This window comes from Mus musculus, chromosome X (assembly GCF_000001635.26).
Source record: "Mus musculus strain C57BL/6J chromosome X, GRCm38.p6 C57BL/6J".
Taxonomy (NCBI): domain Eukaryota; kingdom Metazoa; phylum Chordata; class Mammalia; order Rodentia; family Muridae; genus Mus; species Mus musculus.
In genome coordinates, this window is record NC_000086.7 from 61742553 (window position 1) to 61814641 (window position 72089).

Here is a 72089-nt window from a genome sequence, read left to right on the forward strand (position 1 = left end):
TTCCTTTGGTGATAAACAGCAGTATGGAAGTGTAAGCTGAATAAACCCTTTCTTCCCCAACTTGCTTCTTGGTCATGATGTTTGTGCAGGAATAGAAACCCTGACTAAGACAAATTGGTACCAGCAGAGTGGGGTATTCCTGTGACAACCTGACCATGTTTGGGGAGGACTGTAGAAGGACTTTCGAACTTTGGGCTAGAAGATCCATTCGGTGTTAAGAACTCTGTCAGATGTTGTGTAGGAGCTTGGAAGATAATGTTGAGGAAAGTGCAGAAGATGAAGGCCTGGCTTGTGAAATTTCAGAGGGAAAATTAAAGACTCTTTTCAGGGCCATTGCTATTTGGGAGTTTGATTATTCTGTGGTTCTGGTTAGCTGGGGCTGAAGAATCAGCTGTGATTAACAAGATACCAGAACTACTTATGCAAAACCTTTGCATTACTGGGACTATTGATGCTGGTTAGCTGGAGCTAAGAAATTAGCAGTGATTAAGAAGAGACCATCATCCTTGAGGTGACATCTTCTGGGAAGTGTTTTCTGAAAGCACAGAGAGGCTGTGTTCCAGAGATAGTTAAGGTTGGACTCCTGCTGCAGCAGGACTTGGTAATGTGTAAGCGTCACCCAGATGGTGCTGGTTTTGAAGGCATAAAGGGGTCAAGCAGAGCAGCTGAGGCTTGGCACTATGAGAGGCCATGGAAGGCCATTGGTAAAGGTGCAGCCTCAGTTTCAATTGACGGACCAGGACTAAGGGGGTCATGCAGTGTTTTGGAGATGCCAGTACCATGAGATGACCACCAAGAGCAGCAGCAACATTGGATTACAGGCATCTGGAGCCTAGAGGACGACACATGTGCTACAAATGGCATGGCTGGATAAGTGACCCAAGCGCTTGGAGGAGCCCAGAAGATTGTGAGTTGGATCCCAGACATTGGATGGTTGGAGATTGATTTTTGCTTTTGATTGTGACTGTGCCCTGATATTTTCCCTCTAGAAGGAAGAAACTATTTTAGTGGAGACCACAGTTAAGAGACTTAATTGTAAAAAGACTTTGGATTTTAAAAGAGATGGATATTTTAAAGAGATTGAAATTTTAAGAATATGTAAAGATTGTAGGACATTTAAAGCTATTTAGACCTTGGGGATGAATAAGAATGTAAGGGTTGAGGCTAATTAGTGATGTGTTTGTGTGTCAAGTTGACAAGGGGTAAATTGTACTGGCTAGTTTTGTGTCAACTTGACACAGCTGGAGTTATCACAGAGAAAGGAGCTTCAGTTGAAGAAATGCCTCCATGAGATACAACTGTAAGGCATTTTCTCAATTAGTGATCAAGGGGGAAAGGCCCCTTGTGGGTGGGACCATCTCTGGGCTGGTAGTCTTGGTTCTATAAGAGAGCAGGCTGAGCAAGCCAGGGGAAGCAAGCCAGTGAAGAACATCCCTCCGTGGCCTCTGCATCAGCTCCTGCTTTCTGACCTGCTTGAGTTCCAGTCCTGACATCCTTTGGTGATAAACAGCAGTATGGAAGTATAAGCTGAATAAACCCTTTCTTCCCCAGCTTGCTTCTTGGTCATGATGTTTGTGCAGGAATAGAAACCCTGACTAAGACAATGTCCAACAACAGAAGAATGGATACAAAAAATGTGGTTCATTTATACAATGGAATACTACTCAGCTATTAAGAACGAGGACATCCTGAGTTTTGCAGGCAAATGGATTGAGCTAGACAATATCATCCTGAGTGAGGTAACTCAGACCCAAAAGGAGATGCATGGTATGTACTCACTAATAAGTGTATGTTAGCACCCCCCCAAAAAAAGTATGGAATACCCAAGATAAAGTCTACAGAACTCACAAAGGTCAACAAGTTGAAGTGCCCAAGTGAGGATGTCTCAGTCCCATTTGGGAGAGAGAAGAAAGTCCTCATTTTAATTTGTGGTTGTACCAGTTTGTAATCCCATCAGCAATAGAGGAATGTCACCTGAGGTTTTTTTTTTTCCTATTTTCCTCAATTACATTTCCAATGCTATACCAAAAGTCCCCCATACCCACCCCCCCCCACTCCCCTACCCACCCATTCCCACTTTTTGGCCCTGGCGTTCCCTTGTACTGGGGCATATAAAGTTTGCATGTCCAATGGGCTTCTCTTTCCAGTGATGGCCTACTAGGCCATCTTTTGATACATATGCAGCTAGAGACAAGAGCTCCAGGGTACTGGTTAGTTCATAATATTGTTGCACCTACAGGGTTGCAGATCTCTTTAGCTCCTTGGATACTTTCTCTAGCTCCTCCATTGGGGGCCCTGTGATCCATCCAATAGCTGACTGTGAGCATCCACTTCTGTGTTTGCTAGGCCCCAGCCTAGTCTCACAAGAGACAGCTATATCAGGGTCCTTTCAGCAAACTCTTGCTAGTGTATGCAATGGTGTCATCATTTGGAGGGTGATTATGGGATGGATCCCTGGATATGGCAGTCTCTAGATGGTCCATCCTTTTGTCTTAGCTCCAAACTTCGTCTCTGTAATTCCTTCCATGGGTGATTGTTCCCAATTCTAAGAAGAGGCAAAGTGTCTACACTTTGGTCTTCATTCTTCTTCAGTTTCATGTGTTTTGTAAATTTTATCTTATATTTCAGGTATACTAAGTTTCTGGGCTAATATCTACTTATCAGTGAGTACATATCATTTGAGTTCTTTTGTGATTGTGTTACCTCAATCAGTATGATGCCCTCCAGATCCAACCATTTGCCTAGGAATTTCATAAATTCATTCCTTTTAATAGCTGAGTAGTACTCCATTGTGTAAATGTACCACATTTTTTGTATCCATTCTTCTGTTGAGGGGCATCTGGGTTTTTTCCAGGTTTTGGCTATTATAAATAAGGCTGCTATGAACATAGTGGAACATGTGTCCTTCTTACCAGTTGGAACATCTTTTGGATATATGCCCAGGAGAGGTATTGCAGGATCCTCCAGTAGTACTATGTCCAATTTTCTGAGGAACCACCAGACTGATTTCCAGAGTGGTTGTACAAGCTTGCAATCCCACCAACAATGGAGGAGTGATCCTCTTTCTCCACATCCTTGCCAACATCTGCTGTCACCTGAATTTTTGATCTTAGCCATTCTGGCTGGTGTGAGATGGAATCTCAGGGTTGTTTTGATTTGCATTTCGCTGATGATTAAGGATGTTGGACATTTTTTCAGGTGCTTCTCAGCCATTCGGTATTCCTCAGGTGAGAATTCTTTGTTTAGCTCTGAGCCCCATTTTTAAATGGGGTTATTTGATTTTGTGGCGTCCACCTTCTTGAGTTCTTTATATATATTAGATATTAGTCCCCTATCTGATTTAGGATAGGTAAAGATCCTTTCCCAATCTGTTGGTGACATTTTTGTCTTATTGACGGTGTCTTTTGCCTTATAGAAGCTTTGCAGTTTCATGAGGTCCCATTTGTCAATTCTCGATCTTACAGCACAAGCCATTGTTGTTCTATTCAGGAATTTTCCCCCTGTGCCCATATCTTTGAGGCTTTTCCCCACTTTCTCCTCTATAAGTTTCACTGTCTCTGGTTTTATGTGGAGTTCCTCTATCCACTTAGATTTGAAGTTAGTACAATGAGATAGGAATGGATCAATTCGCATTCTTCTACATGATAACCACCAGTTATGCCAGCACCATTTGTTGAAAATGCTGTCTTTCTTCCACTGGATAGTTTTAGCTCCCTTGTCGAAGATCAAGTGACCATAGGTGTGTGGGTTCATTTCTGGGTCTTCAATTCTATTCCATTAGTCTACTTGTCTGTCACTATACCAGTACCATGCAGTTTTTATCACAATTGCTCTGTAGTAAAGCTTTAGGTTAGGCATGGTGATTCCACCAGAGGTTCTTTTATCCTTGAGAAGAGTTTTTGCTATCCTAGGTTTTTTCTTATTCCAGATGAATTTGCAGATTTCTCTTTCTAATTCGTTGAAGAATTGAGTTGGAATTTTGATGGGGATTGCATTGAATCTGTAGATTGCTTTTGGCAAGATAGCCATTTTTACAATGTTGATCCTGCCAATCCATGAGCATGGGAGATCTTTCCATCCTCTGAGATCTTCTTTAATTTCTTTCTTCAGACTTGAATTCTTCTTATACAGATCTTTCACTTCCTTAATTAGAGTCACAGCAAGATATTTTATATTATTTGTGACTATTGAGAAGGGTGTTGTTTCCCTAATTTCTTTCTCAGTTTGATTATTCTTTGTGTAGAGAAAGGCCATTGATTTGTTTGAGTTAATTTTATATCCAGCTACTTCACCAAAGCTGTTTATCAGGTTTAGGAGTTAGTCACCTGAGTTTTTGATCTTAGCCATATATGTGAATTTTCATGTGACTCAAACTGTACAGATATATGTGCTGGTACATATGTATCTTATGTGTGAATGTGTATTAGAGGACAGAGGACAATCTTAAGGATTATTCTTTAGTGTCTATGAATCAATTTTCTTTTCAAAAGTGTTTTTCAGTGGCCTGGAACTTGTCAAATAGAAAAGTGCTAAGGATGTGCCAATCCCTGCCTACCTAGACCTTAGATCACAAAGTATACAACTACACATGGCTTTTCTTTTTTTTTTTTTTAATCTGTATTTTGGAATAAAATGCATATCCTAATTCTTACAAAATAACCATTTTACTGACTGCTCTATTTCCCATTTATCTCAAGATTTTTAAATATTTGTTTATAAACATTAGTTTTAGAATCCATATGTCTATTTTCAGAAGAAATTTCTTATGTAATATTTGAAAGAGCACTGTTTTTATTCTGTCAGGCCTCACTTATGGATAGGGGTGTGATCTGTGCAAAACTTTATTAGGTGATATTAAAGTAAGGATGTATTTACAAAATTCCCAGGATCCAATCCACAGAAATCAAGAAAGCTAACTTGCCAAAAGACCCAAGTGGGGATGCCTCAATCCCACTTGGGAGGGAGAAGAAAGCAATCACAGATCAGGGGGAGGAAGGGAGCTAGGTAGGAAAGGTGACAGGGAGGGGAAGAGGGGAAGATGATCAGTTATTGTGGGGGAGACAGGACTGAAGTTTTGAGGGCCAGCAGAAAAAATTGAAACAGGGAACCTCAGGAGGTAGGAGATGGGGGGACCCTCTACAATGTACCCATGACTTGGGATATAAGAGATACTCTCAGGACTCAAAAGGAGGGATAATTGATAAAATGCCCAACAGTGGAGAGAGGGAAGCTGAGGAGTGGGTGATCCTATAGGAATACCAGCAGTCTCAATTTACCTGGACCCCCGAGATCTCTCAGACACTGAGCCACCAACCAGGCAGCATATACCAGCTGATATGAGACCCCCTAACACATTTACAGGAGAGGACCGCGGGATCTGGATTTAGTCAGAGAAGATGCACCTAACTGTCAAGTGACTTGGGGCCACAAGGAATGGGGAGGTCTTATGGGGTGGGTTTGGTGTGGGTGTGGGGGCATCCTTTTGGAGAAGTGGGGGGTAGGGGTAGAATGTAGAACAGTGAGAGTGTGGACCAGGAAGTGGATAAAGTCTGGAATATAAAAAGGTTAAAGAATTATTATTATTATTAATTAATAATAAAATAATGTATTTCCATCAACCTATGCAATAAAAGCCTTGTAATATGTATAGTATATATAGTGATACCCTTCTAGAAGCATGGTAAACAAAACAATATTAGATTAGATCCAGAATTCTAAATAATGTAGTAGATACATGATGAATGAGGAGGCAACCACTGGTGTGATAGCATACTTGTTTACAATAAACATTTTTATGAGATGTACACTTTAAAATTAACAATAAATCTGGATAGTCCAATTGTTACCAGAGAGGCTACACATAGCAACTGATGGAAACAGAGGCAGAGGCCCACACTCAAACATTAGGCAGAGATCATGGAATCCTGCGGAAGAGGGTGAAGAAATATTTTAAGAGCCATAGTAGTCCAGGACACCACAAGAAAAACCTATAGAGTCAAATAACCTGGCTTCATAGGGGCTTACAGAGACTGAATGGACAACCAGGGACATAAGTGGGACTGACCTGGGCCCTCTGTATATATATTATAGTTGTGTAGATTAGTCTTCTTATGGGACTCCTAGAATAGAAACAGTGACTGTCTCTGACTTTTTTTGCCTGCCTTTGGGAGCTTTTTCCATCATACTGGGCTATCTTGTCTTAATACTAGGGGAGATGCCTAGGCTTACTGGAACTTGATACCATGGCTGTTTTGTATGCATGGGAGACCTGCCCTTTTCTGAAGAGAAACAGAGAAGGAGTGAAAGGGGTGCAAGGCAGAGAGAAGGTACAGAAGAGGGGCTGGGCAGAGAGAAGGGATGGGGAAACTGTGGCTGGAAAAAATAATTCTAAAAAGAAGAACAAAACAATAAAATGTAAATATACTAAAGTGTAAATCACTAAGAGCCATTTGTTATCATGATTGTTGTGCACTGTGTTTAAATGTACAAAGCACATGATTTAAATGCAGTGTATTTTTTAATAGTACACACAGTACAGTAGATACATTTATAACAGTATCATCACAGATGCGTGGATAATATTCTGCCATGTGACATCTCTAACTACTGGGAATTTTCATCACCATAATGATATTATGGGATCATTGTTACATATTATTTGCTTGGTAATTGACTGAAATGTTATTCACATATGCAAGCATATTAATTTAAGGAAAATTCATGTCTTAATGAATTAGAGTTATCCTATGTAAGAAAATAAATGCATTTTCAATTGTTTAATTTACTTTCAAACCTGTCAGGAATTTGTAATGTTACATAAGTTTTAAATTATATACACAATTTTTTTAAAAAAATGATGCTAGATCTCTCCTACCTTAGTGTATTTGCATGTTTTTAATATTTTTGCATGCTAACTTTATGCAATGAAATATCATATTTGAATTTGGTTAAACCTTCGGTCTACTTAATTTGGTTTTCAAGATATGTATAGCAAATTCACGTGCTTACAGTGATTTTTTCTGCATCAAACTGTAGTAACTGTAGAGAGAAACATTCTGTTTATAGTCTTGTTCAAAATGCATAGTTATTCCCAACACACATATTCAAAATAAATAAGCACACACAGTTGTAGTATATCATTTTGCAGTATACTGTTAAATTTTGCATAGCTTTTTCTCAATAACTCTGAAAAAGTTATCTTAGAATTATTAAAACAGAAGATATAAAACTTTCCAATATTAAATAAGTTACCTTTTCATTTCTGAAATAAGTCCCATTTGGTCATAGTATCTTTTTAAATTTTAATATGTAAGTGGAATCTACTTTCAATAAAATTAAAAATTTCAACTGATATTTATGAGATTAATTTGTGGTTTTTCTTATACAGTTTTCTAATGTTTATGTGTCAAGGTTGCTCTTTTTGCATTACATAAGTAAAAGTTTTCCTTAAGCTATATTCTAGAGGAATTTAATTGCAGTCAGACTAGGTCATATGTAGTTTCTATTCAAAATAAGATAAAAATAAAGTATATACTCACAAGTTATGAAGTAAAATATAATGTATTCATTTAAAAGTATTTAGTTTAGTACTTGAATAGATTACTAAAGGTTTAGCAATAATTAGTAGTAATTAATAATTGATGATAGCTAGCTTAATACAATGTTTGACCACAATGGTTTATACTGCACAGTTTGCCTTTCATTTCAATCTTATGAGCCTATTATTATGCCTATTACTGTGGAAGAGAAAGGTTAAGTGCTTTACCCATACCACCCAGTGAGCAGCAACATAGAAACAAAACCTGATCTGATTTTCTATACTTTGTTCCTTTCCATGCTTTTCCTGAACTGTTATTGCCATGAGATTTTAGCTATTCTAAGTATTATTGTTATCAGAAGAAGTCAACCTACACATATCATTGGAAAAGCTTCTCTCACACTTAAATTATACACTCATAAGATTCAGATAAATTCTTTGTGATAGAGTTCCTATAAATTGAGGAATATTTTGTCCATATCTGATCCTTAGCTTATTTCCTTGAATGATGAAATATTCAATTGGGTTTATGTTATAAACCATTTTGAAAACAGGTACTAAATAGACTGTATATACCTTAAACCTTCCTACTTTCAATAAATTATGAATAAATAGGCATGAGAAAATGAGTAAAATAGTATATTGCAATATATTAACTGCCAGTAAAATAGTAAATCAAGATAAAGTGAACAATTTGCATTTACTTATTGCTCATAGTGTAATTTTTAAAGTGCTAGGAAAATATACTAGCAAACTCATCTGCCTCTTTGTCATACATATATCTAGTACCTGGAATGATTTGCAAAATCTTTCAGTCCTCCTTCAGCTTCAGTCAGCCCTCTAAGTAGGTCTCTCCCTCTTTATTATCCATTCTTGAACTCCATTGTACCTGAATGTCTTTAATTTCAGAATTGCTAGAATTTTCCTCCCTTGAGTTTCATGATGTTTCTCTACATGGAACAAATGTCCTTATCTTTCTTTTTTTTTAATTAGATATTTTCTTTATTTACATTTCAAATGTTATCCCCTTTCCTCATTTCCCCTTCAAAAACCTCATATCTGATCCCCCCTCTCCTGATCACCAACCCAAGCACTCTCACTTCCCTGTCCTGGCATTCCCCTACAATAGAGCATCAATCCTTCTCAGGACCTAGGCCCTCTCCTCACACTGATGTCCCACAAGAACATCCTGTGCAGCTGGAGCCAGGAATCCTTTCATGTGTACTCTTGTTGGTGGTTTAGTCCCTGGGAGCTCTGGTGTGTGTGTGTGTGTGTGTGATTGGTTCATATTGTTGTTCCTCCTATGGGGCTTCAGGCACTGACAGAGCCTCTCAAGAGACAGCTATATCAGGGTCCTGTCAGCAAGCACTTGTTGGTATCCACAATAGTGTCTGTGTTTGGTAACTGTATATGGGATGGATCCCCAGGTGGGGCAGTCTCTGAATGGCCTTTCCTTCAGTCTCTGCTCCACACTTTGCCTCCATATTTCTTTCCGTGATGATTTTTTCCCCCTGCTAAGAGGGACCGAAGTATCCACAGTTTGGTCTTTCTTCTTCTAGAGCTTCATGTTGTCTGTGAATTGTATCTTGGGTATTTCAAGCTACTTGGTTAATATCCACTTATCAGTGAGTGCATACCATGTGTGTTCTTTTGTGATTGGGTTACCTCGCTCAGGATGCTAGTTTTCAGTTCCATACATTTGCCTAAGAATTTCATGAAGTCATTGTTTTTAATAGCTGAGTAGTACTCCATTGTGTAAATGTACCACATTTTTTGTATCCATTTCTCTGTTGAGGGACATCTGGGTTCTTTCCAGCTTCTGGCTATTATAAAGGAGGCTGTTATGAACAGAGTGGAGCATGTGTCCTTGTTATATGTTGGAGCATCTTTTAGGTATATGCCCAGGAGTAGTATAGCTAGGTCTTCAGGTAGTGCTATGTCCAATTTTCTGAGGAACCACCAGATTGATTTCCAGAGGGGTTTTACCAGTTTACAGTCCCACCAACGATGAGGAGTGCTCCTCTTTCTTTACATCCTCACTAGAATCTGCTGTAACCTGTACTTTTGATCTTAGCCATTGTGATTCCTTTGAGGTGGAATCTCAGGGTGGTTTTGATTTGCATTTCCCTGATGACAAAGGATGTGGCACATTTCTTTAGGTGCTTCTCAGCCATTTGGTATGCCTCAGTTGAGAATTCTTTGTTTAGCTCTGTACACTATTTTTAATAGGGTTATTTCTTTCACTGGATTCTAATTTCTTGAGTTCTTTGTGTTTATTAGATATTAGCCCCCTACCAGATATAGGATTCGTAAAGATCTTTTCCCAATCTGTTGGTTACCATTTTGTCCTATTGACAGTTTCCTTTGCCTTACAGAATCTTTCCAATTTTACAGGTCCCATTTGTCAATGTTTGATCTTAGAGAGTAAGTTATTGATGGTCTTTTCAGGAAATTTTCTCCTGTGCCCAAGCATTCGAGGACCTTCCCCACTTTTGTTTCTATTAGACTCAGTGTATCTGGTTTTATGTGGAGGTCCTTGATCCACTTGGACTTGAGCTTTGTACAAGGAGATAAAAATGGTTCGATTTGCATTTTCGACATGCAGTCACTTGAACCAGCACCATTTGTTGAAAATGCTGTCTCCCCCCCCACCCCCCACTGGGTGGTTTTAGTTCCTTTGTCAAAGATCAAGTGGCCATAAGTGTGTAGGTTCATTTCTGGGTCTTCAGTTCTACTCCATTGTTCTACCTGCTTGTCACTGTACAAACACTATGCAGTTTTTATCACAATTGCTCTGTAGTACAGCTTGAGATCAGGGATGGTGATTCCACCAGAAGTTCTTTTATTGTTGAGAATAGTTTTTGCTATCCTAGGTTCTTTGCTATTCCAGGTTAAATTGCAAATTGCTCTTTCTAACTCTATGAAGAATTGTGTTGGAATTTAGAGGGGGATTGCATTGAATCTGTAGATTGCTTCTGGCAAGATGGCCATTTTTATTATATTAATACTGCCAATCCATGAGCATGGGAGACATTTCCATCTTCTTAGATCTTCAATTTATTTCTTCAGAGAATTGAAGTTCTTGTCATACAGATCTTTCACCTGCTTAGAGTCACACCAAGGTATTTTATATTATTTGTGACTATTGAGAAGGATGTTGTTTCCCTAATTGTTTACTCAGACTGTTTATGCTTTGAGTAGAGGAAGGCTACTGATAATTTTGTATCCAGCTACTGTGCTGAAGCTGTTAATCAGGTTTAGGAGTTCTCTGGTGTAATTTTTGGGGTCACTTAAGTATACTATTATATCATTTGCAAATAGTGATACTTTGACTTCTTCCTTTCCAATTTTTGTCCATTTTGAACTCCTTTTATTGTCTATTTTCTCTGGCTAGGACTTTAAGTACTAAGTTGAATATGTAGGGAGAAAGTGGGCAGCCTTGTCTAGTCCCTTATTTTAATGGGATTGCTTCAAGTTTCTCTCCATTTAGTTTTATCTTGGGTACTGGTTTCCTGTGTATTGCTTTTACAGCCATGCCCTTTGTAGCACACGTGTCATCCTCTAGGCTCCAGATGCCTGTACTCCACTGATGCTGCTGCTCTTGGTGGTCATCGCATGGTACTGGCATCTCCAAAACACTGCATGACCCCTTCAGTCCTGGGCCTTCAATTGCAACTGAGGCTGCACCTTCACCAATGGCCTTCCATGGCCTCTCACAGTGCTGAGCCTCAGCTGCTCTGCGTGACCCCTTCATGCCTTCAAAACCAGTACCACCTGGGTGACCCTTACACATTACCAAGTCCCACTGCAGCAGGAGTACAACCTTGGCCATCTCTGGAACACAGCCTCTTTGTGCTCTCAGAAAACACTTCCCAGAAGATGTCACCTCAATGACAATAACCTTTTCTTATACGCGTTCGCGCGCCCGGCCAGGAAAGAACACAACAAACCAGAATCTTCTGCGGCAAAACTTTATTGCTTACATCTTCAGGAGCAGGAGCGCAAAACCCCAAGCCCCAAAAACGAAAGCCACCCCTTCTAACATCTTTAGGAGCCAGAGCTCCGGCGCGCCAAAGCGCAGAGCGCGCTCTATTGTTTACATCTTTTGGAGCAAGCGAGCAGGCGCCAGAGCCAAAGAGAGAGAGAGAGAGAGAGTGGCGGAAAACCCCGTCCCCTTTAAGGAGGAGTTATCCTTCGCTTAGGACGCATCACTCCCTGATTGGCTGCAGCCCATGGCCGAGCTGACGTTCACGGGAAAGGCAGAGTACAAGTAGTCGTAAAATACCCTTGGCACATGCGCAGATTATTTGTTTACCACTTAGAACACAGGATGTCAGCGCCATCTTGTGACGGCGAATGTGGGGGCGGCTCCCAACATCTCCCCCTTTTCTTTTAATAAGAGCAAATAGGCCACCCATATTAATGAGAGTGGAGATAGAGGTCAAATCCCCAGTGTGTAGGTAAAGGAGCCGTACACATAACCTTTTCCCAGGCTCATCACCCAGAGGGGTCCTGGTCTGGTCCCGTGTTGTTTTTTCTGGGGGAAGGACACTTGAACACTCAACCTTCTTGAAAGATGACATGTCTCCCTAGAATAGGCTCATATATGCCGCAGAGCCCTTCTACTGCAGTGCTTAGCCGTGCAACTCTCTCGGGCTGCTGAAGCACACTCACTCTATCCCGTGCAATGAGACTAGCCTCATGGGATATAAGAGCTGAGTGGCCAGCGACCTATTGCCTAAGCATAGATATATCAGGGGAAGCTCCATGTTCTAGTCCTGCAAGCGCCTGGGCAATAACCACCTTGTCTCTCTTAGTTTGGGCCTTAAGCTTACAGACCAATCAAAGAAGCAACACTAATCCACAGCAAAGTGTATCTCCAAATAATATCAATCCCACCCATTCTTTAAAGAAGGAAAATGCTGAGGAGATCCAATTGGGTAATCCTTTGGTCAGGGACAGGTCCAAGCGCGTGGAGTTGACCTGAAGTCTCAATTCCCGAAGGATCTGTTCAAATTCAGCCGTCCAATTCTGTAACATATACTGAAAAAGACTTTTTGACAAATTAGCTGCCCTAGTAAATTTAACATACTGAATGGAAGTAACACACAATCCCGGAAACTTTTGTTTACACCCCAGCTGAGCTATTTGCCATAATACATCTAGTTGTTTCTGGACAAGATCTATGAGTTGATTAACCAGCATGAGACCTCCCTGTATCTTGACATTAGCTGAGGCCTGTTTATCTATGACTGTAGTCACTGAGGCTGACAAAGTGTTAATGGTGTCAGTCATCTGGACCTGTCCAGACAGAGCCAAGACTGTCTGAAGGCTAAACCCAGTTCCTAGTTAGTGGTAAAAAAGCAGGGGAATACTTGAGCATTATACATCACCGTCATTAGGAGTGGAAATGTCGACATTATTATTGTGCTTGTCTTTAGCCATCTGGTTATCTCTTATGTTAGTTGTTCTTGCTGTCTCTGACTGGAGATTGTCCCTCCTGTAGATCTGTAAGTCTGTGTCAGCACTCCTGGGATACCAGCTCTCTTCTGGCAGGACCTGTTTACAGAGGGCTGTGGAAAACCCCAGGTCCTGGGTGCAGATGTTGAGTGGAAATATCCTGTCCCAGCTGCCCCACTGCTCCTGTACCATGTGCACTCCTGGCTTGTCCTGCATTGGAAAATTACTGGAGAGAAAGTGGAGGTCTAATCTCTGATCCCAGGAGTGAGAGCATTCCTGGGAGACCATCTCTCTCCTGATGGCACCTGTGTACAGAGGACTATGGAACAGCCTTAGCTCCTTGTCCTTATTTCTCTTATCAAGGTACCTGATTCTTCATTCTGAGTTATTCTAGAGTACTTGGAAAAATATTTAAATCTGTATGATGTCTGATACATGTGTTTGGAGTTACAAAGCAAGGAGGGAACAGAGTACTCAGTGAGCCTTATATAAGTTTTTAATAATTTCAACAGTAAAGTCATACATCTGAGATAGAGTTTTCTGACAATCTAGAAGATAAAAACCCTGGACAATTTCCTATCCTTCATAGTTGTCATTAGGGATTGATATTTCAATTTCCTTTACTCAAAGTATCACTAGGTATTTGAAAAATGCCTATAGAATCAAAGTCACATTTTCAAAAACCATTGAAAGGCCCAAAATATTTAATTTTTTTGATATATTCTTCTGAGATACTAGGAACATTTGATAAGAGAGAGTCTCTTGTGGAGGGGTCTCTCAAAAACAGTTATAGAGGCTGTTTTGGTTAGGGTTTTACTGCTGTGAACAGATACCATGACCAAGGCAAGTCTTATAAAAAACAACATTTACTTGGGGCTGGCTTACAGATTCAGAGGTTCAGTCCATTATCATCAAGGTGAGAGCATGGCAGTATCCAGGCAAGCATGGCACAGGCAGAGCTGAGAATTCTATGTCTTCATCCAAAGGCTGCTAGTGGAAGACTGACTTCCAGGCACCTAGGGTGAGTACCCACACCCACAGTGACACACCCATTCCAACCAGGTCACACCTATTCCAACAAGGCCACACCTTCAGATGGTGCCACTCCCTGGTCCAAGAATATACAAACCATCACAGAGGCCCAACAAGAAGCTGAACAAGACAGACACAGATACTTATACTCAACCAATGGACTAGCAAGGGATCACTATAGTTGAATTAGGGAAAGGTTGGAAGAAGTTGTGGAGGAAGGTAACCCCATAGAAAGACCAGCTGTCTCAACTAATCTGGACCTCTGTGATGTCTCAGACATTGACCTATCAACCAGACAGAATAAACTAGCTGATATGAGCCCTCTGACACATATACAGCAGAGGATTGCCTATTCTAGCTTCAGTAAGAGAAGATGCACCTAACACTTGAGACTTGAGGCCCCAGGGAGTTGGGAGGACTGGGGGGTGTGGCTGGTGGTAGGGAATCCTTTTGGAGGCAGGGGCAAGAGTAATGGGATGAAGAAATGTCAGAGGGTGTACCAGGAAGGGGAGGGTATTATTTGAATGTAAAAGAAGATTAAAATTATATATATATATATATATATATATATATATATATATATATATATATATATTAAAAATTCTGTTTTCCTCCTTTAACAGAAATATGAGGCTCAATGAAATGCAAGTAGTTAATCATATTTTGTTCCTAGTGAGAATGTGAGTCATAGTTCAACCTAAGCCTATCTGATTGCAAAGGCACCATTCTATGCTGCAGGTTCCAGAGGAGATGCTCATCCAATTTCTTGTGGTTTGTGTAAGTATCACTTTAATCTTTGCCTCTGGGCTCACACTGAGTCCTCCTTTCCTGCCTATTAAAACTCCCTTATAAGGACACTTGGTATTTAATTTAGGTTTTGTGTGGATAATCGAACACAATAAAGGATCTTCTGATCCTTTACTAAATTACATCTACCCACACCTTATTCGCAAATAAAGTACTCTTCATAGATTCATAGGATTGGGCACATACCTTGGCCAGCCTCCATTCACCTTATAACAAATGCTAGATTTCCATGGTCATACTGAATTGGACCAAAGTCTTTGCTATCTTCCTTCTGTTTATGATTTCCTGTTTTTGTGCCACCCTTAGGTATTGATGTTGCTTCACTTCTTGCACTTATCATTAACTTTTAAATCTGACTGTAAATGTCTGAGAGCCTACTACTTTGCACTCTGGAAGTAAGAATGAATTTTCAGCAAATTCCTATTCATCTTTAAGAACTTTTAAGCTATGGAGTATTCTGCTGTCTAATTAAACATTATTGAGTTTTTTTTTTAATAAGGATGCTCTAGGACAAGATTATTATTTGACTAGTAGATTTAGTAAAGCAGATTGTTGTCTAACATGTGGGTAGAATCACTGAATCAGATGCATGTCTGAATAGAACAAAAGACTGACCTATTCCTGTGTAAGAAAAGATTGCTCTCATGTGCCTGCCATTACTCTGGAACATGAATTTCCTCCCTGCCTTTGTACTGAAATTAATATACTATTTTTCCTATTTTTCCTCTGTGTTGATTGTGCTGCTCTTCAGATGATGCCCTTCAGAAGACAAGGCACTGGACCTTTTTGATCTTCCAAATTCAGACTTGAGCTGTAAACATAACTTCATCTCCCTAGCCCAAAGATTTTAGATTTTATCTGCTTTTATAATTACATAAACTAGATTAGCAATTTCTATGCATGTGAGAGAGGGGGAGAGAGAGAGAGAGAGAGAAAGAGAGAGAGAGAGAGAGAGGAGGGAGAGAAGTATGAGTGATAGAGAGGACCACTGACAGTGGTTTACTTCATGGTGTGTTATCAACCCAAATTCCAACATCCTGGCTTTTCAGTTTCATGATCTATTCTTTAGTGTCTTTTTCATCCTCCACTTTGATATTTTTTCCCATAGTTATATCTAATGTTGCTGTTATCAACCCTATATATTCGTAGTGTCAATCATGGCATATGTCCACCAGTTCATTCCTGCTATCATTATTTATGCATAAAACCTATTTTACCCCATGGGGATCCGCCAATGTTTCTCACCTCTCCTTTCCCCACTTCTTCCCTCATTTCTCTATACTTTGGCCTTGCAGTCCCAAATTCATCACTGAGTTACTTCATCTTACTATCAATTCTTTTGCTTCTCTCTTGTTAATAATATTTACACCATAAAATCCTAAGGCTGTTTAACTCAAACATAGCTACAGAAAATCAAAAATCTTTGTAATTGTTCTCACTTAAAATCCAAGATCACTAACATCATGTGAGTTCTTAAGGCTGTTGTTGGCAATTGTACCAAAATTCTAGTTCTCCTTCCATTGTTTCACCTATTTTCACTTTTCCAAACTCGAATATCAGTATGATGGCACACATCTGCAGTTCCAGTATTGAAAAAACATAGGCAGGGAGATTATTTTGAGTTCATGTTCAGCCTAGCCTACACAGTGGAACATCTCAACCAGGAAGGAGATTTTTTCAAAAGCAAATCAATAAACCAATGAAACATACACACAAACACACACACAAAAGCAAACAAACAAATAAACAAATAAAAGCAGACCAGCAAACACAAAGCTTATATGTCTACTCGCTCACTTTCAATTTGTGTGAGCAAACTGGATTAGGAAGAGATTTCCCTCTAGCTCACAGCACCCCATTTTCCTGTCAGTTGACTTCTATGGAGAATCCCTCCCACTTCAGCTGAAAGCACTGTGTTCTATTATATCTGTCTTCCCAGCTCTAGATTTCCTTCCTGATAGTCATCTTTTGCTCATATGTGATTAATTTTCTATTTGCTTTGGATATTTCTTAGAATTCTAACCTGCTCTTTCTTCCATCCTAATGAAATGCAATAACAATATCATTAATGATTTTATATCCTTCTCCACTTTTGCTCTATTCATTTTTCTAGTTGATTTGAAAAATTCCTAGAAAAAGTAGTCTACAACTGTTGCCTTTAGTTCTTCCTCATCCTTTAGAAGGAAACTTTAAATATTATTTAGTTATTCTAAACAGCTTAGAAAAGCACTTAACCTCAGTAATTAAAAATATGAATATTTAGATAAAATGGAGAATAATTAAATATGAGACTCTTAGGGTGTGCTCTATGCAACCTGACAAACGTCCTCACAAGAGGAGGAGATTTCTGAAACAGACAGGGACACATAATCACTATCCTATGTACTGTGTTTGACTTCTGGTTAAAGGGAAATGGGTGTAACACTTTCCTGAGAAATACTTGAGGGTGATAGAGTGATATATCTAAAAGTAAAATAAAACCAAAATAAAGGACACTCCTTGCCAGGATTGTCATTAATGATAATTTAGGTCTTTGTTTCAGAATCTCTGATCTAGGACTGACCAAAGACTCTGGGGTTCATGTGTATAATGTTACAGTCTCCTGCCTCTTGTTTTGCGATTGAGTAAAGTTTTGTAAGAATAAAATGCCTAAAATCATGGCAACTCTCTTGTGACTATGATACAAAAGCCTGTATTATTGATGTTTGAGTTTATACAGGATAGAATTCTATGACTTTTCTTTCGTCTTCTCTATAACACTTTGACACAACTGCCTCAAACATACTTAAAATTTTATTTTGATAAAAATAAAAAGTAGTTTAGTAATGAATTTGATTAGTGATTATCACTTTATATTTGTTTTCCAAGACACTCCCGTATTAATCATCCATTTCCACATGTACTTACAAATTCACTTTAATTTCTATACTTAAAATTATACAGGTTAGGTTACAAGTTCAAGGATGTGAATAATCCATTATTATTATCTTAATTGCTGACATTTTTCTATAGATGCTAAGACATCATGACTGTATGAAAGCTCCCTTGTATTCGAACTAAGAGTCTATTCACCTGTGGTCACTACTTAATGCTTTCCTGCAGTTACTTACTTGCAGAGTTGCAGGGAAAACATGCTTTTACTTATTTTAGGCCAGTGGTTCTCAACTTGTAGATCATGACCCCTTTGGGGTTGGTCACATTCTAAATATTTATATTACAAATCATAAATGTAGCAAAATTTGAATGGTTGAGAGGCACTATTATAGAGATTCCTAGATAAAATGCAACTTCTGACCTCATGTGGACTTAGGACATGCTGTCTACTGACAGACAGATATACTGCCATGACAGTAGGGTGGTTATAAATTAACCTTACTGAATATTAGATAGTGCTATGAAGAAGGCATTGTCATTTTTTTGTGTATGTTTCCCTAGTTCTTGATTTTTGCATTCTGTTCCAGTCCTTGACCAGTGTAATTCTTCATCAGCTTTACACTTGCTGATTTGTTCTTAAAATGTATATAACTATATTAAAATGAGTCCTAAAATGTATATAACTGTATTAAAATGAGTCCCACTTTCTTTTTGCCAATTTTCACTAGCCATTGTTCTTTGGAAACCCCAGATTATCTTTGTTAAGTTCTAAAATATATATTTTATAATAGTAAAATTCCTCCATTTATTTTTTTCCATCTTTAAATAAGAGTACTTTACATAAGAGTACCCATGTGTTTAATGATTTTTGTGTGCTAGAAAACTGTGAATCATCCACTTTTGATATTGGTGGTTATTTTCAGATTACAATATAATTTTTGATCATTTTAAGATTAAAGAATGTAGTATCACTGTCTAACAAAACATCCCTATGCTCCCTCTGGCAACGTTGCATGTTCTCACATAACCTAAATGAGTAAGAAGTGCATGAAGTTTGGCCTAAGTGTTAGGGGAATCTCCCAATATCATCCTAGGAAGATAGCAAAGTACAGGCCTTAAGAGGAGCTTTGTAAAACATTTTGTATGTCCCTCTACCTTGCAGAAGACTGCCAGATGGCAATGTCTTCTTTCTACTTGAGTTTTTGTGTGTAGGGAGGCATGGGACATTCTACTTTGTTTTTCAGGAACAGATAAACAAAAATATTAAACTACATAACTGAAAGTGATCACACTCCTCAGCAACCAAGAAGTCTGCTGCAACGTTACCTTCTATTCAGCCCATTCAGTTCTGTACTGTACCATATGTCAAGTGATGTGTGAAGGTCACGTCTTACTCATCTTCCTTTTGCTGTCTCAGCAATTTGCTGCTCAAATCTATCTGTGTTCATTGTCTCCTTACCCTCACCCCCCCAAAAAAAGTAAGTCTATGTTAACTTTTAACAATAGTTGAGATTCAGGAACAGAGAATGTAAACAATACCCAAAACAACCAATCAAATTTCCTTCCAAGCTACCCGAACTTTAGTTTGTTTATGAAAGTTTCATATAGTTAGCAATATCAGTTAGACTCTTTGTTAGTGGATGTCTTTGCTAAGTTTGAGGACGCTCCACTATTACACTGGTGGCTCTTAGAGAAGGCAGTTAATTAGACAAATAGACATGTAGACATTAGCCATATTAACATGCTGGTTAGAATATTTTTAAAGTACAGAAAAAATAACAAGACAATTCTTGTAAATATCCTTGTTGTATATTCTTTTAGTTGTTTTTGTTAGATGTAATAATAATGATTGTTATAATGATGTACATGTAGAATTTTGCATATCTCCTTAAAAGTTAACATTCATTGAAATGCTTCATAAACATTTTAATGACTGTATACATTTTCTTCAAGTGCTTATTTTTGCTTTTGTCTTAAATTCTCTTGGTTAAGTAAATTGAAGTTTTTTTTTTTTTTTGCTTGCTTTTTTCATTAGCAGCCAATTATTCTTCAACAAACATACTCAGCCCTTAGGATAGATTATCAGCCGAGAAAGCTATTTTTTTTAGTCTCTCAATGCTTGCTGTCAAATTGCTTTTTAACAGGTCTGCAGATTGTCATTCCCACCAGCATCTGTAGTATCTTCTTTCTAACTCTCAGTATGCAAAACAAGTTTCAGAATCTCATAGTCAATTACATTAACTTTCTGGAATATTGAAGATACTTATGTGCATAAAGGCCTAGCAAATAAATGGATGCATTGGATAGTTTGTTAAAATCGAATAACACATTGAATATTAATATTAACTGAATATTCTGACTTTTTCTAGTTGATGTGTATTTTCACATTTCTGGCTGTGAATGAATATTAACTGTCTATAATGGCACATGTATGCTGACATAGGATTGAGGTTCCACATGTTAAATTTTACCTTAAATTTTCAGCAGAGTTGTCTAAATGTACATTGTATGAATATGCATTATATTATTGATCATAGGAAGATATCTTAACTTTTGCATCATCTTGGCCTTGATTTGACCACTAAGGATTTATAGTAGACCAGTATTTCTATCATAAAAGAAACTGAAATCCTTCAAGTAAAATAGTGTTAGATTGCGATTCATAGATAAGATAGAAATATATATCTAAGCATTAGTTTTTCAAATAGATTCTAGAGAGTGATAATATACTGAAGTATATTTGATATTTGTAGATCCAAAATTACGCATATCTGGTTTACACTGTGTCAGCTCTGACACAGGTATAATGCTCACAAATCTGATGCAGTACACAGACTTTGCTCTAGTTTCTATTATATATAGTGGTGCTACACTTGCTCTTCTCTAGAGAGAATGACATAGTACTATTGACTTTAGCCTTGATAGCCTGACTGAAGTGGTATTTATCAAATTCCTGCACTGTGACATTACTCCTTTCTTCATTCCCATATATATGCCCTTTGGAAGTAAGTACTGTATACAGCCCATACTTAATGAGTAGAGAATTAAGTATAACCAACCTTTTCAACATTATAATTAACCACATTCCCAAGATCACTCATCATGGAACATCAGCTAGGGACAAAATTTATAACTTACATCTTGGCATGTGAAACTGCCACACCCTAGCCTGCAAGAAAGGGATTTTATCCAAATCTCTTTCTTTTGTGCTTCCTTGAGTAATTTGTTCACAACCCACTCCCCAAATCAACACTCTATTGTTTCATCAGTTAGCCAGTATCTTTGGGACCATATATAAATTATGAGCAGTACTTCTGAAACTTCAGCATACAGACTAATCTGGAGCCAGCTGATAACATGTAGACCCCTAGTTCTCAGTCTACTCTGAAAACTTATTTGGTCAGCTGTTCTAGATCTGAGATACTTAAAACATGTTTTAGAGCTGGTATAAATATGTAGAAAGTTGTCAAAATAGTACAGAGGGCTCCTAATTCTCATACACACATTATTTTAATATTATTACTAACATCTGATGTCTTCATCACACCTTGCACAACTAGGGAACTAATGTTGATACATTATTAGTTAAAATAATTCATTTATTTAAAATACTATTTTTGTAAAAGATAATTTCCCTCCACAACTATTTTCTGAGTGCCACCTGTTTCCCATATTACATTCTAGTCTATGGTAGTATTTTACCTTATCTATCATGGTGACAGTCCTGAGGAGTATTGAAAACTCATCTAATTTTATACAAAACCTATTTAATAGAATTTTCTGATGTATTCATGATAATCTTCAAAGTAATGGAGTTTTGGAACAAAGACTACAGAGGTTAACAACTGGTCCCTTATAGTATTTTAACAACTTTACATTGTTAATATTCATCTAGAGTGCTTGGCTAAGGTGATGTGTTTCAAGCTTTGCCACTGTCAAGTTACACATTTTTTATGCTTTAGTCTTTGGAAATGAAGCATTATAGCTCCCTCTCCTTGAAATTTGTGTAAAATATATGGAATATATTAGAATCTTCTTTAGTAGTTTAGTTCTATTCTTCTATATTTTTATTTATGTATTTAATTAATTATATAAATATAGACATACCATTTGTTATTTTGTACTTAAGGTTATCACATAATACTATTTTCAATATAATGATTGTGACTATCTCTGTCTCTCTGTCAGTCTCTGTCTCTGTCTCTCTCTGTCTCTTTGTCTCTCTTTGTCTCTCTCTGTCTCTCTTTGTCTCTCTCTGTCTCTCTCTGTCTCTCTCTGTCTCTCTCTGTCTCTCTGTCTCTCTGTGGTTTAGAGAACAATTTGTGACAATCAGTTCTCATTTGCTATATGGGGCTGAGATTTGAACGCAGGTCATCAGGTGTGCAAGCTCATATGTGTACTATCTTACCAGTCAACTTCTGAATTTTGAGGCTGATTTAATTCTACGTTGGACAATTTATAGTGAATTAAGTTGGATCCTGCAACTTCTTCTTATTCTCACCATTATGTTTTTTTTCTTTTTTCCAAACATTTTAGGCATTTTTATATTTTAAAGCATTATACTATGATTGAAACTCATCATGTATATTTCTAATCTCTATCTATCTATCTATCTATCTATCTATCTATCTATCTATCTATCTATCTCCATCATCACCACCACCACCACCATCATCATCATCATCATCTATCAATTATGTATGTGTCTATCTATTTATGTCTATCATTTATATAAGTGTATATATAAACATGAAAATACAGATAGGTAGAATGATATAGATATATGGAAAGAATTAAACTGGTAATAAATTATATGCAGTATCTGATGCAGGATAGAAGTATTTTTTTCATTTTGTAGTCAAAGCAATACACAAAATAGTCACTATAGGCTACTTATGCCATTATTCACAGTCCCCTAGGTTGTGATCACTCTAGTAGAACTATCCATGTATGGAGAAATTGTTGGCTCTATGTAATTGAAATGTCTAGGTTGAAGCAACTTCAGCACACTAAAACTCATTGTATTTTATTTTTACTCTCAGTTGTGAATGTGCAAAATTACTCATTAATTATAATTATAATTCACATTCCTTGAGTGTTTTCATGAATTTCACTTTTATTGTTTGGTTTAATTCTTTCAATAAATTTGTTGATGAGTATAAGTCTTCTTATTGATTGAGAATTACAAACATGTATGTAATATGTTTTGATCAAGCCCATCTCTCATCCCCCTTCCAATTTCTCCTCTATCACCACTATTAATTACTATTACTGCCTATTTTTGTGTTTTGTCTTCTTTAAGTTTTTGTTCAACTTTATTTTTTATTGGATATTTTCCATATTTACATTTCAAATGTTGTTGTCTTTCTCTGTCTCCGCCCCCTAGAAACCCCCTATCACATCCCCACTCCCAATACTTCTATGAGGATGTTCCCCCTACTCTTTATTCCCTGCTCTCAAATTCTGCTACATTGAGGTATCAAGTCCTCACAGGATCAAGGCCCTCTCCTCTCATCGATGCCCAACAAGGCCATCCTCTGTTACATATGCTGCTGGAGCCATGGGTCCCTCCATGTGTACTCATTTGGTGGTCGTTTAGTCCCTGGGAGCCTTGGGAGGTCTGGCTTGTTGTTCTATCTATGAGGTTGCAAACACCTTCAGCTGCTTCAGTTCTTTTTCTAATTCCTCCATTAGGGACCCTATAGGGGACCCCTTGCTCAGTCCAATGATTGGCTGCAAGCATCCACCTCTGTATTTGTCAGGCTCTGACAGATGTATCAACAGATAGCTATATCAGGCTCCTGTAAGGATGCACTTCTTGGCATTCACAATAGTATCTGGGTTTGGTGACTGTATATAAAATGGATCTACACATGGGGCAACCTTTGTATGGCCTTTCCTTCAGTCTCTGTTCCACACTTCATGTCCATATTTGCTCTCATGAATAATTTGTTAACCTTTCTAAGAGGACCAAAATGCCTATAATTTGGTCTTTCTTCTTCTTGAGCTTCATGTGGTCTGTGAATTGCATCTTGGGTATTCTGAGCTTTTGGGCTAGTATTCACATGAATGCATACCATGTGAGTTTTTTTGTGACTGGGTAACCTCACTCAGGATGATAGTTTCTAGTTCTATCCATTTGCCTAAGAATTTCAAGAATTCATTGATTTTAACAGCTCCATTGTGTAGTACTACATTGGGTAAATGTACCACATTTTCTGTATCCATTCATCTGTTGAGGGACATCTGGGCTCTTTCCAGCTCCTGACTATTATAAATAAGACTGTTAAGAACATAGTGGACCATGTGTCTTTGTTTTATGTTAGAGAATATTTTGGGTATATGTCCAGTAGTAGTATAGCTGGGTCCTCAGGTAACATTATGTCCAATTTTCCCAATCTGTTGGTTGCCATTTTGTCCTAATGACAGTGTCTTTTGCTTTACAAAAGCAATTGCAATTTTATGTGTTCCCAATTGTCTATTCTTCATCTCAGATCATAAACCATTGACGTTTTTTTTTTTTCAGGAAAATTTCCCCTGTGCCTATGTGTTTGAGGCTCTTCCCTGATTTCTCCTCTATTAGTGTCAGTACATCTGGTTTTATGTGGATATCCTTGATCCACTTGGACTTGACCTTTGCACAAGGAGATAAGAATGGAATTACTTTCATTTTTGACCTGCTAACAGTCACTTGAACCAGCACCATTTATTAAAAATGTTATCTTTTTTGCCACTGGATGGTTTTGCCTCCTTTGTCAAATACCAAGTGACCATAGTTATTTGGGTTCATTTCTGGGTCTTCAATTCTATTCCATTGATCTACGTGCCTGTCACTGTACCAATACCATGCAGTTTTTATCACAATTGTTCTGTAATACAGCTTGAAGTCTAGGATGGTGATTTCCCCGGAAGTACTTCTATTGTTGAGAACAGTTTTTCCTATCTTGGGTTTTTTGCTATTCCAAATAAATTGGAGAATTGCTCTTTCTAACTCTATGAAGAATTGCATTGATATTTTGATGGGGATTGCATCGATCTGTACATGGCTTTTGGCAAGATGGCCATCTTTATTATATTAATCCTGCCAATCCACGGGCATGGGAGATCTTTACAACTGTTGAGAACTTCTTCAATTTCTTTCTTTGGAGACTTGAAGTTCATGTCATAGAGATCTTTCACTTGTTTAGTTAGAGTCACACCAAGGCATTTTACATTATTTGTGACTATTGTGAAGGGTTTTGTTTTCCTAATTTCTTTCTCAGCCTGTTTATCCTTTAAGTATAGGAAGGCTGCTGATTTGCTTGAGTTAATTTTATATTCAGCCACTTTGCTGAAGTTGCTTATCAGGACTAGGAATTCTCTGGTGGGATTTTTGTGATCATTTAAGTATACTGTCATGTCATCTGTAAATAGCGATGTTTTGACGTCTTCTTTTCCAATTTGTATTCATTTTACTTACATTTGTTGTATAATTACTTGTTATTAAACGCGTTCTCACGCCCGGCCAGGAAGAACACAACAAACCAGAATCTTCTGCGGCAAAGCTTTATTGCTTACATCTTCAGGAGCAGGAGTGCAAGAAGCAAGAGAGAGCGAAAACGAAACCCCGTCCCTATTAAGGAGAATTCTCCTTCGCCTAGGACGTGTCACTCCCTGATTGGCTGCAGCCCATCGGCCGAGTTGACGTCACGGGGAAGGCAGAGCACATGGAGTAGAGAACCACCCTCGGCATATGCGCAGATTATTTGTTTACCACTTAGAACACAGCTGTCAGCGCCATCTTGTAACGGCGAATGTGGGCGCGGCTCCCAACATCTCCCCCTTTCCTTTTAATAAGAGCAAATAGGCCACCCATATTAATGAGAGTGGAGATAGAGGTCAAATCCCCAGTGTGTAGGTAAAGGAGCCATGTACAGGATTAGCTCTTAGGCTCACAGGCTTTTACCCAGAGCAACCCTGACCTGCTCCCGTGTCGTTTTGCCTGGGGGAAGGGAACTAGGACACTGAACCTTCATGAAAGATGACATGTCTCCCTAGAATAGGCTCATATATGCCGCAGAGCCTTTCCATTGCAGTGCTTAGCCATGCAACTCTCTCGGGCTGCTGAAGCACACTCACTCTATCCCGTGCAATGAGTCTAGCCTCATGGGATATAAGAGCTGAGTGGCCAGCGACCTATTGCCTAAGCATAGATATATCAGGGGAAGCTCCATGTTCTAGTCCTGCAAGCGCCTGGGCAATAACCACCTTGTCTCTCCTAGTTTGGGCCTTAAGCTTACAGACCAATCAAAGAAGCAACACTAATCCACAGCAAAGTGTATCTCCAAATAATATTAATCCCACCCATTTTTTAAAGAAAGAAAATGCTGAGGAGATCCAATTGGGTAATCCTTTGGTCAGGGACAGGTCCAAGCGCGTGGAGTTGACCTGAAGTCTCAATTCCCGAAGGATCTGTTCAAATTCAGCCATCCAATTCTGTAACATATACTGAGAAAGACTTTTTGACAAATTAGCTGCCCTAGTAAATTTAACATACTGAATGGAAGTAACACACAATCCCGGAAACTTTTGTTTACACCCCAGCTGAGCTATTTGCCATAATACATCTAGTTGTTTCTGGACAAGATCTATGAGTTGATTAACCAGCATGAGACCTCTCTGTATCTTGACATTAGCTGAGGCCTGTTTATCTATGACTGTAGTCACTGAGGCTGACAAAGTGTTAATGGTGTCAGTCGTCTGGACCTGTCCAGACAGAGCCAAGGCTGTCTGAATTAAGGCTAAACCCAGTTCCCAGTTAGTGGTAAAAAAGCAGGAGAATACTTGAGCATTATACATCACCGTCATTGGGAGTGGAAATGTCGACATTATCCCCCAACGCTGCTCTCTCATTGGACAAAATAAGGCCCAAATGCTGCATAATATCCCTTCCCCAGAGGTTAACCGGGAGTGGGAGCACATAAGGTATGAATTTCCCTTGCTGTCCTTCAGAGGATTCCCACGTCAAGGCAACGGAGCTCATAGTGGGACATGATTGATATCCTAGGCCCTGTAATGAATGAGATGACTCTGTGGTGGGCCATGCTTTGGGCCACCAATGTGTAGAAATTATACTTTTATCTGCTCCGGTATCAAGGATGCCTTCAAACTCTTTTCCATTAATCTTAAGGCGGAGCTTAGGTCTATCATTTAAAGATACAACCAAATAGGCAGAATCATTTCCTGAGGAGCCCATTTTCTTTATCTCAGGTCCTGCAAATTTCTCCCTGGTATTATCAGGGAGGAGCAGCAGCTGAGCTATCCTATCTCCTTTACTAATAGAAAAAACGCCTTTAGGGCTTGAGCACAGGACCTGTATTTCAGGGGAATGTTGACAATCCATAACTCCAGGGTGGACTACTAAGCCCTGCAAGGTGAGTGAACCCCGGCCGAGAATAAGGCCCATGGTTCCCGGGGGCAAGGATGGTATAGGCTCCACCGGCACCGGCTGAATACTCATTTGAGGCATTAATAGGAAGTCGGAGGCGGCACGCAGGTCCACCCTTGTGGGTCTTCCTGGGTCGCCTCTCTGACTGCTTCCTGGGTCCTGACAAACCGGTTCCCATATCTTTGAGGGCCCTGGGACCGAGGGCCCGATGACCCGTTTTTTGGCACATCAGTTGATTGACTATCAGGTGGGGGAAGGACTCTGCCCTTTATATCCCTCACAGAGCGACACTGGTCAGCTCTATGATAACCCTTGCCACACTTAGAGCAAAGAGTGAGAGTCCCCCCCTGTTTATCTGGAGCTCTGCAATCTTTCTTAAAATGCCCAGGCTTTCCGCAATTAAAACATGTCCTCTGATCATTTCTGCTCATGGAGCGGTTCTGAGATTGGAGGATGGCGGCCGCTAAGCCTGCATTGGTGAGAGGTCCCCCAAGCTCTCGACAGACCCTGAGCCAGTCTTGTAAGCCTTTGTTCTTTCTTGGGGCTATGGCCGCTCGGCACTCCTTTGTGGCTTGCTCATAGATTAGCTGTTCTATCAGAGGCGCAGCTTGCTCTGACTCTCCAAAAATACGCTCTGCTGCCTCTGTCATTCTGGCCACAAAATCTGAGAAGGATTCCTGAGGTCCCTGGACAACTTTTGTTAATTGACCAGTGGTTTCACCTGCTCGGGAGAGCGCCTTCCAGGCCCTAATAGCCGTGGAGGAAACTTGGGCATAAGCTCCCCAATGGTAGTTTGTTTGATCAGCAGAATAAGCTCCCTGACCCGTTAACAAGTCAAAAGTCCAATCTCTCTGCTCTGGATTCAAAGCAGCTGCGTTTGCTCGGGCCTGCGCTTGTGCAGCTTCGTGCCAAAGAGCTCTCCATTCCATATATTTGCCCATACTAGGGAGAGCGGCTTTTACAACCGTTTGCCAGTCAGCAGGAGTTAGTGCCATGCCGGCGAGCCTGTCTAACTGCACCAAGGTAAAATTAGCATTGGTTCCGTATTTACGGACCGACTCGGCAATTTCTTTAATTTGTAAGTATTCTACCGGAGCGTGGACACGCCCACCCTCGGCTCCTTCAAAGACCGGAAATGCCTGTTGTATTTTCCTTTGTTCCTCTCTGGGAATGAATGAGTCTGCGCACTGCCTCTCTGCGCATTGCCTCTCTGCGCATCTCTCTGCGCATTGCTGACGCACTACGCAGGGCGGGGGCTCCGCATAGGGCGGACCTTGAAGCCGACTGCCCTGAGGCCAATCAGCAAACTGGCCTTCGCCAGCCGCTTTTGGCTTCCTTAACTGATTAGCTAGCACTTTACCTGGCTGGTACCCTTTTTTCTCATAATGAGCTGCTTCTTCCTCCCAGTCTGTTTCTTCAGAGGAGAATTCTTCATCTGCTTCAGAGCTACTAAGAGCTGGCTCCCCGAGCCCATCCAGCGATGAGCACAGGCTCCTTTTCCTAGAGACCTCCGCTAATTGATCTTTCTTCTTTTCCCTTTTTCCTCTTTTTCTTCTAATCTCTCTCCAGGTATTCCTACCTAACCTTAACTTTTCCTCGGGTTCAAGACCCTTGGAAAGGCCTGTATACTTATTTTGTGTACCATATTTCCTCTTTGTTCCTACTCTCTCTCCCCACTTTACTTCTGATAGCTTGTCCTGAATTTCATCTAGAATCCTCCCTGCCTTAACCACTTGATAACATGTGAAAAGGAACAAAAGGGCTTCTAACACTAGAAAAAATTCAAGGCCAAACATTTTCCACTTTACTTCTGATAGACTGTCTTGAATTTCCTTAGAAAGTTCAAGATCAGACTTACCTCGTAAAGCTGTACTCACTGGTACTCTCGTTCCCCAGCTGAAAAGTTCTGAATTCATACAGTTGAATCCTTCTTAACAGTCTGCTTTACGGGAACCTTTATTACCGCGACCCGCAGTTCTGGTTCTGGAATGAGGGATCTTCCTTGCGCCAGTCCCGAGTTTTTTCTCGTCCCGGAATTCGGCACCAATTGTTATTAAACGCGTTCTCACGCCCGGCCAGGAAGAACACAACAAACCAGAATCTTCTGCGGCAAAGCTTTATTGCTTACATCTTCAGGAGCAGGAGTGCAAGAAGCAAGAGAGAGCGAAAACGAAACCCCGTCCCTATTAAGGAGAATTCTCCTTCGCCTAGGACGTGTCACTCCCTGATTGGCTGCAGCCCATCGGCCGAGTTGACGTCACGGGGAAGGCAGAGCACATGGAGTAGAGAACCACCCTCGGCATATGCGCAGATTATTTGTTTACCACTTAGAACACAGCTGTCAGCGCCATCTTGTAACGGCGAATGTGGGCGCGGCTCCCAACAATTACTCTGGCTAGAACTTCAAGTACTATATTGAATTGACAGGGAGAGAGTGGGCAGCCTTGTCTAGTCCCTGATTTTAGTTGGATTGCTTCAGGTTTCTCTTCATTTAGTTTGATGTTGGCTACTGGTTTCTGTATATTGCTTTTACTACATTTAATTATGGGCCTTTAATTTCTGATATTTCCAAGACTTTTAACATAAAGGGATGGTGAATTTTGTCAAATGACTTTTCAACATCTTATGAAATAATCTTGCATTTTATTTCTTTGAGTTTGTTTATGTAGTAGATTATGTTGATGGATTTCTTCATATTGAGCCATACCTGCATACCAGAAATGAGGCCTACTTGATTATGATAAATGATCATTTTGATGTGTCCTTGGATTCAGTTTGCAAGAATTTTATTGAGTATTTTTGCATTAATCTTCCCAAGGGAAATTGGTCTGAAGTTCTCCTTCTTCATTGGGTCTTTGTGTGGTTTAGGTATGAGCACTAATTGTGGCCCTGAAGAAGTATTTGGGTAGAGAACTTTCTGTTTCTATTTTGTGGAACAGTATGAAGAGTATTGGTATTAGGTCTTCTTTGGAGGTTTGATAGAATTCTGCACTAAACACAAATGGGCCGGGGTCTTGTTTTGGTTAGGAGACTTTTAATGACTGCTTCTATTTCTTTAGGGGATATGGGATTGCTTAGACCATTTAATCTGATCCTGATTTAACTTTGACACCTGGTATTTGTCTAGAAATTGTCCATTTCATCCATATTTTCCAATTTGATTGAGTACAGGCTTTTGTAGTAGGATCTGATGACTTTTAAAATTTCCTCAGTTTCTGTTGTTTCTCCATTTCATTTCTGATTTTATTAATTTGGATACTGTCTCTGTGCCCTCTGGTTAGTCTGGCCAAGGGTTTATTTATCTTGTTGATTTTCTCAAAGTAGCAGCTTCTATTTTTGTTGTTTCTTCGTATAGTTCTTTTTTGTTTCTACTTGGTTGATTTCAGCCCAGAATTTGATTATTTCCTGCCTTGTACTCCTGTTGGGTGTATTTGTTTCTTGTTTTTCTAGAGCTTCCAATTGTGCTGTCAAGGTACTAGTGTATGCTCTCTCCAGTTACATTTTGAAGGCAATCAGAGCTATGAGTTTTCCTCTTGGCACTGCTTTCATTATGTCCCATAAGTTTGGGTCTGTTTTGGCTTCATTTTCATTTAATTCTAAAATGTCTTTAATTTCTTTCTTTTCCTTCCTTCCTTCCTTCCTTCCTTCCTTCCTTCCTTCCTTCCTTCCTCCCCCCCGTCTCTCTCTCTCTCTCTCTCTTTCTTTTTTTCTTTCTTTCTTCCTTTCTTGATGAAGTTATCATTGAGTATCATTGCTCAGCATCCATGTGTACATGGGCTCTCTGTTGTTTTTGTTACTATTGAAGACTAGCCTTATTTTGTGGTGATCTGATAGGATGCATGGGATTATTTCAGTCTTCTTATATCTGTTGAATCCTATTTTGTGACCAATTATATGCTCAATATTGGAGAAGGTACAGTGAGGTATTGAGAAGAAGATATATTCTTTTGTTTTGGATGAAATTCTCTATAAATATCTGTTGAATCCATTTGCTTCATAATTTCTGTTAGTTTCACTGTGCCTCTGGTTTCTGTTTCCATGATCTGTTCATTGATGAGAGTGTGGTGGTGATGTCTTCCACTCTCATTCTTTTAGGTGCAATGTGTGCTTTGAAGTTATTTGAGTGTGGGTGCCTTTGCATTTGGAGCATAAATATCCAGAATTGAGAGTAATTTTTGGTAGATGTTTCCCTTGATGAGTAAGAAGTGTCCTTCCTTATTATTTTTGATAACTTTTAGTTGAAAGTTAATTTTATTCAATATTTGAATGGCTACTTTAGCTTGTTTTTTGGGACCATTTGCTTGGGAAATGCTTTTCCATTCTTTTTCTCTGAGGGAGTGTCTGTCTTTGTCACTGAGGTGCATTTCCTGTATGCTGCAAAATGCTGCATCCTGTTAAGTATACAGTCTGTTAGTCTAAATCTTTTTATTGGGGAATTGAGTCCATTGATGTTAATAATTAGGAAGGAAAAGGAATTTTTACTTCCTGTTATTTTTGTTGTTAGAGGTGGAATCATACTTGTGTGGCTATCTTCTTTTGTGGTTGTTGAGAGATTACTGTCTTGCTTTTTCTAGGGTGTAGTTTCACTCCTTGTGTTTCAGTTTTTCCATCTATATCCTTTGTAGGGTTGGATTTGTGGAAAGATATTGTGTAACAATAACCAAATAACCAAATTGTGACAAAATTTGGTTTTTTCGTGGAATATCTTGGTTTTTCCATTTCTGGTAATTGAGAGTTTTGCTGGGTATAGTATCTGGTGCTGGAAATTTTGTTCTTTTAGGGTCTGTATGACCTTTGCCCAGAATCTTCTGGATTTCATAACCTCTGGTGAGAAGTTTGGTGTAATTCTGATAGGTCTGCCTTTATATGCTATTTAACCCTTTCCCCGTACTGCTTTTAATATTCTTTCTTTGTTTAGTGCATTTGGTGTTTAGATTATTATATGATGGGAGGAATTTCTTTTCTGGCCCAGTCTATTTGGAGTTCTGTTGGCTTGTATGGTAATGAGTAACTCTTTCTTTAGGTTAGGGAAGTTTCCTTCTATAATTTTGTTGACGATATTTACTCACCCTTTAAGTTGGGAATTTTGCTCTGTTCTATACCTATCAGGTTTTTTGTTTGTTTGTTTGTTTTTGTTTTTGTTTTTGTTTTTGTTTTTTGTTTTTTGTTTTTGGTTTGGTTTCGTTTTTTTCATTGTGTCCTAGATTTCCTGGGCGTTTTGAATTGAAGCTTTTTGCCTTTGCATTTTCTTTGACTGTTGTGTCAATGTGTTCTGTTCTATGGTATCTTCTGCATCTGAGATTCACTCTTCTCTCTTGTATTGTGTTGATGATGCTTGCATGTATTATTCTTGATTTCTTTTCTAGGTTTGACATCTTCAGGGTTGTCTCCCTTTCTGATTTCTTTATTGTATATATTTCCATTTTTAGATCCTGGATGGTTTTGTTCTAGTCCTTCTCCTGTTTGTTTGTGTTTTCCTGTAATTCTTTAAGGGATTTTTGTATTTTCTCTTAAAGGCTTTCTACCTGTTGGCCTGTGTTCTCCTGTATTTTTTATTGGATATTTTCTTTATTAAATTTCAAATATTTTCCCCTTTTCAGATCTCCCCTTCCCTATTCCATCTCCCTTCCCCCTACCTCTATGAGGGTGCACCCCCACCCACCCACTCCTGTTCTCCTGCTCTGACATTCCCCTATCCTGGGGCATCAAACATACTCAGGTCCAAGGATCTCTCCTCCCACTGATGTCCAACAAGGCCATCCTCTGCCACATATGTGGCCAGCACCATGGGTTGCTTTATGAGTGTTCTTTGGTTGGTGGTCCAATACCCAGCAGCTCTGCAGGGTCTGGCCTGCTGACACTGTTACTCACTCATTGGGGCTGCAAACCCCCTCAGCTCCTTCAGTTCCTTCTCCAACTCCTTCATTGGAGACCCTTTGTTCAGTCTAATAGTTGACTGCCATCATCTGCCTCTGTATTTGTCAGGCTCTGGCAGAGCCACTCAGGAGACAGCCATATCAGGCTTCCATCAGCAAACCCTTCCTGGTATCCACAATAAAGTCTGGGTTTGGTGGCTGTATATGGGATGGATCCCCAGGAGGGGTAGTCTCTGAATGGTCTTTTCTTCAGTTTCTGCTCCACAATTTGTTTCCACATTTTCTCCTGTGAGTATTTTGTTCACCCTTCTAAATGGCAGTAAAGCACCCACATTTTGGTCTTCCTCCCTCCCTCCCTCCCTCCCTCCCTCCCTCCCTCCCTCCCCCTTCCTTCCTCCTCTTCCTCCTCTTCCTCCTCCTCCTCCTCCTCCTCCTCCTCCTCCTCCTTTTTCTCGAGAAAGGGTTTCTCTGTGTAGCCCTGGCTGTCCCAGAACTCACTCTGTAGACGGGGCTGGCCTCAAACTCAGAAATTCCCCTGCCTCTGCCTCCTAAGTACAAGGATTAAAGGCTTGTTCCACCACTGCCTGTCTGGTCTTCCTTCTTCTTAGGCTTCATATAGCATGTGAGTTGAATATTGGGTATTAGGAACTTTTGGGCTAATATCCACTTATCAGTGAGTACATACCTTGTTTGTTCCTTTGTTACTGAGTTACCTCACTCAGGATGATAGTTTCAAGTTCCATCTATTTGCCTGCGAATTTCATGAAGTCATTTTTAATAGATGTTTAGTATTCCATTGTGAAAATGTACCCCATTTTCTGTATCTATTCCTCTGTTGAAGGACATCTGGGTTTTTTCCAGCTTCTGACTACTATAAATATGGCTGATATAAACAGAGTGGAGAATGTGTCCTTGTTATATGTTGGAGCATTTTCTGGGAATATGTCCAGGAGTTGTATAGCTGGTTCCTCCGGGAGTACTATGTCCAGTTTTCTGAGGAAACACCAGACTGATTTCCAGACTAGTTGTACCAGCTTGTAATCCTACCAGCAATGGAGGAGTGTCACTTTTTCTCCACATCCTTGCCAGCATCTGCTCTGATCTGAGTTTTGGATCTTAGCCATTCTGATTGGTGTGAGGTAGAATCTCAGGGTTGTTTTGATTTGTATTTCATTGATGACCAAAGATGCTGAACATTTCTTTATCTGTTTCTCAGCCCTTTGAGTTTCCACAGTTGAGGATTCTTTGTTTAGCTCTGTTTCCCATTTTTAAATAGGGTTATTTGTTTCTCTGGAGTCTAACTTCTTGAGTTCTTTGGATAATCACCATATATAAGATGTAGGATTGGTTAAGATCTTTTGCCAATCCCTTGGTTGCCATTTTGTCCTATTTACAGTTTTCTTTGCCTTGCACAACCTTTCCAATTTTATGAGGTCCCATTTATCAATTCTTGATCTTAGAGTGCAAGCCATTGGTGTTTTGTTCAGGAACTTTTCCTCTGTGCCCATGTATTGAAGATTTTTCCCCACTTTCTCTTCTATTACATTCAGTGTATCTGGTTTTATGTGGAGGTCCTTAATCCATTCGGACTTGAGCTTTGTACAGGGAGATAAGTATGGACCAATTTTCATTCTTCTGTCAGTTGACTACCAGTTGAACCAGCACCATTTGTTGAAAATGCTGTCTGTTTTCTACTGGATGGTTTTAGTTCCTTTGTTAAAAATCAAGTGACTGTAGGTGTGTGGGTTTATTTCTGGGTCTTCAATTCCATTCTATTGATCTACCTGCCTGACACTGTACCAATAACATGCAGTTTTTATCTCAATTGGTCTGTAGTACAGCTTGAAGTGAGGAGTGAGGTAATTCCTCCAGAACTTTTTTATTGTTAAGAATAGTTTTGCTATCCTTTTTTTATTTTTGTTTTTGTTTTTGTTATTAAAAATGAATTTGAGAATTGTTCTTTCTAACTCTATGATGAGTTGAGTTGCTATTTTGATGGGGATTGCATTGAATCTGTAGATTGCTTTTGGCAAGATAGCCATTTTTTACTATATTAATCCTGCCAATCCACAAGCATGGGAGATCTTTCCATCTTCTGAGATCTTCTTAGATTTTTTTCTTTAGAGCCTTGAAGTCCTTGTCATATAGATCTTTCACTTGTTTTGTTAGCATCATACCAAGATACTTTATATTGTTGTGACTAAACATAGTAAAAGTAATGTACAGTAAACCAGTAGCCAACATTAAACTAAATGGAAAGAAACTTGAAGCAATCCCACTAAAATCAGGGACTTGACATGGCTGTCCACTTTCTACCTACCTATTCAATATAGTACTTGATGTTCTAGCTAGAGCCATTAGACAAAAAAAGGTGGTCAAAGAGATATAAATTTGTAAGGAAGAAGTAAAAAATATCACTATTTGCAGATGATGTGATAGTATATTTAAGTGACCCCAAATACACCACCAGAGAACTACAGCTGACAAATAACTTCAGCAAAGTGGCTGGACATAAAATTAACTCAACCACATCAGTAACCTTCCTATACTCAAAGGATAAGAGGTTGAGAAAAATTTGTGAAAACCACATCCTTCACAATAGTCTCCTGTATTTTTTAAAGGGAGTTATTCATGTCCTTCATAAAGTCCTCTATTATCACAAGAAGGGATTTTAAATCTGAATCTTACTTTTCCAGTTTGATGGTGTGTATGCAGGACTTGATATGGTGGGAGAACTGGGTTCTGATGATTCTTAATAACTTTAGTTTCTGTTGCTTACGTTCTTATGCTTCCCTCTTGCCACCTGGTTATCTCTAGTGCTACCTGCCCTTAATGTCTTTGACTGGATCCTGTCCCTCCTACAATCCTGGTCATCTCAGAACTCCTCAGAGTCTAGCTGTCTCTGTGATCCTGTGATCCTGAGATCCTGGGTGTGTCAGAACTCCTAGGAGTCAAAGTGCCTCTGGGATCCTGAAATCCTGGTGTTACCAAGCTCCTGTGATCCTATGATCCTGTGATCCTGGGCATGTTACATCATCTGAGAGTTGAGCTTCCTCTGAGTGTTGTGGACTAGATATGTAGCTAATGCCCAAGGTTTGCTCAGGGCACTTGCTCAGACTGGAAGGAACCCATGCCCCTGGCAGACCTTGGGTGCTAGCTCTGCACCCAGTCCCACAACACCTACTGGACAATTGGTGGCCACTCAGGGACCTTATCCCTGAAGAATACTGACCTTTCCTTATAGTTCTCAACTCAGGGTGGAATTTCCTGACTACTTCCACCCTCTGTGCTGGGATTTTGTTTAGTCTGATTTTATGTGCACATCATGCAGGTAGCTGCTCCCACCTGCCCTACCACATACCTTCCACACACATCTTCAACACCTTCCTTCCTTCCTTCCTTCCTTCCCCCCACCCCCCTCTCTTCTTCTTCTTCTTCTTTTGTTGTTGCTGTTGTTGTTCTTGTTTTTTTGAGACAGAGTTTCTCTGTGTAGCCCTGTCTGTCCTGGAACTCACTCTGTAGACCAGGCTGCCCTCGAACTCAGAAATCTGCCTGCCTCTGCCTCTCAAGTGCTGGGATTAAAGGCATGTGCCACCACTGTCCAGCTTCAACAAGTTTCTTAACTACACCAAATTTCTCAAAATATGTCATCCCCAACCTGACTTTGATCAGATTTTATTCAGCATAGAGCAATTAACCTTGGCAAATCACACTAGAATGCAGCAGAGGAGAGGGTCATAAAGAGGCACATTAACCTTTGAATAGTTGACAAAGTGAGTAGCAGACTCTCAAAAGCCAGGGAATAGAACTGATATCTCTACAAATTCCATAAAAGAAAACAGGGATTCAACCCCCCCCCCCTTTTTTTTAACCCTAATGCTCTCTTGAACACAGGAGATACCTACATTGGACAAAGAAAGATTATTTAAAGGAAAGGTAAGAAAGACATTATGAACATAATATTTTAGATGTGCAAGTCTATTGCAGAAACAAAAATAACAGAAAAACAAAATGACATGCCTATTCATCATTATATTTCACAGATGAAGAAAATGATATTCTGAGAAGTAAAAGCAATTTTATAATGGTCACATTGGGCATAGCTAAATTGGAACTCCAATATCAGATTTCAAAGCCAATTCTGATGAGTGCTATCTTAAGCTGATTGGCATACTTTTGGGCGAATAAGTGTAACAAGTTACAGAAAATAGAAAAAGTAAGAGAAAGAAGGGCCCAAGTGAGGATGCCTCAGTCCCACTTGGGAGGGAGAATTAAAGAATCACAAGTGGAAAAGAGGGATCTGGGAGGGAAAGAGGACTTGGGAGGGAAGAAGGGAACATGATCTGGTGTTGGTTGGGGGAAAAGGATTGAAGCCCTAAGGGCCAACAAAAAGAATGGAAACAGGCAACTCTGGAAGGTAGGAGGTTGGGGGGGGGGATTCAGAATGAATTAGAGACCTGGGAGATAAGAGTTTCTCAGGACTCAAAGAGAGAGACCTTAGATAAAATGCCCTATAGTGGGGAGGGGGAACTTGTAGGACCCCCCCCCCCCGCTCCAGCAGAAAGACGGGCCATCAAGTGAGGGAGGGGGTTGCCATCCCATAGTCAAAACTCTGACCCAGAATTTTTCCTGTCTGAAAGAACTTCAGGTCCCAAGGCCTGACACTATTACTGAGGCTATGGAGCCCTTACAAAATGGACCTAGCATGACTGTCCTCTGAGAGGCCCAACAGTGTCAGATGCAGATGTTTACACCAAACCAATGGATAGAAACTGGTGATCCCTGTGGTTGAATTAGGGAAAAACTGAAAGAAGCTGAGGAGGAGGGCTGCCCTGTAGGAGGACAAACAGTCTCAATTAACCTGGACCTCCAAGATCTCTCAGATACTGGACTACCAACTACACAGTATACACCAGCTGATATGTGGCCCACAACAGATATAAAACAGAGGACTGCCTGGTCTTGTTTCAGTCAGAGAAGATACACCTAACCCTCAAGATAGCAGAGGCCCCAGGGAGTTTAGATATCTGGTGGTTTAGGGTTTCAGGGGGTGGGAACATCCTTGTGGAGACAGGGGGTGGGGAGGATATATTGGATGTGGAACTGTCGGAGGGTGGACCAGGAGGGGAATAAAATCTAGAGTGTAAAAAAAAAAAAAAAAGACCTGCTTTCTGAGTTATTATCAGTAATCAGTAATTACAATTCCTCAAAAATCATTGTCTTTAAATGAGGAGGTGCTTCCTTCCCTGTACACAGTGTGAGAGCATTCATCTCTCATGATAGTCCTTCACATTAGATACATTTCCAGGGTTAAAAGCAAAGATGATCCTACTTCCTATTTTCCAAATTTGTGTTACAGTGATTTTAGGTACTATGTTTCATTTGTCCTTTCAAAGTTACAAATCTGAGACTTGTACAGTTGATATAATTTTTGAAACACTGTCATATAATTTCCCCAAATAAGCTGAATGTCAGTGTCACATGTAACTTACCTATGCATGTTTGGATTTTCTTTCTTATTTGGTTTGATCCTTAAAAACATTTAAAATGTCATATTTACTTACTTGTGTGTGTGCGTGTAGGGGCATGCATGCAATCTCACATATGTGGAGGTTAGAAGACAATTTTCAGGAGTCACTTCTCTCCTACTATGTGGGTCAAACTCAGGTCTTCAGGCTTGGCAGTAAATACCTTTATCCATTGAGTGAAATCTTGATGGATACATACTTTGAATGTAGTTAGGGATTATGCTGGTTTGATAAAGTCATGGGTGTAGTTTTCCTATAAGATCCAAGGCCTAATTAGCACTTGGGTAGTTGGGGAGGTTTCCAGTACCAGCCATAATTTCAATCTTTTCAAATGATTCTTCTGGCCAATTTGAGAGCTATTTGTTACTACTAAGGTATACATGGTACAATGGCACTCTTTGAGTTATTTCACCATGCTGATTTTTGTTGTGATCCATAGGTATCATAGGTGGGTAATATTATTGGTTGTTTCCCCCACTTTAGAAGCTTGTGTGATACTTTTTGGTACCATGAAAGCTAGTGTGCAGGTAGGAGGTTTTCAGGTCATATTCAACTCAGGTCCTCTAGGTGCTGTGTCTGAAATGCAGTTTTTTCAGCAATAGAAACTTACCTTCCACAACTGGAATGCAACCAAGTGCAACTCTAATAGTCTATAGAGTTTTGGAAGTATCTTTGATAACCTTGACTGACAATTTAAAAGAGGACTTCTCATGCCTGGTGTTGGGGTTTTATTAGATAGTCTTTGGCTCTTGAGGGAACATTGCCAGCCTAGATGAAAAACTTTATATTTAGTTTTGTCTAAGAAAAGCATATCCTGTATATACTTACAATCTTAAGAGCCTGCTTATAGATAAATTTAAAATTAAAAATTTAAAAATTACATAGATTTTAAATTATGAAATGAAATTTATTTTTAAATAAAAATATTTATATAAAATTTGTTCAATGATTTCTAATATAAAATTATATATTGGAGTCTTGAGGAGAGTTGTAGATATCTCATTTGGGTCATGTAGAAGATTTGTTATCAATGCTAAGAGATCTATTTTTGGAAAGATATTTCTAGAGTGTGATTAATTCTGATATCTTTATGTCCACACCTCTTTATAATGATTTATTCTTAGCTTTTTGTTAGATGTCATTACTATTTATATGTTTGATTTGGTATTGTGAACATCTTTATGGGGCAAAAGGCATTGAAAAAGTTGCTGTCTGTAAACAACTTTTCCTCTTTCACAGTAACCTGGCACTTGTCCCTTTCCTCTGAGTAATGAGGATTATTGATTTGGCTTGTTTATGACATGTTCTTCCACATTAGGAAAGTTTATCTTATCTTCCATTCAGACTGTATTTTCCCTCCAGATTTACAAAGCAGTACCTCTTCTGTACAGGTGCTTTTATCATGCATCAATACTGGAGGACAGTGGTACTCAGGTACGATTTTATAATGTTGGGCAGAAGGAAATAGTGATCAGAATATATTTTATAAGAAACATTTAACTTTCAACAACAGTAAGAAGAAGAATTTTGCAATGTGATGCATTGGGAAAAACCATTTCAGTTGTTTGGTTTCTTTGTGGGTAAGTGAAGGATTGATAGTGCAGTGAAAGAAACTGAATTGTCATAAATTGTTTAACAAATACAGAATTGTGTAGTCATTACATGTAATGTTAAATAAGATTTATAATGTAATCATTTCTCTGTAGGCTTAATGAGAAGACATATGTAAATATGTAGAAAAAGAACTGATGTTTATGATGGATCATAATTATTATCAGTAAGCTATTATTTCTTATTCAAATTACTTTCAAAGAAATTGCTATTCCTCCTTTCACCTCATAATGTTGCCCCAAATGAAGAAAAAGACTATAGTTACTGAACTGCATTTCTGCTTCTTTAAAATATAATTTCTCTTCATTCAAGCTGAACTGGGTTTAAGTGTTATCTTGTCAGATTCTCAATCCTGTAACAAATGGCTTGAATAGGTCAATCCTTAAAAAGAAGTTATCTCCTTGGATATCCTGAAAGTTTCAATCCATACTCAGTTGACATGCTATTTGGAGGCCAGTAGTAAATAGTACATTGTTTTAAGAGTATATGATTGAGAGATTCTTATGTCATTGTGGCCATGAAACAGAAAAAGAGAGGAACATGAAGGGTTTAAGTTTGTATATCCCTTATATGGGCAGGCCTGCAGTTACCCATCTTTTGTGCATGGACTTTACCTCAAAAATTATTGTGCCTCTCATTAGCATTGTGAGCTGGAGACCAAGCTTTCAATGTGTATGCTTTTAAGAGGGTTTCTAAAGTTTGTTCATACCAGTAGCATGTTCCTTTTAGTGCTAAAGTTATACCTAAATAGGTCTTAGGAGCCATGCCAATTGCTAGATGTTCATTTCAGTTTAATGTGCTCACTTTGTAATGCCAGTAGGAATATTCAAAGAACATATTACATTTTTATTTTGTCTTGGTAGGACTCTGTGACCTCTCTTCTAGCCCTGTACCATAATGATTGCAGTTACATTCCAATTTATGATTCTAAATGATCGTATTTGATGTAGCCACCTACATTTTCCCTCTCAGAAGGCAATCATGATGAATTCCATGTTCTCTTGTTCTTAACAAGCCTTGGGAAGAGCTTACATTTGCCTGCTGTGCTCTCCAAACTTATTGCTTCTGTACTTCATTCTTCTGTTCTATAAGCTTAATTCTCATAATTTCTGACAAATATTTTCTCATAACAGTGTTTTATGATTTTAACCCATACTGGTGGCCTTGTCTTATCTAATAACAGTAACCAAGACAAAACCAAAACCAAAAATAAACAATAGCAAACAAAGAAACAAAAATCCCAACTTGTCCTACAGGAGTAGAACTGATTCCTTGGATTCAACTACAAATGATCACATTTTTGATAATTTCATATTTGTTTAATTTTGCTCATTCTGTCACCTTACTAGTTAACTAGTCTAGCATGTATCAGGAAAATGAATTTTGGTAAATCTACTAATAAAAAGAAAAGCTGCCATAAACTTAGTACTTAATAGGTATTCATTGTTTCTACATGCCTTGGGTCTTTTTATCAATATAGAAACTCTTAGAGTCATGTACTTACTATTCAATAGCTGTGTGGCTAATAAAAATTTGAATGAACATTCAGGAGATGAAACAATATTCCGTGTCCTACAGGTATATAGCATTCTCTTAGATCCCAAGCCTAATCTTTTTTTTTTAAGTATTCATTTTATTTGTTTACCTTTCACATGATATCCCCCTTCCTGGTTACCTCTCCACAAACCCCCCATTCCATCCCACCTCTCACCTATTCCTGTTGCCTCTATGAGACTGCTCCTCCACCCACTTACCCACTCCTACCCCACCACTCTAGCATCCTACTATGTTGGGGCATTAAACCTCCACAAGACCAAGGGCCTCCCTCCAATTGATACTAGATAAGGTCACCCTCTGTTATGTATGTATATGTTGCCATGGATTCTTCCATGTATACTCTTTGTTTGATGGTTTAGTGTCTCAGAGCTCTGGGTGCTCCCATTAGTTGACATTGTTCTTCCTATGGTTGCAATCTCCTTCAGCTCCTTCACTCCTTCCTCTAACTCCTCCATTGGGATTCCCATGTTCAGTCTGACATTTGGCTGTGAGTATCTGCGTCTGTATTACTCAGGTGCTGACATAGCCTCTCAGGGGACAGCTGTATCAGGCTCCTGTCAGCAAGCACTTCTTGCCATCAGCAATAGTGTCTGGGTTTCTTTTCTGCGGATGGGATGGATCCCTAGGTGGTGCGATCTCTGGATGGCCTTTCCTTCAGTTTCTGTTCCAAGTTTTGTCTGTGTCTTCCCTATGGACAGAATCTATTCTGGGTTAATATTTGTGAGATGGGGCCACCCACCCAAGGGTAATCTTGAAGTGTTACTCCCTATACTTTTAAGAATCTCTTGAAGAATGACACTGTTGCAAGAATTTTAATCTTTCATTATTTATTATGATTATAATTAACATGAATACTAATCATATATTTTATAAACACAGACTGAACATTTATTTTGTATCAGGCAGGTCTGGGCACTAGACATAAGCACCACTGAACAATTTCAGGATTTTATTCTGCTTAGAAAAATGTCATCTCAATATTTGTGGCACATATACAAAATCCCATGTGTTCTATATCATTTATTCTTCTCAATGTTTTGTAGATATAAATAATCATGAACTTATTTGGTGATATGGTATAAAAGAGGACAAAACACAGTGCGATCAGATCGATCTAAGATGGCGACTGTGGAACCGGAAACCACCCCTACCACTAATCCCCCACCTGCAGAAGAGGAAAAAACAGAGTCTAATCAGGAGGTTGCTAACCCAGAGCACTATATTAAACACCCTCTACAGAACAGGTGGGCACTCTGGTTTTTTAAAAATGATAAAAGCAAAACTAGGCAAGCAAACCTTCGATTGATCTCTAAGTTTGATACTGTTGAAGACTTTTGGGCTCTATACAACCATATCCAGTTGTCTAGTAATTTAATGCCTGGCTGTGACTACTCACTTTTAAAGGATGGTATTGAGCCTATGTGGGAAGATGAGAAAAACAAACGAGGAGGACGGTGGCTGATCACACTGAACAAGCAGCAGAGACGGAGTGACCTCGATCGCTTCTGGCTAGACACTGCTGTGCCTTATTGGAGAATCTTTCGATGACTACAGTGATGATGTGTGTGGAGCTGTTGTTAATGTTAGAGCTAAAGGTGATGAGATAGCAATATGGACTACTGAGTGTGAAAACAGAGATGCAGTCACACACATAGGGAGGGTATACAAGGAAAGGTTAGGACTTCCTTCGAAGATAGTGGTTGGTTATCAGTCCCACGCAGACACAGCTACAAAGAGCGGCTCCACCACTAAAAATAGGTTTGTTGTTTAAGAAGACACCTTCTGAGTATTCTCACAGGAGACTGCGTCATGCAATCGAGATTGGGAGCTGAACCAAAGCCTCATCAAAGCAGAGTGGACTGCACTGAAGTTGATTCCATCCAAGTGTTGCCAAGATATAAGAGAAGTCTCATTCGCCTTTGTCTTGTACTTCTGTGTTCATTCTCCTCCCCCACCCCCAATTTTTGCTAGTGTGTCCACTATCCCAATCAAAGAATTACAGTATACGTCACCCCAGAACCCGCAGATGTGTTCCTGGCCCGCTCTGTAACAGCTGGTTAGAATTACCATGACACACACATTTGCCTTTCCACAGTATTCGAAAAAGAACTTGCATTTCTATTACCTTAGCAGGAAAGATCTGGTTTTGCTCCACTCCATGCAGGAGCGGACTTTGCTGGTGTGAGAGTATGAGTACAGCTTTCTAGCAACCTTTTGTTTCCTTTCACAGCATTGTCCTTGCTGTCCTCTTGCTGATGGCTGCTAGATTTAATTTATTTGCTTCCCTCCTTGATAACATTAGTGATTCTGATTTCAGTTTTTCATTTGTTTTGCTTTTGTTGTTTTCCTCGTGTAACATTGGTGAAGGATCCAGGAATATGACAGAAAGGTGGAATAAACATTAAATTTGTGCATTCTTTGGTAATTTTTTTGTTTTTTGTAACTACAAAGCTTTGCTACAAATTTATGCATTTCATTCAAATCAGTGATCTATGTCTGTGTGATCCCTAAACATAATTGTGGACTATAAAAATGTAACACCATAATTACATTCCTAACTAGAATTAGTATGTCTGCCTTTGTATCTCTATGCTGTACTTTAACACTTTGTATTCTTAGGTTATTTTGCTTTGGTTACAATGGCTCAAGTAGAAAAGTGGTCCCATCCATATTAAGACAGTGTACAAAACTGTAAATAAAATGTGTACAGTGAATTGTCTTTTAGACAAAAAAAAAAAAAAAAAAAAAAAGAGGACAAAACATTTGAATAGGAACCAAGGTATGGCTCTTGTTTGCTACCCCATTGAAATACAAAGTGCAGTCACCTACATTAGCCTCAATTTCCTGTCCTAAATAGGAACAATAATCCTTGCTTCTTCTGCTCACTGAAACTTGTAATCAATCTCTCTAAGCTGTGGGATTGTAAGTGCTTTCTTAAAGTTCTAGACAAAGAAAATGCTTTATTTGTTTTATTGCCAATTTGGATGGAAAACATCCTGATAGGCAGTAACAGAAAGTTGAAAATGAGTCAGAGAAACTAGAGCTAAGGTTTTATCTTTGAACCTCCTCTAACTGCTGTTGCTTCTTTTTTAGTTGTCAATTTAGGGTCATATATTCAATAATGTCTGGTACTAAAAAAAGTTTAAGATAGTAGAAAGTAATTGGAGATATTTAAAAATATAAGTACTATAGAGAGACATTAGTTAAGGGCTTTGTCTCTTGTCCTTGGGCTCCTTCAAACTACAGTGAGCTAGAAATAATGCAAGAAGTAAATGACTTGGAGAATATAGCTAAGTGATTCAGAACTTCAGCTAATGTTTATTGAACACATGGAGAGAGGGAAATAAAGATTCCTGATTTCATGGGCTTTGTTCTTGTAGAAGAGTCAAATCATTTTATTTATCCCCTCTGTTAGCAATTGTTCATGACGTTATCACTCACCTCTTATAATGGAAAACTGTAGAGACACTGGATGTGATCCTGTAAGGAATTTGGCCTTTCTAATGCCAGGAGCATTAAAGGGGAAGAGGTATAATTTAAGAATATTTTTCTCAGTGCTGTTATTTGAGGAAGGTACAGTCTGTCAAATTCTCTAAATGCTGTCATTAATACCCACCAAATTTGCATTGTATAGTTTATTCTAATTTAAAAAAATTGGAAGAATGTTTTGTAGTGAATGTGTTTTATAACTATTTTCATTTGAATACAGTGGATACCACAGGACATTGACAAAATAAGGAATAGGATACAAACATTACAGGAGAGACAGGGAAAGAGAATCAGCAGAAATGAAAAGTTACAATGCACACTAAAGAAATTTCAGGCTGCCAGTCGAAATCCTTGCTGTAATAAATTCTTTGTGTGTGTGGTTGGGGGGGGGGGTACATAGTATTTTGCAGTGTACAATGTTCTCATCCATTAAAACAAGTTGTATTGTTTGCATCTCTTATTGATGATTGATGGCTAAAGCAGTAGATTTTTGTTTGTTTACACCCTGGTAAATGTCTTCATCTATTATTTTGTTATAGAAACATTTTGCAAAGGGGGAATACTTCTCTGGAATTTGATAAGGGTTGTAGGGTACTGTGATTAAAGGTTTCACAAAGAACAATCTGTAATTTAGTTGGAAATTGTAAATAAACTCATGAATAACAATGTTTAGGGAAGGAATTCAAATAGTCTTAAAGATATTAATCACTCTTACATACTTGAATATAGTTGTGTTGGAAACTTCTTCTGATGTATTTGCTTTCTCAGACAATTTATTGTTCTTGAGCCTCAGAGAATATTTGTTTTTTGTCCAGAGAATATTTGGTTTTTGTCCATTACAATTGATTGAATCATGAATATACATGTCTAATTGGACAGAATAGGAAGCTGAGACACAACAATTATAGTCATGCAAATAGTATTCATAGTTCACACCTAGATCAATGTCGTCTTTACCCTACGCCTTTGTATTTCCTTCCTGTGCAACTGTTCTGTTGTTATGAGTACCTCCAGAGTTTAACAGTATGGTTAGTAACAAACTGTAAGCCCTATACTCATTCTATATAAAATGTAGTAGCTCTGTCACTGATTGTTGGCATACAATACCAGCCAAAGGTATCACTTATTGTTCAATTTAAATATCTACCTCTAATAAAATGTATAAAATTAAATATATAAAATGGAAAACGTATAAAAATGTGTAAAGGGGGTACAAAATTCTTTGAAAACTTCAGGCATTACAAATATCAAATTGCAACTGTCCTTTGCTGAAATAATCTCTGCTCTTCACCATCTTTAAGGAATTTTTAATGCTCTAATTCTTGTGAAGGAAGAACCAATTTTCATATATTTATGATCTGTTATTTTCCCTGTGTATTGCTGTGCAGCATTAAGTATTTAGCCTTTTGGTTAAGCTGGTTAATAATAATGTTGTATTATAAAGTGCTAAGACTATGATAATGGTAGAATATTTCTATCAGACAATTTCTAGGTTTTGTGATAGGGGGCTAACTTGACAACCTAAATGTGCTAATAAAGTACTTATTGCTAGCTGTCATTTAATCTAAAAAAAAAAAGCTATCTGATTTATATACCCCAAATTCAAGATCCTTGCAAAGCAAATATCCAACTAATGTCTGAACTCTGCCTCCAAAGAAAGCCCATTCCATCTGTGAATAGTTTCTATTTTTATGAAAGCAGATCTTGTTTCCTTGTAGTTTCTAGTCACAGACTTGGGCCTCAGAATAAAAATCTGTCTCTTCTACATGACAACTTTTCTGACACGTAATGACAGTGCTTACAATACTCATGTTATCTTTTCTACCTGTGAAATATTCTAGTGTCCATAAGTAATCTTTATTTGATGTGATTTCAAGGATGTACTTTAACCTTCATAGCTACTTTCTACTGAGCATGTATAGTTTATGCATATCTTTAAAAGTATGTTATTGAGTTTAATGTTTTAGCATGAGCCACATAGTAATTTTAATATTTAAAATAATGTTTAAGATAGTAAAAAGTTTTATGAACTGGTAATTCTTCAGATAGAAAGCTAATATCTAAAGTATACACAGAACTCAAGAAGTTCGACTCCGGAAAACCAAAGAACCCTATTAAAAGGGGATATAGAACTAAACAAAGAATTCTCAACTGAGAAATTCCAAATGACCAAGAAGCACCTAAAAAAGTACAGAATACCCAAGATACAGTCCATAGAACTCAAAAAACTTCAACAAGCTGAATTGTCCAAATGAGGATACCTCAGTCTCACTTGGGAGAGTGAAGAAAGCAATCACAAGTGGGGAGGGAAGGTGGGACCTGGGAAGGAAAGAGGACAGGGTTTCAGGGCGTGGGGGGTGGTGGTGGGGAGAGAGGAACCTGATCTTGTATTGGATGAGAGAAAAGGACTGAAGCCCTGATAGCCAGGAGAAAGAATAATACCAGGTAACCTCAGGAGGTAGGAGGTTGAGGGGATCCTCAAGAATGCAGCAGGTACCTGGGAGGTGAGAGACTATCAGGACTCAAAGGGAGGAACCTTAGATGAAATGACCAACATCAGGGAGAGAGAACTTATAGAGCCCACCTCCAGCAGGAAGACAGGACATCAAGTGAAGAAGGGGCTTACCATTCCACAGTCAAAACTCTGACCCATAATTTTTTCTGTTTGAAAGAACTGCAGAGTTGAAAATGGAGAGGAACCTGAGGAAAAGAAGGTCCAGTGACAGGCCCAAAGTGAGATCCAGCTCAAGGGGAGGTCACAAGGCCTAAAATTATTACTGAAGCTGTCGAGTACTCACAAAAAGGGACTTTTCATGACCACACTCTGGAAGACCCAACAAGAAGCTGAAAGAGTCAAGAAACTCAAAGAGTCAAATGCAGATATTTGCACCTGACCAGTAGACAGAAGCAGCTGACCCCTGTGGTTGAATTAGGGATAGGCTGGAAGAAGCTGAGGAGGAAAGCAATCCTGTAGGAGGACCAGCAGCCTCAATTAACCTGGACCCCTAAGATCCCTCAAACACTGGACCACCAAAAAGATAGCATAAACCAGCTGATATGAGGCCACAACACATATACAGCAAGGACTGCTAGATCTGTGTTCAGTCAGAGAAGATGCACCTACCCCTCAACATGCTAGAAGCCCAAGGGAGTTTAGAGGCCTGGTTGAGTGGGTGGTGGGTGGTAGGAACATCCTCGTGGAGACAGGAGCATGGGAAGTAGGCAAGGGATGTGGAACAGTGGAAGGATATACCGGGTGGCAGGATTAAATAAAATCTGGAGTGTAAACAAAATAAATAAATAAAAGACAAAAAAGAGAAATCATCAGGGAAATGCAAATCAAAATGAACCTGAGATTCCACCCTATGCCATTCAGAATGGCCAGGATCACAAACTCTAGTTACCTCATATGCTGTCGAGTATAAGGAGAAAGAGGAATACTCCTCCATTGCTGGTGGGATTGCAACCATTATGGAAATTAATTTTGCAGTTTCTCAAAAAATTTGAAATAGCTCTACCTGAAGACCCAGCGATACCATTACTGGGCATATACCCAAAAGACGCTTCAACATATAACAAGGACACATGGGAAACTATGTTCATATCAGCCTTATTTATAATAGGCAGAAGCTGTAAACAACCATGATGTCACTCAAGGGAAGAATTTATACAGAAAATGGGGTGCATTTACACAACGGAATACTACTTAGTTATTAAAAACCAAACAAAACAAAAAACAACTTCAAGAATTTCACAGGCAAATGGGAAGAACTAGAAAATATCATCCTAAGTGACGTAACAAATTTTGAAAAAAAATCAGAAATGAAAAGGGAGACATAAGAGAAACAAGAAATCTTTAAAAAACTCATTAGATACTATTACAAAAGCCTGTAATCAAAAAAACTGGAAAATCTAGATGATATTAATGGTTTCTAGATAGATACCACATAACAAATTTAAATCAAGAACAGGTAACCTATCTCAACAGGCCCATATCCCCTAAGGAAATAGAAGAGCTCATTTAAAAACTTCCAAGCAAAAAAAGGCCAGGACCAAGTGGCTTTAGTACAGAAATCTACCAGACCTTTGAAGAACAGCTAATATCAACAAATCTCACACTATTCCATAAAATAGAAACAGAAGGAATACTACCTAATTCATTCTTTTTTTTTAAATTTTTATTAGGTATTTCCTCATTTACATTTCCAATGCTATCCAAAAAGTCCCCCATACCCACCCCGCACTCCCCTACCCACCCACTCCCCCTTTTTGGCCCTGGCGTTCCCCTGTACTGGGGCATATAATGTTTGAAAGTCCCATGGGCCTCTCTTTCCAGTGATGGCCTACTAGGCCATCTTTTGATACATATGCAGCCAGAGACAAGAGCTTTGGGGTACTGGTTAGTTCATATTGTTGTTCCACCTATAGGGTTGCAGTTTCCTTTAGCTCCTTGGGTACTTTCTCTACCTCCTCCATTGCGGGCCGTGTGATCCATCTAATAGCTGACTGTGAGCATCCACTTCTGTGTTTGCTAGACCCCGGGATAGTCTCACAAGAGACAGCTATATCTGGGTCCTTTCAGCAAAATCTTGCTAGTGTATGCAATGGTGTCAGCATTTGGAAGCTGATTATGGGATGGATCCCTGGATATGGCAATCACTAGATGGTCCATCCTTTTATCACAGCTCCAAATTTTGTCTCTGTAACTCCTCCCATGGGTGTTTTGTTCCCAATTTTAAGAAGGGGCAAAGTGTCCACACTTTGGTCTTCGTTCTTTTTGAGTTTCATGCGTTTAGCAATTTGTGTCTTATATCTTGGGTATCCTAGGTTTCTGGGCTAATATCCACTTATCAGTGAGTACATGTTGTATGAGTTCCATTGGGAATGGGTTACCTCACTCATGATGATGCCCTCCAGATCCATCCATTTGGCTAGGAATTCCATAAATTCATTCTTTTTAATAGCTGAGTAGTACTCCATTGTGTAAATGTACCACATTTTCTGTGTCCATTCCTCTGTTGAGGGGCATCTGGGTTCTTTCCAGCTTCTAGCTATTATAAATAAGGCTGCTATGAACATAGTGGAGCATGTGTCCTTCTTACCGGTTGGGACATCTTCTGGATATATGCCCAGGAGAGGTATTGCAGGATCCTCCAGTCGTATTATATGCAATTTTCTGAGGAACCACAAGACTGATGTCCAGAGTGGTTGTACAAGCTTGCAATCCCACCAACAATGAAGGAGTGTTCCTCTTTCACCACATCCTAGTCAGCATCTGCTATCACCTGAATTTTTGATCTTAGCCATTCTGACTGGTGTGAGGTGGAATCTCAGGGTTGTTTTGATTTGCATTTCCCTGATGATTAAGGATGTTGAACATATTTTCAGGTGCTTCTCTGCCATTTGGTATTCCTCAGGTGAGAATTCTTTGTTCAGCTCTGAGCCCCATTTTTTAATGGGGTTATTTGATTTTCTGGAGTCTACCTTCTTGAATTCTTTATATATATTGGACATTAGTCCCCTATATGATTTGGGATAGGTAAAGATCCTTTCCCAATCTGTTGATGGTCTTTTTGTCTTATTGATGGTGTCTTTTGCTTTGCAGAAGCATTGCAATTTTATGAGGTCCCATTTATTGATTCTCTATCTTACAGCACAAGCCATTGCTGTTCTATTCAGGAAGTTTTCCCCTGTACCAATATCTTCGAGGCTTTTCCCTACTTTCTCCTCCATAAGTTTTAGTGTCTCTGGTTTTACGTGGAATTCCTTAATCTATTTCGATTTGACCTTAGTAAAAGGAGATAGAAATGGATCAATTCACATTCTTCTACATGATAACCGCCAGTTATGCCAGCACCATTTGTTGAAAATGCTGTCTTTTTTCCACTGGATGGTTTTAGCTCCCTTGTCGAAGATCAAGTGACCATAGGTGTGTGGGTTCATCTCTGGGTATTCAATTCTGTTCCATTGGTCTACTTGTCTGTCACTATACCAGTACCATGCAGTTTTTATCACAATTGCTCTGTAGTACAGCTTTAGGTCAGGCTTGGCGATTCCACCAGAAGTTCTTTTATCCTTGAGAAGAGTTTTTGCTATCCCAGGTTTTTTGTTATTCCAGCTGAATCTGCCGATTGCCCTTTCTAATTCAATGAAGAGTTGAGTTGGAATTTTGATGGGGATTGCATTGAATCTGTAGATTGCTTTTGGCAAGATAGCCATTTTCACTATATTGATCCTGCCAATCCATGAGCATGGGAGGTCTTTCCATCTTCTGAGATCTTCTTTAATTTCTGTCTTCAGAGACTTGAAGTTCTTATCATACAGATCTTTCACTTCCTTAGTTAGAGTCACGCCAAGGTATTTTATATTATTTGTGACTATTGAGAAGGGTGTTGTTTCCCTAATTTCTTTCTCAGCCTGTTTATCCTTTGTGTACAGAAAGGCCATTGACTTGTTTGAGTTAATTTTATATTCAGCTACTTCATTGAAGCTGTTTACAGGCTTAGGAGTTCTCTGATGGATTTTATACGGTCACTATTATATCATCTACAAAAAGTGATATTTTGACTTCTTCCTTTCCAATTTGTATCCCCTTGATCTTCTTTTGTAGTCTAATTTCTCTGGCTAAGAATTCAAGTTCAATGTTGAATAGGTAGGGAGAGAGTGGACATCCTTGTCTAGTCCTTAATTTTAGTGGGATTGCTTCCTGCTTCTCACTATTTACTTTGATGTTGGCTACTGGTTTGATGTAGAATGTTTTCATCATGTTTAGATATGGACCTTGAATTCCTGATTTTTCCAAGACTTTATCATGAATGGGTGTTGGATTTTGTCAAATGCTTTCTCAGTATCTAACGAGATGATCATGTGGTTTTTGTCTTTGAGTTTGTTTATATACTGGATTACATTTATGGATTTCCGTATATTGAACCATTCCTGCATCCCTGGGATGAAACCAACTTGGTCAGGATGGTTGATTGTTTTGATGTGTTCTTGGATTCGGTTAGTGAGAACTTTATTACGGATTTTTGCATCGATATTCATAAGGGAAATTGGTCTGAAGTTCTCTATCATTGTTGGGTCTTTTTGTGGTTTAGGTATCAGAGTAATTGTGGCTTCATAGAAATAGTTGGGTAGAATACTGTCTGTTTCTATTTTGTGGAATAGTTTGTGAAGAATTGGGATTAGATCTTCTTCAAAGGTCTGATAGAACTCTGAACTAAACCCATCTGGTCCTGGGCTTTTTTTGGTTGGGAGACTATTAATGACTGCTTCTATTTCTTTAGGGGATATAGGACTGTTTAGATCATTAACTTGATCTTCATTTAATTTTGCTACCTGGTATCTGTCTAGAAACTTGTGCATTTCATCCAGGTTCTCCAGTTTTGTTGAGTATAGCCTTTTGTAGAAGGATCTGATGGTGTTTTGGATTTCTTCAGGATCTATTGTTATGTCTCCCTTTTCATTTCTGCTTTTGTTAATTAGGATGCTTTTCCTGTGACCTCTAGTGAGTCTGGCTAAGGGCTTATCTATCATGTTGATTTTCTCAAAGAACCAGCTCCTCGATTGGTTGATTCTTTGAATAGTTCTTCTTGTTTCCACTTGGTTGATTTCGCCCCTGAGTTTGATTATTTCCTGCAGTCTACTCCTCTTGGGTGAATTTGCTTCCTTTTTTTCTAGAGCCTTTAGGTGTGTTGTCAAGGTGCTAATTTGTGCTCTCTCTAGTTTCTTTTTGGAGGCACTCAGAGCTATGACTTTTCCTCTTAGAAATGCTTTCATTAGTCCCCCATCTGATTTACGATAGGTAAAGATCCTTCTCCAGTCTCTTGGTGGCCTTTTTGTCTTATTGACGGTGTCTTTTGCCTTACAGAAACTTTGCAATTTTATGAGTTCCCTTTTGTCAATTCTCGATCTTACAACATTCCATGCTCATAGATGGGCAGGATCAATATAGTAAAAATGGCTATCTCGCCAAAAGCAATCTACAGATTCAATGCAATCCCCATCAAAATTCTAACTCAATTCTTCAATGCATTAGAAAGTGCAATCTGCAAATTCATCTCGAATAACAAAAAACTTACGATAGCGAAAACTATCTTCAAGGATGAAAGAACTTCTGGAGGAATCACCATGCCTGACCTAAAGCTGTACTACAGAGCAATAGGGATAAAACCTGCATGGTACTGGTATAGCGACAGATAAGTAGACCAATGGAATAGAATTGAAGACTCAGGAATGAACCCACACACCTATTGTCACTTGATCTTTGACAAGGGAGCTAAAACCATCCAGTGGAAAAAAGACAGCATTTTCAACAAATGGTGCTGGCACAACTGGCAGTTATCATGTAGAAGAATGTGCACTGATCCATTCCTATCTCTTTGTACTGAGGTAAAATCTAAGTAGATCAAGGAACTCCACATAAAACCAAAGACAGTGAAACTTATAGAGGAGAAAGTGGGGAAAAGCCTGGAAGATATGGGCACAGGGGAAAAGTTCCTGAAACAACTCTTAACAATAAAAGAATGGCTGGGGGAATCACCATCCCTGACCTCAAGGTATATACTATAGTGCAATAGTTATAAAAGCTGCATGCTATTGGTACAGAGCCATACAGGTTATTCAAAGGAATGGAAGACTAAGAAATAAAACAATACACTTACAAAGAAACCAAAAATAAACAATGGAAGAAAGAATCTTCAATAAATGGCGCTGCCCTATCTGTCTGTCAATATGTAGAAACATGAAAATAAATCCATATTTGTCACTTTGCACAAAGCTGAAGTCCATCAAGGACTTCAACATAAAACCAGATGTAGTGAATCTAATAGAGGAGAAAGTGGGAAAGAGCCTTGATCACACCAGCCCAGGAGAAATTTTCCAGAACAGAATAAAAATGGTTAAGTTTTAAGAACAAGAAATGATAAATGGTACCTAATGAAACTGAAAAGCTTCTGTGAGGCAAAGAACATAGTCAAAAGAACAAATTGGCAACCTACAGATTGGGAAAAAAATCTTCACTGACCCCACATCTGATACAGGGCTAATATCTAAAGTATATAAAGAACTCAAGAAACTAACCTCCATAAAAACCAAACAACCCAATTAAAAAATGGGATATAGAACTAAACAGACAATTTAGGACAGAGGAATATTAATGGCCAAGAAGCACTTAAAGAAATGTTCAAAATCCTTAGTGATTAGGGAAATGCAAATCAAAATAACCCTGAGATTCCACCTTACATGAATCAAGATGGCTAGGATCAAAAGCTCAGTTTACAACACATGTTGGAGAGGATGCAGAAAGAGGAACACTCCTCCTTTGCTGGTGATATTGTAAACTGGTACAACCACTCTGGAAATCAATCTGATGGTTTCTCAGAAAATTAGAAATAGATCTACTTGAAGACTCAGCTATACCACTATTGGGAATATATCCAAAAGATTCCCCATAATGCCATAGGGGCACTTGCTTCACTGTGTTCATAACAGCCTTATTTGTGATAGACAGAAGCTGGAAACAACCCAAATATCCCACAATGGAAAAATAGACACAGAAAATGTGGTTCATTTAAGCAATGGAATACTATTTAGCTATTAAGAATGAGGACATAATGAATTTTACAGGAAAATGTAAGGAACAAGAACATATCATCCTGAGTGAGGTATCTCAGACCCAAAAGGAAATGCATGTAATATACTCAATAAATGAATGTGAGTCCAAAAAATACACAATACTCAGAATACAATCCACAGAACTCAAGATTAGTGTGGATGCCTCAATCTCACTTAGGAGGGAGGACAACACAATCATGGGGGATGGAGGGAGGGAGAGACATAGGTAGGAGATGAGAGGGAGGAATGGAAAAGGGGACTATGATTAGGTATGAGATGAAGGAGGTAGGAAACAGGCAACCTCAGAATGTAGGAAGAGGGTATCCTCTAGAAACTACCTGTACTGGCTAGTTTTATGTCAACTTGACACAGGCTGGAGTTATCACAGAGAAAGGAGCTTCAGTTGAGGAAATGCCTCCACAAGATCCAGCTGTAAGGCATTTTCTCAATTAGTGATCAAGGGGGAGGTCCCTTGTGGGTGGTGCCATCTCTGGGCTGGCAGTCTTGGGTTCTATAAGAGAGAAGGCTGAGCAAGCCAGGGGAAGCAAGCCAGTAAGGAACATCCCTCCATGGCCTCTGCATCAGCTCCTGCTTTTTGACCTGCTTGAGTTCTAGTCCCAAATTTCTTTAGTAATGGACAGCAATATGGAAGTGTAAGCTGAATAAGCCCTTTCCTCCCCAACTTGTTTCTTGGTCATGATGTTTTGTCCAGGAATAGAAACCCTGAGTAAGACACTATCAGAGACCTGGGAGGTGAAATACTCGATGGACACAATGAGAGGGACCTTAGATGAAATGCCCAACAGTGGGGAGAGTTAACTTCCATCTTCAGCAGAATACAAAGCATCAAGTGGGGGGAGGAGGTTGCCATCCCACAGTCAAAAACTCCAACCCAGAATTGTTCCTGTCTGAAAGAACTACAGGGTCAAAAATGGAGAAGAGCCTGAGGGAAAAGAGGTCCAGTGACAGACACAAATTGAGATCCAGCTCAAGGGTCCCAAGGCCTGATTCTATTACGGATGCTGTGGTGTGCTTACAAACCAGAGCCTAGCATGGCTGCCCTTGCAGAGGTGTAACATGTAGGAGAAAGTGTCAGAAGCAGATATTTTGCACACATCCAATGGAAAGAAGCAGAGGATCACTCTGGTTGAATTAGGAAAAGGCTGGAAGAAGTTGAGGAGGAGGGCAACCCCATAGGAAGACCAGCAGTCTCAACTAATCTGGACCTCCAAGATCTCTCAGACACTGAGCCACCAACCAGGCAGCATACACTAGCTAGTCAGAGGTACCTGACACATCTACAACAGAGGACTGTCTGGTCTGGCCTCAGTGAGAGAAGAGGCACCTAACCCTTGAGAGACTTGAGGCCCCAGGGAGTGGGGAGGCCAGGACGAGTAAGGTGGTGTGGGGATATCCTATTAGAGACTGGAGAGGGAAGGAAGTATGGTATGAGAAACTGTGAGAGGGTGGACTGGGAGGGGATAACGACTGGATTGTAAAAAAAAAAAAAAAAAGACTAAACATAATTAAAAGAAAAGTTTAAAGAGAGAAAGAAATGTGTGTTTTGAAGCCAGACAAGGGGGGTACACACTTTAGTCTAAGCATACAGTAGGGAGATGCAGGTGGATCCCTTTTAATTCCAGACAAGTATGGCCTATTCAATGAGTTCCAGAAAAAGCAAGGAAGCCAGGGCCATATAATAAGACTCAGATTCAGACTCACACACACACCTGCACACACATACACACATGCACACTCATACACACAGAGACACACACATACATATTCACATTTATATGCACAAACACACATACTCACATATGTTTTATGAGCTAGCTATAAAATAAATGGAACATTTTTATTCTCAGAATTAAATGGTTCAGATGACTTAAAAACTCCAGAATCCTTCTTGATTAACTTCAGCTACAGTTTTCTACTATAAACTCAGAAGAGCTTGAGTGGTATAGTAGAGACATGGAGTTATAAAAGTTGATGGGGTGTGGGCATGAGAATCTCTTTCTACTGGTAGTTTTCTCATTAACACTGTGATTGCTAGCAGTCATTTCCCCTGTCTTGCCTATAAAATAAGTAAAAAGAGAAAGGTGAAGTGAAATGAAGAATGACCTTATCTGACTCAAATATAGCATTGGATTAAATGCAATTGTTATGTTAGAATCCACACTGGAAAAATATCGAACTGACTGTGTCTAGGTGCTTTTTAAAATTTCCCTTAAGTATCATGAAAAGAAAATCTTTCTGAATAAAAGAAGTATTGTCTATTAAAATTTAGAGGACAAGATACTATGGATATTACTTAGTGCTAGGTCATATAAAAATGACAATTACAGTTAGATCATTTTTTAAATGTAGCCTCTGTTCTTTTAAGGTTGACTGTAGGCAAATCAGAGAAATGCTTTGTAGTTTTGGTATTGGAAAGGAGAATCACAGGCTGTAGCTTGGGGCATGTAACTCACAATTGAGCCCCAGGTGTTTGGAGACCTCACTGAAATACCTCAGATACTTTTCACAGTCACCAGCTTATAAGGAACAGGCTAAGGAGGTCCAGAGAGACTATTCAGTATTTAAGAGTATTGGCTGTTCTTCCAGAGAGCCCTGGTTTGATACCCAGCAGCTTACAACTGTCTTTAATTCCAGATCCAGTACATCCTATACTCTCTTCCAACCTCCCTGGGACTGATGCATGTTTGTGGCGCACAGACATACATGCAGGCCAAATGTCCATTCACACAAAAAATTTTTCTGTGGAATTTTTTGATTTCTGGTGAAAGTTCAGTTTCTCAAACTGAAAAAAATCACATTAAAAGCATCTGATGAGTATCTTTTAAGACTACCTGCAAAATTACAGGTGGTGATTAAAAGCACAGATTAATATTTTTTTATTTTTAAAGTTTAGATTAGAATATCAGCATATTATATTGTATGGGCTAAGATGTTTGATCATATTCACCTCCTCTATTGTTCTATCTTAATTTCCTCTTCTCTGTTGTAGTTTTTGAAATTTGATTATAATAACCTGATATAAGTGAAGATATTAATAACAAAAATTTACATGGATTTTTAATGCTACCTTCCTGGAGAATATTTGGGTGTAGGGAATCGGTGATTGTGTTTTATTGTTTGCTGCTAGTAAGAATATGCTTCACTGAGAGAATTTTCAAATTAAATGGTTTTACTTTCTAACTCTTTATATTTAGTCTGACGATTCACTTACTATTAGTTAAGACACATTACATCAATTTTTAAAATTGTGTAAATTAAAATATGCATAGATTCAGTTTTGCTTAGTTATCTCTGTAATTTCTATAAGGATATGAAATCAATCCAAGCAATGTATAGCATTACAGAAGCAAAATGATCTGTGTTTCAGTGTTGTTTCCATTTTTAAAACAACTTCTTAGAAGAGAATAAAATGATATGCTATACTTTCCAGTTTATCTCAGTAGTTAGCATAGGCACTTTTCATTAAAATACTTATTCCTTTATGAAAAATGGAGGAAATACTTTTCAAATTGAATATAAATCCAGTGAATCAGACCCATTCAACTATCTGCTAAAATCTGGGAGTTCAGAACCAAATTGGTAGGGAATAGTAGAATCCAAGCTTACCAAAGAGTTATATTCAGACACTAATGTCATACATTATATATTATAAATTTTTATATTTGTGATATATTTGTACTTTCCCACTTGCCATTCTTAGGGAAAGCATTCACATTTACACATAATACAATGAATTTGTTTCTCATTTTCAAAGTTCTTCTCTGAATTATTCTACTCTGTGAATCAAAGCTTCCTGGTTTTTAAAGTATCTGTAGTCCGAGTCCTTGTGGGTGTTGCTTGAACTATTAGTACAACGACTCTTTCTCTTAATAACTAGTTACATTTTATTTCATTTTAGCATACTAAGTCAACATTTATTCTTGAAATCATTCAACAGATATTTCATAAGAGATTGCTATTTGTGATGCATTCTTTTAGGCATTGGCCCTTTTATGATAAATAAAATGAATCAATGTACCACCCCCAAAAAGATTACCGATAGTGAATAATTAAAAGTATAACTCATACAGTTCTGTGAATGAAAATAAAGGGAGCAAGTAGGATGTTGGAAGAAAGAATGACTGTGAATACTGACTAAAAAGAAATTAAATGTAAATTACATAAGGAGCGAGGCAAAAAAATATTCTGAATAGAGATGATACAAAGTACAACCTTGATGTAGGAAAGACTTCAAAATGCTCAAAGCAAAGCAAAGGCCTGGATCAGAGTAAGCCAGGCAAAGAGAAATAATCAGAGAGTCAGCAAAGGTTGAGACAGTGTTTGACATTGTGGGTCAGCCTAGAAAATTGGATTTGTTTCTTAAGGTAAAGGGAATAAATCAAGCAGTGCTGAGTCAAGCCATGACAATGTTTAGATTACTGCTTACCTGGCAAAAGATACAGGTTTATATGTAGCCAATATTTTTATACATAAATTACAGTATAACTAACATACAGTAAATTGAACACATTTTAAATACACAATTTTACACCTTTGGCATTGCATCCAGCTTTGAACGAATTACCACAATCAATAGAGTGAACATGTCCACAAACTTCTAATATTTTCTTAAAGCCATTTCTATAACTTCTCTCTGCACATACCTGACTTAACAGATCTGTGTCAGTATAACTCATTTTGTGTTTTGTAGAGTTTTATAAAAATGGAATAAAATGTGTATGCATTGATTGTTTCTCTTAATTTTTTACCTCAATATAGATATTTAAAGATGCATCTATTTGTTATTGATAATATTTATTTTCTTACATTTACTAACTTTTCAAATTAGCCAAGCAATGGCTTTATTATAAACTATTCTTATTTTTCTTGATGAATTTTATTGTATGAATGTAGCTAGGTTGCTTATTAATTCCTTATGGATAGATCATTTTAAAAGATTGATTTAGATATCAATGAACAGAAGAGTTAACAGGTTAAAATGTAAGATTAATTACTTTTGATTTTGTCATAAAGTTTTGCAACTGTAATTGCACATATGAACTCTCCTATAAAAATGAATAAGTCCATTATCTGGAAGACACAAGATTGCTTCATATAAGATAGTTTGACAATCTTTTAATATGATATTATATTAGTATAATAATTCTCAAATACACCTCACACCCATTAAGAGTCACCCTCTTTTACCTCTGTTTTCAAGCTCCTGGCCACATGTAATTTATATTATTTATATATAACAAATGGATACATATATATATATACATATATATATATATATATATATATGTGTGTGTGTGTGTGTGTGTGTGTGTGTGTGTGTGTGTGTGTGTGTATACATATATATATTCTATTTTTATTACTTTCTTTTTAATTTTAAATAAATATAAGTTAATACATTTTATTTATTAACATTTATTTTCAAAAAAATGATCTGACAATATTTGGCCTTTTATATTTTGATTCCTTAGCTTAGAATTATGCTTCTATATATGCTCATTTGTGTGAGGATGTGTTTATATGTGCATATGGGGTCAGATATCAACCTTAGATTTCATTCTTCAGGCGCCATCCTCATTAATGTTTTGAGACAGGTTCTCTCAATGACCTTAAGTTTGCTGAACAGAAAAGACTGAAAGGCAATCAAATCCTAGAGATCTAGTTATTCCTGTCTCCCCTGCACTAAGCATCAAGTGGGTACCACTGTGGCTGGCTTTTGTAATAGGGTATTTTATGTATTTACATTTCAAATATTATTGCTTTTCCTGGTTTCTTCGCTGGAATTCCCCTGTCCTATGCCCCCTCCTCCTGCTTCTATGAAGGTGCTCCCCTTCCCACCCACTCACACCCAGCTCACCGTCCTGGCATTTCCCTACACTGTGGAATTGAGCTTTCACAGGACCAAAGGCTTCTCCTATTGATGCCAGACAATGTCGTCTTCTGCTACATATGCAGTGAGAGCCATAGGTTACTCAATGTGTACTCTTTGGCTGGTAGTTTAGTCCCTGGGAGCTCTGGTGATCTGTTGGTTGATATTGTTCTTCCTATGGGGTTGCAAACCCCTTCATCTCATTCAATTGTTTCTCTAACACCTCCATTGGGGACTCCACACTCAGTCCAATGGTTGGCTGCAAGCATCCACATCTGTATTGGTCAGAATTTGGCAGAGCCTCTCAGGAGACAGCCATATCAGCCTCCTATCAGCAAGCACATTTTGGCATCGACAATAGTGGATAGTTTGGTGTCTTTATATGCAATGAATTCCCAGGTGGTGCACTCTCTAGATGGCTTTTCCTTCAGTCTCTGCTCCACACTTTTTTATTGGTTATTTTATTTATTTACATTTCAAATGTTATCCCCCTTCCCAGTTTGCCCTCCACAAGCCCCCTATCCCCTTCTTCTTCCCCGTGCCTCTATGAGGGTGCTCCCGCACCCACCTACCCACTCCTGCTTCAGTGGCCTAGAATTCCCCTATCCCAGTTCATCGAGTGTCCACAGGACAAAGGGGCCCCCTTCCCAGTGACGCCAGATAAGGCAATCCTCTGCTACATATTCACCTGGAGCCATGGGTAACCCCTGTGTTGGTTGGTAGTTTAGTCCCTGGGAGCCTTGGGGGTTCTGGCTGGTTGATATGCTTGTTCTTTCTATAAGGTTGCAAACCCCTTTAGCTCCTACAGTCATTGCCATGACTTCCACATTGCGGTCCCCATATTCAGTCCAATGTTTGGCTTTATATGTCTACATCTGTATGTGGCCAGCTCTACCAGAGCCTCTCAGGGGACAGCTATACGAGACTCCTGTCAGTAAGCACTTCTGGGCATCAGCAGTACTGTCTGGGACTGGTGTCAGGAGATGGGATGGATCCCTAGGTGGGGCAGTCTTTGGATGGCCTTTCTTTCAGTTTTTGCTCCACTCTTTGTCTCTGCATTTCATTTTGACAGGAGGAATTCTGGGTTAATATTTTTGAGGTGGCAAGGTGGCCCCATCCCTCAACTGGGAGTCATGCCTATCCACTGGATATGGTCTCTACAGGTTCTATCTTCACTTTGTTGGATATTTCGACTAAAGTTCTCCCTTTTGGGGCCTAGGAACCTCTTGGGTCCCTGGAATCTGGGACTTTCTAGTGGCTACCCCCAGTACCCCCTCCCCCACTACTACACACCTACTTTCAAATTCCCGATTCGCTGTACTTCTCCCCATCTCCTCCCATATCTGAAAGGATCCCCTGTATGTTAGTTTTATCGTGGGTATTCCAAACTTCTCTTTGGCTAATATTGTTTTCCCTCTCCTGGGTTTTAGTTATTCCAGATGAATTTGAGGATTGCTCTTTCTAACTCTATGAATAATTGAGTGGGAATTTTGATGTAGATTCCATTGGATCTGTAGAAAGCTTTCAGCTAGGTGGCCATTTTGACTATATTAATCCTGCCAATCCATGAGCATGGGAAATCTTTCCATCTTCTGAGATCTTCGATTACTTTCTTCAGAGACTCAAACTTCTGGTCATACAGATCTTTCACTTGCTTCGTAAAAGTCACATAAAGGTATTTTATATTATTTGTGACTTTTGTGAAGAGTGTCATTTTCCTAATTTCTTTCTCAGACTGTTTATCATTTGAGTCAGAAAATCTACTGATTGTATGAGTTAATTTTATATCCAGCCACTTAGTTTATGTTGTTTATCAGGGTTAGGCGTTCTCTCGTGGAATTTTTGGGGTTACTTATATTATCATATCATCTGCAAAATGTGACATTTTGACTATTTTCTTTCCAATTTGTATCCCTTTGAGCTCCTTTTGTTGTCTAATTGCTCTGGGTAGGAGTTAGAGTACTATATTGAATAGGTAGGGAAAGAGTGGTTAGCCTTGTCTAGCCCCTAATTTTAGTGGCATTGCTTTAAGTTTCTCTCCATTGAGTTTGATAATGGCTACTAGTTTGCTGTATATTGCTTTTACTATGTTGAGGAATAGGCCTCGAATTCCTGATTTTGTAAAGTTTTTTACCATGGAAGTGTGTTGGATTTTGTCAAATGCTTTCTCCACATCTAATGAAATGATCATTTGTCTTTTTTTTCTTTGAGTTTGTTTATATAATGGATTATGTTGATAGATTTTTGTATATTGAACCATCCTTGCATCCCTGGGATGAAGCCTACTTGATCATGGGAAATGAGCCTTTTGATATGCTCTTCGATCAGCTTGCAAGAATTTTATTGAATATTTTTGCATTGATATTCATAAGGGAAATAGGCCTGAAGTTCTCTTTTTTGTTGCGCCTTTGTGTGGTTTAAATATAAGCATAATTGTGGCTTCATAGAAATAATTGGGTAGTGTTCCTTCTGTTTCTATTTTGTAGAATAGTTTGAAGAGTATGGGTATTAGGTCTTCTTTGAAGGTCTGATAGAATTCTGCACTAAAACCATCTGGTCCTGGGCTTCTTTTCTTTCTTTCTTTCTTTCTTTCTTTCTTTCTTTCTTTCTTTCTTTCTTTCTTTCTTTCTTTCTTTCTTTCTTCCTTCCCTCCCTCCCTCCCTCTTTTCTTTCTTTCTTTCTTTCTTTCTTTCTTTCTTTCTTTCTTTCTTTCTTTCTTTCTTTCTTTCTTTCTTTCTTTTTCTTTCCGGAGACTTTTAAGGACTGCTTCTATTTCTTTAGGGGTTATGGGACTGTTTAGATGGTTTACCTGATCCTGATTTAACTTTGGCACCTGGTCTCTGTTTAGAAAATTGTCCATTTCATCCAGATTTTCCAATTTTGTCGAGTATAGGCTTTTGTAGTAGGATCTGATGCTTTTTTTTTTTTTTTAATTTCCTCAGATTCGGTTGTTATGTCTCTCTTTTCCTTTCTGATTTTGTTGATTTGGATACTGTCTCTGTGCCTTCTAGTTAGTCTGGTTATGGATTTATCTACCTTGTTGATTTTCAAACCGAATCCAAGAACATATCAAAATGATCATCCATCATGACCAAGTAGGCTTCATCCCAGGGATGCATGAATGGTTTAATATATGGAAATCCATCAACGTAATCCACTATATAAACAAACTCAAAGACAAAAATCAAAAGATCATCTCTTTAGATGCTGAGAAAGCATTTGACAAAATCCAACACTCTTCACGATAAAAGTCATGGAAAGATCAGCAACTCAAGGCCCATACCTAAACATAATAAAAGCAATATACAGCAAACCAGTAGCTTCTGTTTTTGTTGATTCTTTGTATAGTTCCTTTTCTTTCCTTGTTATATTTCAGCCCTGAGTTTGACTATTTTCCACTGTCTACTCCTCTCTGATGTACTTTTTTGTTGTTCTATAGCTTTCAGGTGTGTTGTCAAGCTGCTAGTGTATGCTCCCTCCACTTCCTTTTGGAGGCAATCAGAGCTATGAGTTTTCCTATTATTACTGCTTTCATTTAGTCCCATGTGTTTGGGTATATTATGCCTTCATTTTTATTAAATAATAATAAATTGTCTTTAATTTCTTCCTTGACCAAGTTATCATTGAGTAGAGCATTGTTCAGCTTCCATGAATATGTGAGGTTTCTGTTGTTTTTATTTTTATTGAACACCAGCCTTAGTCCATGGTGATCTGATAGGATGCATGGGGTTAATTCAGTCTTCTTATGTCTGTTGAGGCTTGATTTGTGACCGGTTATATGGTCAGTTATGGAGAATGTACAGTGAGGTGTTGAGAAGAAGGTATATTCATTGTTTTAGGATGAAATATTCTATGGATATCTGTTAAATCCATTTGGTTCATAACTTCTGTTAGTTTCACTGTGTCTCTATTTAGTTTCTGTTTCCATGATCTGTTCATTGTAGAGAGTGAGGTGCTGAAGTCTCCCACTTTTGTTTGAGGTGCAATGCATGCTTTGAACTTTATTAAAATTTATTTTATGAGTTCCCTTGCATTTGGAGTATAGATGTTCAGAATTGAAAGTTCATCTTGGTAGATTTTTCCTTTGATCTGTATGAAGTGTCCTTCCTTATCTTTTGTGATAACTTTTGGTTGAAAGTTGATTTTATTCGATATTAGAATAGCTACTCCAGCTTGTTTCTTGAGACCATTTCCTTTGAAAAATTATTGCCAGGCTTTTGCTCTGGTTTACTGTCTCTCTTTGTCACTCAGGTGCATTTCTTATATGCAGCAATATTCTGGGTTCTGTTTGCATATCCAGTCTATTAGTCTATGTCTTTTTATTAGGGGAATAGAGTCCATTGGTGTTAAGAAATATTAAGGAAAAGTAATTGTTCCTTTTTTAAAATTTTGTTGTTAGAGGTGTTATTATGCTTGTGTGGCTATATTCTTTTGGGTTTGTTGAAAGATTACTTTCTTGCTTATTCTAGGTATAGTTTCCCTCCTTGTGTTGGAGTTTTCCATGTAATACCCTAGGTAGGGCTGGAAATTTGGAAAGATATTGTGTAAATCTGTTTTTTTTCATAGAATATTTTAGATTATCCATCTCTGGTAATCGAGAGTTTTGCTGGGTATAGTAGCCTTGGCTGGCATTTATGTTCTCTTAGAGTCTGTATGACATCTGTCCAGGATCTTTTAGATTTCATAGTCTCTGTTGAGGAGTCTGGTGTAATTCTGTAGCTCTGCCTTTGTATATCTCTTGACCTTTTTCCATTGTGGTGGGGTATTAAAAGCATTTAATATTCTCCCTTTGTTTTGTGCATTTGGTGTTTTGACTATTATGTGATGGGAGGAATTTCTTTTCTTGTTCAATCTATTTGGAGTCTGTAGGCTTCTTGTATGTTTATGGGCTTTGTTTTCTTTATGTTACAGAAGTTTTCTTCTATAATTTTGTTGAAGATATTACTGACCCTTTAAGTTGGGAATCTTCACTCTCTTATACACCTATTATCTTTAGGTTTGGTCTTCTCATTGCGTCCTGGATTTCCTGGATATTTTAACTTATGAGCTTTCTGCATTTTGGATATTGTTTGATGTCAATGTTTTCCATGATATCTTCTGCACCTGAGATTCTCTCTTCTATCTCTTGTATTTTGTTGGTGATTCTTACATCTATGACTCAATCTCTTTCCTAGGTTTTCTATCTCTATAATTGTCTCTCTTTGTGATTTCTTTATTGTTTCTACTTCCATTTTTAGATCCTGGATGGGTTTGTTCAATTCCTTCACCTGTTTGGTTGTGTGTTCCTATAATTCTTTAAGGGATTTTTGTGTTTCCTCTTTAAGGGCTACTACCTGTTTACCTGTGTTCTCCTGTATTTCCTTAAGGAAGTAATTTATGTCCTTCCTAAAGTTCTTTGTCATCATCATGAGATGTCATTTTAAATCAGAGTCTTGCTTTTTCATTGTGGTGGGGTATCCAGGACTTACTGTGGTTGGAGAACTGGGTTCTGATGATGCCAAGTAGACTTGGTTTCTGTTGCTTATGTTCTTGTGCTTGCCTTTTGCCATCTGGTTATTGCTTGTGTTAGTTTTTCTTGCTGACTCTAACTAGAGCTTGTCCCTCCTGTGAGCCTATGAGTCTATGACTTTAGGTCTGTCAGCATTCCTGCAAAAGCAGATCTCTCTGGGCAGAATTTGGGTAGGGAGGGCTGTGGGACAGCCTTAGCTCTGGGGTGCAGATGGAGAATTGAAGGATCCTGTCTCTGGCTGCTCTGCAGTTCCTTTGTTCTATGTGCTCCTGGCATGTCCCTCTTTGGACAACTATTGGATTGAAAGTGATGTTCTCACCTGATAGATTAGAAGTGTCAACACTTCTAGTATACCAGCTTGATCCATCCAGCATGTCCAGTTATTCATGGGTCTCAAGGGGACTGCTCCCAAAAACCAAATGGAGGGGGGTATGAGAGAGAAACGGAAGCCAAGCACAGAAAAGACACGGAGTCAATCTGAATCTTGTTAAGGCCTCATTGTATTCAGCAAAACTTTTAGTTTTTATACAAAAAGATCAAAGGGGAAATAACCCTTATGCAGAAGTGCAGGGGGGAGCAGTGGTAATTTTCCTTGGTGACTACTAGGGGAGGTATGATATCTAAAAGTACATCTTGTGGTTATGACATCTGCTGTTTGCATCAGTCAGGTCTGGAGTCATCTTGTGGTAATTATTGGTGACCTTTGTCTGGACTTAGCTTGGGGCAGAGGTCCAGCTTTATGTCTTAAGACTTAATAGTCATCTTTTTCACTTGAAATAATTATAAAGAATTTAGTTTTGGCTCCCAACATCTCCCCCATCTGTATTAATATAGTAAGGCTAAGTCCACTCAGGGTGATGGAATAGTTTGTTCATCTTGTGATGAATGGGCATTGACCACGGCTGGGGGCACATTGACCTGATTCCTCCCGTGGGTGCTGTCATGACACACACTTGTGGCTCTTGGTACCTTTGGGGGAGGCGGGGCAGAGCCATGGGAATTTAGAACTCTCGTTGCATCAGCACAGAAGACCATATCACAACCAAGTTTAGATATCAACCCCTTTTTAATCAGGTATGACTCTCAGGGAACTCAGAAGTGGTCAAATTGGACCTTCCCTTGCAGTGCTTAGCCTCGTACCCAGCTGGTGCCCATGCTGTGTTTGTGTCATTATGAACCAGCATGCACATTTCTGAGTTCTGTGCAGCCCCTAAAGGGGGTCCTCATCAACCCTAGAGTTTAGCTAGGCCTGGAGGTAAAAACGCTAAAAGCCAAATTACGGGGAGAGAGGTCTTAAGGTCAGCTCGAATTATTTTGAGGTTATGGAAGTTGAGCCTCTCTCCCCAAGGTGGGGGCTCACATGATGTGGTCACGGCTGGAGGTTCTTCTTTGTCGGTCTCAGTGTCTAGACGATGATAATGAACTGACACAAATTTATCAGAAAGAACAGAATCTATCTGTGATTTAATAAGACGAGCTAATCGTTGAAAAGCCCAAGGACCAAAAGAAATTAATAGTAGAAATCCCACAAGGGGTCCCAAAATGGAAGGCAATAAGGTGGATAGCCAGGGTGAGGTGGAGAACCAATTCTGATACCAAGACTCTTGTTCTCATTCTCGTTTTCTTTTTTCAAGGCTAGCCTTTACCTTGGCAAGGCTATCTTTCACTAATCCTGTCTTGTCCACATATACACAACACTCTTCTCTGAGAGCTGTGTACAATCCTCCCTACTGTAAAAGGAGTAAATCTAATCCCCTTCTATTTTGTAAACTACTTCAGAAAGGGATGCCAAAGAATCTGTTAACTGATCTATACCTTCTCTTAAATCTTCTAAATCTTGACTAATAGCTGTATTAAGCTCATGATAGTGCTGCACATTTTGCTGGGAAGTAACTAAGGAAGCAATGCCAGTGCCTGCCCCTGTAGCCCCCAATCCCAAGAGGACCGCGAGGGTCACCGCAATGACAGACTCTCCTTTTCTCCTGCCGGGCAATTTTGTGCCCCTTTCCCAAAATCCTAACAAATCATCTGAATCATGAATTCGAAGGTTGGGAAACAATTGGACTAAAACACAATAATCTTTTCTCTTTATAAAATCTTCATTGACTAAATATCGGGTTAAGCCTGAGGAACATGCTAAAAAGTATCATTAGGTGCCAATAGATATTTATTTTATCTATTAGGGCAAGGGCTGAGGCATTTAAAATGGAAAGCAATAATTCAGTAGACGGCTTAGGGCCAGGAAGCATGGTAGGCTGATGAAGAGTGCTCATCTGAACATGTGGGGTAATTGATTCCACTGTGGAGGGGGCAACCTAGCTGTTGGTTGCGGCTTGGCTGGGGGGTGATATAATTGGGGGTTGGGCCCTATGGAAACCTTGTGTTTATTAGGAACTTCTTTTAATAATTTTATCTGAAAAATAAGGTCAGGATCTTTACATCTGACTTCCATAATATCGCATCCCCGATGTAAAAGCTCCCATTCTCCTCCTATATTCCAATGGATGTATCGTTTTCCCGCCTCCATAAATTTAATAAAGAGTGGGACACACCAGTCATCTTTGCACAGGGTCTCAAGAGGCTGACGGGTGGTTATTCCTAGCCTCTCTTGTATATGTATGGGAAGGTACTTCTGTCTAACCGTGATAAGGTCCCAAGAGGAGGTGGGTTTCCAATATGCATCTCCTGTAGTTTCACAGCCCCATGACTTACAAAATATGAATCACAATAGCCACATTTATCCTGGAGGGATTTATCATGATGTTTTCCTGGACACACATAGAATCCACTGCTATGGTCAGCCAGAGAGGCTCGTTTAATATATGAATTACAAATCACGATATGTCCAATATAGTCAGGATTAGGGCTATTAATAGGCTTAGATTGAGGGAGAAAATATGAGGGTGTGCCCCAGGCGACGTCTGCACCAAGTGCAAGAACACAGACATTTACTTCTAGATCGGGCCAATGGGGCTTGACATCAATTTTGGAGCTGGATTTAACTATGTCTCCAGTATGATTTTGAATAACCCAGGTGTAATTAAAAACTTGATAGGCCCGATTATTGGTGGTCTTCACGATGGAGAACGGGAATCGTATCCAGGCCAGGACCATCAGGTTCATCATGGTCACGGTCCGATACTTCCTCCTGTAAGAGAAAATAATTCTGTCTCAGGCATTGACCTGGAATTTATTATAAGGTTTTATTAATCTTTCAGGGAGCAATCTCGCTCCCCCTTCCTTTGTATTATAGATACAAGCTGAGCCCTTAGCCCAGATAATAACTGGATCCAGTCCATTCCACATTCCCATTAAGGGATCTTTCCACAAAACTTGAGCATAGCTTAAACTTGTCTTAGGGTGTCACAAGCGATCAGCTGCGGAGTGACCTGACATATCAAGGGTCAGGAAATTTAGCACAAAGAGTGCATGAGACAATAACAATTTTGAATTTCCTTTAAAGGAATAGGTAGTTTCCTGAGTAGTCAGCTTGATTAAGGTATTTTTTTAAGTCTGATGTGCTCTTTCGACAATTCCTTGTCCTTGAGGATTATAAGGAATGCCTGTAATATGCTTGATCTGTAATTGTGAGCAAAATTGTTGAAACTTTTGGCTAGTATATCCAGGACCATGGTCAGTTTTAATCATCTTTGGCTGTCCCATTACTGAAAATACATACAATAAATGATTGATGACATCTTCAGTGGCTTCTCCCATATGGGCAGAGGTGCAAATATAACCACTGAAGGTATCAACAGTAACGTGTACAAATCTTAACTTTCCAAAGGATGGGACATGTGTAACATCCATCTGCCACAATTCACCAGGTATAAGTCCCCTGGGGTTGACACCCAGATGAGACTCTGGAAGAAGTGTAAGGCAGTTTTTAACATTGTTTTACAATTTGTCTGGCTTGCTCTCTAGTTATCTTATATCTGAGTCTTAACATATGAGCATTAAGGTGATGGAGGGCATGGGCTGTTTGTGCTTCTGAGAGGGAAAATCAGAGAGGGAAACAAGGCACGTCAGCCGAGTAGCTTGATCAGCTAAATCATTTCCTTCTGTTAATGGGCCAGGTAGACCGGAGTGTGCTCAAATATGACCTACAAAAAAGGGATGAGCATGAGCCCTAATAAGCATCTGAATCTTTAAAAAAATGTGAAAGGTGGCAGTTAAGGGTTGGATACTAGAGACCACCTCCAAAACTTGAAGGGTAACCACATAGTGGCTATCTGAATAAAGATTAAATGGTAATGCAACAAGCTCAAACACCTTTAACGCTCCACAAAGTTCAACTAATTGTGCAGAGGTATAGATAGTATTAATGACTTGAATTTGCCCATGAATGACCGCAGTGGCTTTTCCGTTTTTTGACCCATCTATAAATACAGTTAATGCCTCTGAAATAGGGTCTGAATGAGTAACTTTGGGTAACACAAAAGGAGTCACCTGTAAAAATTGTAACAACCTGTTACCGGGAAGATGGGTATCAAAATTCCCTTGGTAGGTGGACAGCAATATGGCCCAATCATTAAATCGGGACTGTAACCAAGCAAGGTGCTTGGAGGAATAAGGAGAAATAATTACATCAGGATCTCAGCCAAAATGACGGGTGGCCATTTTTAAACCTAAAAATATTACCTGGTACACCAAGAGTGGAAAGGTAGGGAGAACTTTAGAGGGGGTGGCTGGTAAATGGATCCATAAGAGGGGGCTGTCTTTTTGCCAGAGAAGGCCTGTGGGTGTAAAAGTGGTTGAAAAGATGATCAGGAATAAAGGCTATGTGGGGTCAAAATAACCCATAACCTGTTGACTAATGGCCTGTTCAACTCAGGCCAGTGATCTTTGTGCTTCTATGGTCAGACTTCAGGGGGAGGTGGGATCAGAATCACCCTGCAAGACATCAAACAAGGGCTTTAATTCTCCTGTTCTTAACTTTAAGTATGGACATAGCCAATTAATATCTCCCAATAATTTTTAAAAATCCTTTAAGGTCTTCAGATAAGATGTTTGAATGGCCACTTTTTGTGAGTTTTGTGGGTTCTAATTGGAAGCCCAAGAACATGAAAGGATATTGAACCTGTATTTTTTCTGGGGCTATTACAAAACCTCTCTTTTGTAAGGCAGCAACTACTATTTGGGCAATCTCATGGGTTTGTTGTAAATCATTGGTGGCTATTAGTAAATTGTCCATGTAATACACAATATAGGCAGTGGGAAAGCGCCCTCTTATTGGATCAATGATCTGGGCCACATATTTTTGGCACAAGGTGGGGCTATTAGCCATTCCTTGTGGCAAAACCCAGCACTTAAAGCGAGGATTTGGTCCCACATGATTTACAATTGGAATGGAAAAGGCAAAGTGGACACAATCTTGAGGATGAAGGGGAATAGAGAAAAAAATCTTTAATATCTATAACAATTTTGAAATAGCCCTTAGGTATGGCAATGGGAGAGGGTAGACCAGGCTGTAGGGCACCTATTGGCACCATAGTCTTATTAACAGCTCTGAGATCTTGTAATAACCTCCAAGTCCCATTTTCCTTTTTTATAGCAAACATAGGTGTATTCCACGGGGAGGTGGATGGTTCAAGGTGCCACAGCCTCAATTGTTCCTGCACTAACTGTAAGACTGCCTGGACCTTCTCTTGAGGCATAGACCACTGGTCGACCCAGACTGGGTTATTGTTGTGCTCACCTCGTCCAGCAAGAAAAAACGCAACACGGTCGGATTCTTCTCAACAGCCTTTTTAATTTCAGGAACACCTCGATGCTACGGGAACTCTGGGAACCCAGGTAGGACTGCTTATATACACCCCAGCACTGGGGAGAGCTATGTGTCCTCCTGGGATTGGTCAGTCTGCCCGCACCGGCTCGGGA

General features: G+C 39.0%; 1 pseudogene; it reads left to right on the forward strand.

Annotated features, from left to right (window-relative positions):
• On the forward strand, positions 42808-44438 carry Gm7327 (predicted gene 7327; annotated as a pseudogene).